The sequence below is a fragment of the Aulonocara sp. 'chitande type north' Nkhata Bay genome, linkage group LG20, assembly GCF_057382095.1.
Source record: "Aulonocara sp. 'chitande type north' Nkhata Bay isolate Kocher_YH1m ecotype deep benthic linkage group LG20, A_spYH_male_GT1.1, whole genome shotgun sequence".
Taxonomy (NCBI): Eukaryota; Metazoa; Chordata; class Actinopteri; order Cichliformes; family Cichlidae; genus Aulonocara; species Aulonocara sp. 'chitande type north' Nkhata Bay.
Window position 1 is genome coordinate 21,528,870 of NC_141363.1, and position 57,835 is coordinate 21,586,704.

The following is a 57,835-nucleotide window of genomic DNA, read 5'->3' on the forward strand; positions in this document are numbered from 1 at the left end:
GCAAATTGCGGGGAAAGAGCATCAGCTTTAGCATTCTTATGACCTGGGCGGAAAGAGAGGGAGAAGTTGAAACGGTCAAAAAACAAAGACCATCGGGCTTGGCGGGCGTTAAGCCGTTTCGTCGTTCTGAGGTAAATGAGGTTTTTGTGATCAGTGAAAATAACAAAAGGGTGCTCTGCTCCCTCCAGAAGGTGGCGCCATTCCTCCAAGGCCAACTTTATGGCTAACAGCTCTCGATCACCAACACAGTAGTTGCGTTCGGCAGGCGACAGGCGCCGTGAGAAAAAGGCACAGTGCTTTAACTTGGCTCGTGGCCCAGTGCGTTGCGAGAGAATGGCACCAACAGCAATGTCAGAAGTGTCTACCTCTAGGACGAATGGTTTATTAGGGTCAGGGTGTTGCAACACCGGGGCAGAGGTAAACAGGTCCTTGAATCTCTCGAAGGCAGCTTCAGCCTCAGGAGTCCAAAGAAATGGTCTCTTAGTGGATGTGAGCGTGGTGAGTGGTGTAGCTAACTTGCTGTAGTTGCGTATGAAACGTATGAAAAAAAAATGAGGACAGGAGAAGACTAGAAACTCAAGAACGATTCCAGTCCTCCCAAGAACTGGTAAATATTCATTTAGAGATGAAAATTGTACCAGTTGCTTTGTTCTGCGTTATCCATAAAGCTTCACTTTGGTCACATTCCCTACCTCTTCAAAGAAACTGAAGTAGAGCTTTGCATCAGAACATTTATGTGAATTTGTGGCAACGAAGTAATTGTTAATCTTTTGTGAATTCTGAGTAGGTGATTACCTAAAGTCAAGAGAAAAACTAAAAGCATCACTGACCTGTGATACATCAGAGCTACAGACAGATGAGGAGGAAGAGGGATTTAGGAAAAGAAATTAAGCCAAGGTTTGATTTTTAGAGATTTATGGCAAGTATCAAACTTAAAAAACAAAAACAAAAAAACCCCACTTGGCTAGCCATTGATCAATGGCCTCCTTGACTCCGCGCTCAAACCAGCGTTCCTCCCTGTCCAGGATGTTACATCCTCATCATTGAAGACTGTCCACTGGCCTGTAGGTGTAAACAGACTGCAGAGTCCTGGCCTGATGAGTTAGCTCTTCTGTGTTGTGCCATCTGCTTTGCCAGAGGTTGTTTGCAGCCATTCCCCAACTCTCTGTGAATAGTACTCGTGGCCATTAATCAATGGTCTTTGATCAGTAGTTGTTGATCAATGGTCATGACAATTTGCATATTAATGATCAAAGAACTGACCTCACAGTCCATTGTTCATTCGGTGGTGCTAGTCTCAGTCATTGTGCAAATGTTTATAAGATTGGGGAAACCTGCTGAGCCAGTCTGCTGAGACTTAATAAGTCACCTGGATGACTGATGAAATGTTTCTCTCACTGAAAACGCAACGTCCAGATGAACAGAATCAACTTTTTGGGATTTACTTACCTGGATGATTGAGCACGCATCAAGACTAATTTGTACTTACTCAAGTACACCATTACTTTTTGAACTTGAATAAATAAATAAATACATTTTCCAATCAAGACTTGGTCATGTGATTGGCTCATTCAGCACAAGGCAGTAGAACTATATATGTTTAATAATGTTATGAAAAAGGTAGGAAAAACAAATGCTTTGGAAAACCAACCTGTATCTACATGAATAGATACAGGTTGGGATGGCTATAGCTCAGGAGGTACAGCAGGTCATCTGCGAATCAGAAGGTTGGTAGTTTGATCTCTGGTTCCCACAGTCTGCATGCTAAATGTCCTTGGGGAAGATACTAACCCCAAGTTGCTCTCTGATGCATCCATCGGTGTGTCAATGTTTGAATGTTGGTTTGGAAGCACTTAAAAGCATAGAAAAAACGGATTGTGTAAATGTGGTATGTTGTATAAAGCACTTTGAGTGCTGCCCGAGAGTAAGAATCAGCCCATTTACCATAAATTTAAACCAAACATCCCCAACTACTTGTTTCTCTTTAGGATCTTTTACTTTTAATGACAAACCTAGATGTTCAAACTGTTTATGCTTTGGGATGCATTTCATTTGTTATTTGAGGCATCAGCATGTTGAAGCAAGACAGGGAACACACCCACACACATAAAATACCAACCTATTGCTCCCACAGTTTTAGACCATCAGCATGCTACTTTGAAAAACCAGCAACATGTTCAAGCACGACAGGGTGGCATTTTTTTTTAAGATGTGTGGCCTCAGGTCTTCAGCACTCTTGTGGAGCTGTGGAAGGCCATGTATCCGGGGTCTTTACCTGCCTCACTGGGGGCATTATAGCAGTCTATCACCCTCGTTTTCAAGAACATTCGCTGTCTTACACACACAGAAAACGCAGTGTTTGTTTGTGTACCTTTCTTTGTCTTTATCTTTCAGGTGCTGTGTATGGTTTGAGTGTGTTTTGTTAAAGATGCAGCATATCTCTCTGTTTCAGCCTCAACCCACCTCCTGCCTCTTTTCTCTCTTTCTGTCTCTTCTTTTCATTTTCCACACAGATAATATTATGAAAACAAGATTAAAAGATGAGCCTACAAAGAGTGGATAGTGCCATAGTGCTCCTCTTGTGAAAGAAAATGTGTTTGCATGACAAAGCATTGAGTCTATGATTCGGTTTGTTAGAACAGTTTTCTTTTTAAAAGGCCATGGAAGTGTAACATAGTTAAATAGAGTTCAAGTTAAATCCCGCTAAATGGGACATTGGCACCACCTACTGTTGCAAAAGTCACCCTGCAATATTTACAAAGGGTAAGAAATTCTGGGTAATCCTCAGAGCAGTGGAGGATTCTCGTAGAGGTAAGGAATGTGCAAATGTCGTGGACAAAACAATCATGTAACCTGTAACAGCAATATAAGTTGATCCAGTTATTTTTGGTGTCCCAGCGCTCTGAGTATAGTTTTGTATTCAGTTCATGTTAGATTTGTGATTATAGTTCTTGTGTTATTCATATTTAGCTTTTAGTTGAGGTTAAAGGCAGGAATTATTTATTATTGTGTCCTTGGTCTCTATGTTTGGGTTCTTGTCTAGTTTTATGTGTTTTAGGTTTAAGTTTGTGTTATCATGTCTAGTTTCCATGTTTCCTGTTTTATTTTGTGAAAAGATGGCGTAACATGACCGACTTTTTATTAATGAAACCATGTTGAAACTAAAAATCCAGATCAGGAATGGATAAAGATGAAAAGCCCCAAACAGACAAACAGTAAGGGGTTACAGATCATTCTTCTTTATCAAAGTACTACTCCAATACATATCTTACAATATAACTTATTTATGTTTTATTATCGAATTAACTCCGCAGATAAATTTAAAATGCACGCGTATTGTGTACAGCTATCTAAAATGCATTGGAATACAGTAATCTAGTCATCGTTAACGTTATGTCTTCGTATAGGCTACTTGTTTATTTATTTTTATCATTATTAGATTTTAATGGGTTTCAGGGATGTATTGACAAGTGTCCTGCTCCTGCAAGAGAAGATCAAATACAGGTTGAGCCAGCTGTCATTTTCCTCACACGTCATTTGTCTTTGTGAATCCACGTTAGCTAGTAACCTATTTATTTCCTGTCCAAGAGAGCAAAAAAATCAGAGGACACGGAGGAACACACAAAGATCAACAGGTAGGTTTATATTGTGAAGATATTTTCACCTCCACCAAGGTCACATAAATCACTAGCATTTAAATATGAGAACATAGAGCACCGGTAGAACCTGTGTGTGCTCAGAAACCCCAACAGTAAAGACAAAGAGTGTTAGTGTGTTGAGCAGGAAACATACAGGGAGGTCCCCATCAGTGTTCAGGGGTCCTGTTGGGACCCAGCAGAGGCCAGAAAGCACATTTACCTTTACCAGTATAGACACACTATTTTATATGGTTACATGTTAAATCTCAGTTAGGTGAATTGATCCAAAATTGATAAAATCATGCCATAAATAAATCTGAGTGAGGGATGAAAATAATACTTAGACTTTAGCTGTTGGTCAGTTTTCCTTTCAAGCAGTGGCACATTTGTCTAACAGCAGCAGCTCAGTCAGGTTTGAAAGTGATGTTTGATCTGGCAGAAATTTACCCCGGATGCTCTTCCTGACACAACTCCATATCACAGGAAGCCAAATGTATCCTGTTTTTCATACCAAGTATCACAGTCTCTGTTAACCCTTGAATTGTGTTCATGGATTTAGTTACTCAGCTAATGTTTATAGTTCTAGTCAACATTTAATTAAATTAAATCTTATTTACATACACTTACAATCATACAATTTTACAGTTTTACCCGTATTTAATAAAGTAGAGTTTTAATTTTTTTTAGGTTCTACCATTACCTGTTGAGTTTCATATTAATATTAAAGCCTTGTGAACTGACTGTATGGCTACGGCTCCATCCTATTGCAATAGGTGCCTCCCACGGGTCAAAATAGCACCAAATCACAACGACAGTTGCCTCAAGGCACTTTATATTTTAAGGTATAAAGTGTTGTAAGCAGTGTTTGGTGTAATGCGTTACTAAGTAAAGCGTTACTGTAATTAAATTACTTTTCCACTGAAAAAGTAGAGTAACTAATTACTGTTCATTTTTAGGTATTTTAATTACAGTTACTTACAATGTACTTGCGTTACATTGTAAAATAATTAAACTCGCTGAATATCATTGTTTAATTTCAATAATTTATCTTCTAAACATAGAAGTAAACTCTTAACATCGCTGTAGTGCAGGTGCACGTCATTTCGCACCAGTTTACAGATTTTATTGATTTAACAAAAGGTGACCCGGAACAACCAAGGAAGCAAAATCGCGCAACTGAAGGAAACCTGGAAGACAAAATACACAGCGAAGTAGGGATGGGTACCGGTATCCAGTGCCGTGATGGCACCGGTTCTGTCATAAACGGTAGTAACCAGACCGAAAAGCAGCGCACATTTCAGTGCTTTATTTCGGTGCTTTATTGCCAGCTGTAAAATGAAAGACCAAGACAGACTTTTAATTCATTTGAAAGCCTGATGCTTCGCCTCGTCCACCCCAGCTGTGAAACTCAAAAACCAGTCTTACTTGTTATCATCTATCGCCCACCTGGGCCTTACACAAAGTTTCTGATTTCTCAGACTTTATATCTAATTTAGTTCTGAGCTCAGATAAAATAATTATTGTGGGTGATTTTAACATCCATGTAGATGCTAAAAATGACAGCCTCAACATGGCATTTAATCTGTTATTAGACTCAATTGGCTTCTCTCAAAATGTAAAAGAACCCACCCACCACTTTAATCACACTCTAGATCTTGTTTTAACATATGGCATAGAAACTGAACATTTAACAGTGTTTCCTGAAAACCCTCTCCTGTCTGATCATTTCCTGATAACATTTACATTTACAATAATTGATTACACAGCAGTGGAGAGTAGACTTTATCACAGTAGATAGGGATGGTAAGCTCGAAATAGATGTTTCAACACTGTCTTGAGCGTCTGAAGCGCAGGTTCAAAACACCCAGATCATGCGAACATGACTAAACGAGTTTTTGGAGCGCGTCACCCCATTTTCAACAGGTGGCGTACAGACTGCTTCTAGGCGCCGGCAGATACGATGCTATTCTCTGTTTTTTTTGGGTTTTTTTTTTTCAACTTTCACCAGAAAACTTTATTTGGTGCATCAGGTGATGTCATCCTCACTATGATCCATTACTCACATACTGTTCTGCCATAAGGAATATATTTATACTGTTAAAACATATTAAGAAAACAAATCCAATAATTACAGGTGATCTCTTAACATTTTTAGTGGAAAATCAGATTTTCGCTTTTCCTTTTTTTTTAATTCTCCCTTATGCTTCTGGTTTGAATATCTCAGAAACACTTTAACCAAAACACCAGACTCACAGGAAAACTTCATGCCAGTGTTACAGGATGCAGCATTCATTGCAGAATAGACAACAGGAAAGGTTGTTCATGGTTCAGAACATTATCAAGCTAGAACAACTGTGCCAGGTTCTAGCTTGATAGTACGAAGAACAGACTTGGTGACACGAACACCTGGAAAGTTCAAAAATCAGCTAAACACAACCAAAGTTGAGGGCTGTGCACAGAAGGAAAGTCGACTGACCCCACGAACGGCGGTAAACCTGCGTGGTTACTACAGTAAACACAGCATCATTTCCTAATGTTTTTCTTTTTAAATTGACTTATTGTGAGCAACACGAATGTTAACATTATTTTTCTTCAAAATAAGTATCGATCACAATTGCTGGCTGGCTGGTGTAATAAGTAGCTTTGATTGGAATTGTGCAGGGCTTGTCTCCCATCTCCACAGTAACACCTGTGGAGATGGGTTTCAGATTGTTCGGAAGCCTAACCTAGCCTTTATAATGTCTGAATTGGTTAAATTCAATTCAATTTAATTTGTACAGCACCAAATCACAGGAACTGTGCTTTATAGGTGTCGAAGGCCAGTGTCCTGCAGGTTTTAGAGATTACCCTGGGTCAACACACCTGAATGAAATGATCAGTTCGTTACCAGGCCTCTGGAGAACTTCAGGACATGTTGAGGAAGTCATTCAGCCATTTGAATGAGCTGTGCTGGATCAAGGACACATCTAAAACCTGCAGGACACTGTCCCTCGAGGCCTGGAGTTGCCCACCCCTGCCTGCACTACATAAAATCCATACAGGTTATTGAGTGAGCCCAGGTACCAACTGGGGATAATGAGCAGCATCTGAGTCCTCAAGAGAGCAAAGGGAGAGAGAAAGAGAGTGGGAGAGAGAGCAGCACCACATGCATGTATAAATACTCAGCTCCACAGAATGTGGATATTACCTCTAATATTAGAAATGTTGTTGTTGTTGTAGAAAGATCCAAATTCATCACAATTATTTACTGAAAGAAATTCAGTTGGTATGGTTTTGGAGGGATTCAGTTTATCAATGAATGAAAATAAAAAGCAGAATTAGACCAGTTGATTAGCTGGGAGATGATTGGCTGGCTGATTTGATTTGATTGTTGTAGCAGTAAAGTGCATTTTTGTAGTTTTCAAAATGTAATTTATTGCCATGACCATGATGCCAGGTCTCTCTTGGAAATGAGATTTTAACCTCAAGGGAAATTTTTACCTGGAAAGATAAAGGACTAATAAATTCTTTCATCGCTCCTGTAGATTCTTTTTGGCATCTTTACCTTTGAATTGTTTCTCCGGGGAGCTTTTGGTGGGCAGCATACATTACAGTTTGACAGGATAAATGTGGTCAATAATCTGGGAAATTGTATTAGAGAAGTTCTCCATCATTTCCTCACATTATGACCATAATGATAATGTACACGTTGCTATCACTGACATGATACTTGTTGATAATTTGGTTTGTATTTTTTTTTTTGACAGATGAACAAAATACTTCTGAAAATATGCAGTAAAGATCAGAGACAGTCACATCTTGAACATTGCAACTGTGACATTGAAAACTCTGTGGAAAAAAAATCAAATCGAGGATGTCCCCTTTGGAATGTGTGTTTAAAATCAAAACATTCTAATAAATGGATAAACCGTTTGGAGTCAATCAACTCTGTGCATCCCGGGTGGTAAACACTGGGGCTTTACAGTGTTGACAGCTGAGAGTTAGTAAGTTATACATGAGGAGATAGTAAAACGAAGAAGAAAGATGGTGATTAGAAAGAGAAGTTTGTAAGAACTCAGCCACTTTCTGGCTCCAAATGGTCCCTGATATAAATGCATTTGTATAGCCCTTTACTCAGTCCCTGAGGACCCCAAAGCGCTTTACACTACATTCAGTCATTCACACACTGGTGATGGCAGCTACATTGTAGCCACAGCTGCCCTGGGGTGCACTGACAGAGGCGAGGCTGCCGGACACTGGCAGCACTGGGCCCTCTGACCACCACCAGTAGGCAAACATGGGGTTAGTATCTTGCCCAAGGATATTTGGCTGGAATCGAACCACCGACCATCTGATTAGTGGCTGACCTGCTCTGCCACCTGAGCTACAGCCACCTTCTCATGTGTCTATGTTTTGATGGCCATGATTGAGCAGCAGATGCAGGTGCTCGAAAACATGATCACTCAGTCTGGGATCATTGTTCACTCCCTCCTGCTTCAGCAGTGGTGCTACACAAGATGGGACAGGGGGACGTTACCTAGTCTTTCATAGAGGAGTTTCAGGCAACGATGGCTTCCAGAGGATTGGGTATTGCAGCTGCTGCCCCTCTTATAGGGCAAAGCCCAAACGGTAACAGTGAGCCTGCAGCTGGTATCGAGGGGCAGCTTTGTGGATGTTTAAAGGGCCACACTGCAAGAGTTGTATGAATTTATGGGATTTACTTACATGGATGATTGAGCATGCATCGAGATGCCCTTTGTGGTCACATGGCTAGTGGGCTATGCCGACTATGAAGTGGCACAGTCAGACATGGGAGGAGCCACTCAGTTTTATCAACCTCTTAAAAACATGGGGAGATGGTGAAACCGCTTCTCTGGTAGAGACCTCAGACCCCAACAGCTACTGAAATAGGGGGAAAGCATAATAAGTGTGACAGGAGTGAGCTGTTTCTGTCAGCCTCCTCTGGCGCTGCCCAATGAACATTCTGTTAGCTTTAGATAACTTTTTCCCCTTTACAAAAAACCCATCATTTAAAAACTGCATTTTGTATTTCCTTTGTCTAATATTAAAATCTGTTTAATAATCTGAAACATTTAAGTGTGAGAAATGTGTAAAAAACAAATCAAGAAAGTGCTGTAAAAAAAACTTGTTTTTTTGTACTGAAACATTTAAGAACTTTTTAGGGACCTTCAGCACAATTACCAGGATGTTTGCCTTCAGTTTATTTTCCTTGATGTGCACATGCAAAGCCATTGCCATCACTTTTATTTATATGTATTTATTTTGCTTTGTTGTGCACATTTTTCATCATTTTATTTTGCTTGAACACAGTGAGATTTTTCCATCTGCATCCGTTTTCTTTTTTGTGGAATTGTTTTAGGCTATGTTGATGTTTTGCTTCCCTTTTTTTGCATTTAGCATTTTGTGATATCAAATGGATCAAATATTGTGGCAAAAATAAAATGTTTAGGAAAATTCTTATTCATGGCATTTAAACCTAAAAAGTGAAAGGTTGTCATTACACTTTAAAAGCAGCTGTAAGAGAAGGAGGAACTTGGAGAACCTGTAATTCAGACAGCAGCCACTCGAGGTCGCTGCTGCATCACAGTCCTTTCACATACTGTCATTTTACTTACTGAAGTAAGTATCTAGTTCGAAACCACGTTTCTGTCCTACACCATTATTTTAGGGTCTTTATCTTTTAAAATAAAGGGTCTGAAGGCAACTGTTGACCTGGAAGATTTTTAGGACAATAACCTAGGTTATTGTCCTAAAAATCTTCCAGACTGAGCTCAGTCTTTCCTAATTAGAAGCAGGAAATTAGAGATCATCCGGTGATAGTTGGTATGAAAGACAGGAAACATTTGTCTTCCTGTGGTGTTGGGGATAGATTCAGTGTAAAACGCTGACAAACCAAAGAGCACTTATAGATCGACTTGCTGCTGTTGTTAGCCAAATGTCCAAGCATTTCAAATGAACGAAGTCTTTCTAGCATATGTACTTAAAGTCAGTGCAAACATTAAGTTAAAATATATCTGTCAACTCCAGCTCTGCCTCCTGCCCTAAACCATGCATCATAACATGTCTCTCTGCCATCTGTCACACTTCTGTCTTCTGGGATTTTTCGTTATTAATAAAAAGTTCGTTGTGACACGTGATTTCTTCACAGCATAAAATTTATGTGGATTAAATCACCTTAGATGCTGAACGAAAAGCGTGAAATTAATTGACACGACAGTTTAAATGGTTTTGAACTGAATGCTGTATAAACGCCTTCTCATGACGTCACGTTGCGTTTGCATCCTGCCACCTGTAGGAGCAGCACTCGTGGTTCTTATGTGAGGGTGGGAGCAGAGAGCTCATATCTTCACTTTGACTGGAGGACTTGCTCACTTCACAGCTGCTATAGGACTGAGATATTTGAATTTCAAAGAGACTGTGATACTTGGTGTGAAAAGCAGGAAATATTTCTTTTTCCGTGTCTGTAATTTTACAGGTCAGAAGCTGCAGCCTCAGCAGGCACCGAACTGCTCAAGATGTGGAAAAAACTCCTGCAATATGTCCGTAGTGGAAAAATCGGCACCACTGGCACAGGGATCGGGATTTTGTTTGCATTTTACTATCTGCGGGAAAAGATGTGCGCTTGCTCAGGCCACACTTTTGATTGCAATGAAATGGTGGTCGTGCCTGTTCTTTTAGTATTTTTCCTGGTGCTCCTGATAGACCAGACATTTCGGAGCACAGCGGAGCATCCATCCACGTTTTTATGCCTTGTACTCAAGCGCGTTATCAGAGCATTTCTAATCAGTCTGCTGTGGATTGTAGCTGTGTTGCTTTTTACAAACTGGTATAGTTGCTGTACCACTGATGAAAAAAAGAGGAAGCTGTTCTGCGAACCTGAGGGTCTCACGGCTGATGAAAAAGCTCAAATACCTGAGCTGCAAATGAAGTCAAAGGTGAGGATGTTTTGTTATTTTTCATACACAGTGCACATGTAATGTTATTGTTCTGTTTTTTTAATTTATGAAAGTATAATAAATACACAGACACATTAATGCTGTTATGTTTTGCATGTTTGTTGCTTCTTTTTCAGCTTGCTGGTTACTCTCTGCTCCTGGGCATGACTGTTGTCGCTTTCTTCATGACTTGGAGTGGGTGGAGAAAATGGTTTATAAAAAAATACAGTTGGTGCAACAAGAAAACTTTTTACTACAAACTGATTTTGGAAGAAGAGAAAAAGGTTCTGGAGGAGCTTTTGAGGAAAGAAGCAAATGAGACTTTGACTAAAGAAATCACGAGCAACATAAAAAGGAAAGACTGGGACGGCTGTTTTAACGTTGCTCAACAAATGATCAGTAAAGCAAAACATCAAAAACCAGAAGCAACCAACCAGCAGATCAACTGGATCAGTGAGGGGAGCTCCAGCAGAGGGGGGCAGCATCATCAAGCAGCAGCACATCAGCAGGTAAAAGGCTCTGTTATATACAGATGTTACAGCTGCCAGACTCTGTCAGTCTAAATTAATGAAACTATTTCATTGTTGCATTCTGACCTGCACAGTCATCCAGGTCGCCATGAATCCAACTCTACTCATTATTAATAGCATTAACATGTGTTGTTGTTGTTTAGTTAACTATGAAACCAAAAAGACACAGATTGCTATGCTATCCTGATGTAACTCTCTGATTAATCTGGGCTTGAGACCATCATTAGAGCACTCTGTGTTTCCTGCCTGGTTGCAAATATGATCTATGTTTGCTCTAACTACTAACACTGTGCAGAAATACAATGAAGAGTGAACAATTAGTGCACAGAGATTCTGTTTTTTACTTTTTCTATCAGAGTTAACTTTCTTGCTAATTGATAAAAATCTTTTGCAGGCACAAAACTATGAACTTGAAGCAGTGGCACAAGGTAAACGCACCAACACTCCTTAATTCACCGTACAGCTCCCTTAACATCACCTAACTTCACTTTTACAGTGATAATACTAAAAACTGTCACTGATGTGAGGATGGTGGTCTGCATAGTTAGCACTATGCATTTTCTTGTTTTCACTGAGACTGTCTCACATTGAGGGCTTGCTTTGGCCCAGCTCCATGCAAAGCCTCTTTTGCATAAAGACACGACAGACTCTAAATGTCTAAATTTTGTCAGGAGCTGTAACTCAGTTTAGCCATTTACTTTAAAAACTAAAATGATAACAACAATAATAATCTCTTTCACAGAGTTGAAATATCTTATATCGCATAATGAGATTTTTAATATTGCACTGTTGAGGGTTGGAGTTAATTTTAATCACTTTAGAGATTGGCCACAATGTGTTACTGTATAAAACTTTCACACGTTGTTTGTCTCCTGCCCTCCTGCTGCACCATTTATGTTTTCATTTATAAAGTTGCTATCAAAGCTCAGAGTGAAGGAAATCTGTATTTAGCACCTCCCAGTCCTCTTATTTCCCCTTTTGTTTTACTTATGATGACTGATGTGATGATCAGTCTGTTGGAATCAGAATAAAATCTGTAAAATAAAATTTATGGTCTCCATCTTTTTAACAACTCTGTCGACAGTAATGCAGACGACAGACTGTGAGGCAGTTTCTCTGCACTGAAAACATTTACTGTTTATCACTGCAACAGTCTCTGGTTTACCCTTCCTTACTCTTCTTATTCACAGCATTCAGGGTAGTTTGGACCCAGGCAAAGAATTCCTTCGTAACGAGAGTCTACAATAAATTTTTATCTACAGATATAATAATCTGACGTTATAATAAATTAATGATTGATCCTAAATTAATCTTTTTGAGAGCAGAGAGAATTCTGGGTCCTTTGCAACACTTGATTTTGGAGACATGACAGCAAAACAACCATACTAATATAAATATATAAAAGGTTAAATAGCAAGAACATTTTGGAACTGTTAGGATTTTTTTAACTGTGTAAATATTTTCCAGTTGTTGACACTGTCCTCACTTCTATATCATCATCATCATCATCATCATCATCATCATCATCATCATCATAATAATAACAGTTAACATTTTTAAAACTAGGCTGTGGATTGAAAACAGTGGAAACCTTATATGTGCAGGAGTTGCTCGTGTGACATTCCCTGAAATGGCAGCTCAGGTGCTCTTACATGGTCAGAGTCCACTTGCACTGCAGGATGGATCCAAATATGATAAAAGTCTCAGATTTAGACAAAATGTCTCATCCTTCTAAAATTATACTGAAATATCTTAAATTGAGTGACTGACATGTAGATAGTTCTATAAAAGCTCAGACACGTCTCATCACATGTGCGCCTTAACTCATTAAACTTTACATCAATTAAAAACTTTTTGTATTTTTCTTCAGCTACACCTGAAACAGTTACTACAGTTGAAGTCTGACCATTAACAGTAACTCAGTAAAACATCTCTATAGCAGAGATGGTGTAAGACAGCCGTCATATGTCAGTGAGGCAGAAATGAGATCAGATTGTAAATATTTAAACTGGGGACAAAACATTTTAACCTCCTAAGACCCGAACTCTTATATGGCATGCATTTTTAAATTCTCTTTGCTATTTGGGCTGTTTGGGACCTGATGAATGTAAAAACAAAGAATTTCCAGATATTTCTTTTTTCCCTATATCAACATATGAGGACATTTTCTTTAAATTTCGATAGAACAGTGTCAGTATAACATTCTCGTAAGTGGATATCAGGCCCTTGTGGAGTAAAATTTTGTATTTTGGTCTAGATATCCCAAAATCTGGCGTCCACCTAGGAGGTTAATCCAGTAATGACAGAAATATTGAAATGCTCTTAAAAACAGAGGTGTTATGTTTAAGTTCTTACTGAATAATTATTTAAAAAATGAAATAGTTTTTCAATAGTTTTTTATTTAATAAAAAAAAATCACCGGAGTTTGGATATTAATATCTCATGACGATGATGATGATGATGATGATGATGATGACCATGATTAAAAAGACTCTTTTATTCCCTCTAAATGACACAGTGTCACATGCTCACATTCCTCAGTCTATTAAAATGGAGGCTCTGTTTTTTTACATGTTGCCATGGTGAATCATGATATCAGAGCTCCTCTGATGAATCTTTTCCTCTTCTAGTCATCCATGTACTTAACTCAGCATGCTTCCTGTAACAGGGTCCAGAAGTACACAGTTCAAAGTACAACTTCAGAAGATCACAAAACACCCTGTACACGGCTCAGTAAATGACTCCTCAGGCTCAAGTTAAACAGTCAAACCATTTCCAGTATATCTTTGTTTTATGTTCATTGCTTGGATTTCATTTTTCAAGTCTTGTTTATTTTCATTCAGTTAAACAGTTCATTTTGGTTTTCACTCCAGTTTAAATATAATAAGTTTACTCTGTACAGACACAATTCTTTGTTTTCTGACAAAAACATTTTTCTGCCCTGTAGAAAACAGAGACACCGTGCCGTTATTTAACGAATCCACCTAAAAGAACATCAAGTGATGCAGCTCCAGAAACATCGCAAGTGACCACAGACATGTTATACACCTTGTCAGGCGACGTGAGGTCTAGAGAGAGAGAGGTCGGATAAAAGTTCTTAATATCCAGCCTTATGTGATTATAAATGAATTGGGATGAATCTGCAAAAAGGTTTTTGGAAAGGGAAGCAGGAGACTGTTGTTGTAGAGTAGATTGATGAGACTGAAGCTGTTCAGTTGCAAACAGAGAGTTCAGTTCCTTGCAAAGCAAACACGTTTAAAACAAGAGAAGAAAAAAGAAGAAAAAAAGTTCAAATGTTTTGTTCTAAATCTGTTGTGTTCTACAAATTATTCGAGAATTGGAAAAGGAAATAGGAAAAGACATATTTTTTTTGTTTTTGTTTTTAAATCCTATGCCAACTCTTTTTAGCTTTGTAAATATTGGCTATCTTGTATGGATAACTCTTATTTTATTTTGACTTTATTTTGCAAATTTATTTAAATTAGGCTATCCTAGGATAAATGTTATTTTGTTGGTTCTAAAGATCTGGATTATTTTTTACTTTATTCTTTATTGTAATTTTTTATCCTGTTTTTCAGTTTTATTTTTCAAGACTTGGTGAATTGACCTTTATTTTTACAACTTGGCTTACACTTTTTAGTATGTTGGCTATAATGAGAAGTGTTTTTCAGTTTCTTAGCCCCCTTGACATGGTTGGGGGCGGGGGGGGGGGGGGGGGGGGGGTTGCGTGCCTCAATGACCCTAAGAGCTGGACCAGCAGAGGCTTAGTCTTCAGGTGGGATACCAACATTGGTCAGTTCTTAGGGTAGATGCCTGACAATCCAATTACATGACAAAAACAGTTATTCAGAGCACCCCACCACCACCCCACCCCTTTCCTGTCTCTGTTGCCATCCTTTGCCTCCTTTACATTTCCGTCTGCCCCCTCATATATGCCTGTCTAGAACCGGCCCAGGTTGCAAAATGTTCCATCCATCCTCTTTCTTCCGCTTATCTGGGGCCGGGTTGTGGGGGCAGCAGCCCAAGCAGAGAAGCTCAGACCTCCCTCTCCCCAGCCACCCCCTCCAGCTTATCCAGGGGAACGCCTTGGTGCTCCTAGGCCAGCAGAGAGATATAATCTCTCCAGCGTGTTCTGGGTCTGCCTTCTCCCAGTGGGACATGCCTGGAAAACCTCGCCCAGGAGGCGCCCAAGGGGCATCCTTGTTATTATTGCAAAATCTTCATCCAGCGATTTGTTTTTAGGAGCCCTTTTTTCTCAAGTGGTGGGTTACCACCATCGCAGCTTTTGATATGTATCTACAAATTCAAATTGATCTTATATTTTTCATTAAATAATAAAATATTTCAGTTTAAATGTCTGATTCTGTGTATTGCTCTGAGTAAAATATGAGTTTGTGAGAGTTGGAACCCTGTTTTTATTTGCATTTTCCACAGCTTCCCAACATTTTCAGCACTGAGTTTGGGCCTATTTAAAGTTATTGTTTTTCTTCAGAGTGGCAGAGAAGATTTAATTATATATCTCTTGATGTTAGAAAATGACTTCTTAGAACAGTAAAACTTAAGTTCTACCTTATGTTCTAAGTAGAACTTCTAACTTCTCTAAGTAGAACTTAGAACATAAAGTATAGAAAAAGCAGCCAGATCAAATGAAGATGTGAAAGAAGTAAAGAACATAAATGAATACCAAAGACATCCACCCTCACCCAGGGAGAGGAAAAAGTCAAGATTGTGCAAAGATAAGATGACAGGACATGATGCACCAACTTGAATAAATATTTGCAGGAGGAAACATTTGGCTTAGGAACCTTGAACCTAAACCACAAGTGTTCCTGTGAATGCACATGTGGCTGCTAAAGCTGGTGGACCTAAATGTTCACCTCCAAGTCCGTTCACATACAAGAGGGAGGGGAGTGAGTGAGTCAGCGCTCAGGGCACAGAGTTAAACACACAGTTTTAAAATTCGCTCCCACGGTCCCATAATCCCACAGTCCAGCATGTTGCTCTTCTGAAACAGGACAGGAATTTCTCTTTGGGGTGGAAACCACGCCGGCCAGAAGAACAAGGAGGGGGCTGCTGTCGCAGACATGTCTCCTCCTGACAGCGCGTCACTGCAGTCCCGCCCCACTCCACACCTGAACACGGCCTCCCTCGTAGCACAGCCAGATGCAGGCAGAGGGGCACCCCTGCCCTGCTGTGAATTGCGGCCATCGCCACTCACTGTTGTTGTTCCTGCCATTGGGACTGGATCGCCGAACGACTCGTGGCCCCCCACAGTCAGGCAGCAGTTCCTCCAACACATGTGCGGGCTTACACGCGTTTCTTTATCTCCTGCTCACCTTTCGTGCGTCGCTCCTCTTGTCTCTGCGCTCACTATCCCCTTTAAAAGGTCAATCTGGCGGCTGATAGGCCACCTCGGGGAACGCCCCCACCTCACAAGTGCCTACAATTGTCCTCTTCGTCCACAGTGGATTAGAAGAATATTGTGCAACAACACTAAAATACATAATATTATATAAAGATGAGGATAAAACCATGCAATATAAATATCAATAAACAAACATGCAATATAAATTTCACAATAAATTCATGCAAATAAAATCAACACTATGTACCAATACACAGATCGATAAAACGTAAAAACGCAAATTTCCACTGTGTGACACACAGTTTGTGCATAACGTAAAAATTTGTTTTTATTTTTTTTTTCAGCTTGACTACAAGTTTGTTGGTTATTTGTATCATCTGCTCAATGAAATAATTAATTTAAATGTAGAATTTTAGAAGAAAATAACAATTGTTAGTCTGAATGGCCAATAATCTTCACATTTAGTTCTTACTTTTGTCAAAACTAACTCTGTTCAGGTGATGCTTCATCCTGAGTAGTTAGCTGCAGCTTGTGTTCACTAAAGTTATAATCATGGGAAAACACGCATGCTGTTTTTCAAGTAAAATTTCTCTTGTGATACTTTTAAAATTCAGCCTCAGAACATTTATATTTCTACTTCTGGTTATATTGTAGACTATGAAATGAGCGGCAGGTTCTGCAGTCCAAAAGAAAATGGTAACTTGACTACAATTGAGGACAAAAAACATTCACATAGCAGGTATTGACATAAAAATCAGGCAAGCAGTAGGACACATATGTACCTGTAATGAATGAGCAAAATTTGAACTGTTTCCTTTTTCAATTTATTTTCACAGCATTATTTACAATACTTATACTTCACAAGATGACCGGCAACAGAAGTCACTGTTTTGGATGAGAGGGTGGAATGCTAAGTTAGCTAGGCTAGCAAAGTGAATCCACAGACTGTGGTTGTTGCACAAACAGCACAGATCTCTGCTAAATAGTAGATAGTCTTGTTGTTTGTAGCAAGAACCCAAACCAAAATACAAAAGGGTGTCTCAGGGACCAGAGCTACACCACATGGCTTCAAGTAAGTTCCAACAGTTCGCAAAGACATGGAGTTTCACCCACACCGCTACTAGCCCCCATTACCCATAGAGCAACGGCCTAGCCGAAAAAAAAACGTAGAACACAAGGCCAAAGCTGAACATAAGGACCCTTACTTGAGCCTATTGGAATATCGGAACACCCCTGTGGACAACTTAAAGTCGCCTGCAAAACTACTCATGAGCCAGAGACTCCACTCCATCCTCCCTGCAACACCAAAACAGCTGGAACCACAAGTAGTTTGCCAGCAAACAGTACGTGAGAGGAGAGAAGTCTGCCAGCAGCGCCAGCAGACTTATTTCAACAGGGCGGCCCGACCTCTGCCTCAACTACATCCTGGCACACCGGTCTAGTTCCCTCAACAAGAAGGTTCCTAGAAACCAGCTGTGGTCACGCGTTGTGCCGACACGCTCAGAAGCTACAACATAACCACAGTTACAGGACAAGTTTATCATCGTAACCGCCAACACCACCGCGAAGGCAGAAACAGTGTAGGAAGAGAGGAGTCCATTCAACCGACAGTCAACAGTCATGACAGCACTGTGGTATCCCAGCCTCCGCCTGTGGAGCCCCCTGACAAAGACACTACAACACCCAGATACACAACTCGATATGGACGTGTTACTAAACCAAGACAGGTCTTGGTATATTGTAAAGGGTGCAGGCGGATCACTGCCCTAGAAAAAAAAAAGAGAACAGCTGTTCATCTGTTTGTTGTTTCAATAATTCCACTAAATGCATCTGCTTATTATGGTAATAATTTAGCCAGTATTGAGACAAATGCTATGATAATGGACGTTGCTCAGGATGCTTATTGCTGTAATTTCAGTTGCCTGACAAATTTAACAAGCCTGCGTTGCTCTGTTGTTGATGTTTTTCTCGTCTTACAGCAGAAGTACCAGACACCATGAACTAACACAGCTACAACCCACAGCAAAGCAATTAAAAAAGGCTCTGATAACGCGCTTGACAACAACAGAAGCGTCCCAGCGTGTTTTGCAGCACTTCGGAATGTCGTGTTTGTCAGCAGCATTAAGAAAAATATTAAATATTAAAAACTGCACACCTATAGCTTCAGTGCATCGGAAAGTTTTGGTGCTGCAACAGGAGAGGTACTGGTAATGAAAAAAACGACAATACCTACCAGGATGGGTCACGACGAATACATTGAAAGAGGTTTTTTTTGTTTTTGTTTATTTACCATCCTGTGTGCTGAGAGTGAAGCTTCCTTCCTCTAAAACTAAAGCAGTAAAATTATTTCCTGTATCTAAGTATCACAGGTTTTGTTAACATGGTGACTATTTAAAAATTCAGCCTCAGTCCTGTACTGCTGTGAAATTATCACGTCCTCCTGTCCAAGTGACTCCGTTTTCATCGATCCTCAAATTAAAAACTTCATGAACACGTGCGCCCCTGCAGGTACATAAAAGTGGTCTCGAGACATCCAACTCTACCGCTAATTTTCTGCTTCTTAATTCAGATCAAACTGAGGTTATTGTACTTGGCCCTGAAAATCTTAGAAATATTGTATCTAACCAGATTCTTACTCTGGATGGCATTACCTTGGCCTCCAGTAATGCTGTGAGGAACCTTGGAGTCATTTTTGACCAGGACATGTCCTTCAAGGTTTAAATCTGGGACTCCCCACCATTTGACCTTCTCGGATGAGAGGTGAAACGTCTTCAAGCAACTTAATCCTGACTGGCCCTTAAAAATGCATCCTTTTAAGGCCCTAGGGACCAAAAATGGTCCCGCCCCAAAAGTGCAATAAAAAGATTATATATTCATATTTTTTTCCACTTTAAATTGGTCAGTCTTTTAAAACTACTTCTCCCTGAAATATTCATATAAAGTTTTAATTATATTTTCGTTGTTTTAACCCTTTAAATCCCAGTTTTATTACATGAGCGCACTGTTTTTTTAGCCCCAAAAAACAAAAAAACTAAATATTTTCCAAAAAAACCATTTGAAGTAATACTTGTTTGTTATTATAATTAGGCCTTAAATGGACCAAAGATTGGCACCAACATTCATTTCGATCCACTTTTATTTTTTTTGCAGGAGCAGATTTTAAAAAAAATGCATCCACCTTTATGCCTAAGGACAATTCCTCAAAAAGTGCTATAAAAACTTTATATATTCATATTTTTTTTCACTTTAAATTGGTCAGTCTTTTAAAACTACTTCTCCCTGAAATATTCATACAAAGCTTTAATTATATTTTCGTTGTTTTAACCCTTTAAATCCCAGTTGTATTACATGAGCGCCCTGTTTTTTAGCCCCAAAAAACAAAAAAACTAAATATTTTCAAAAAAAAAACATTTGAAGTAATATTTGATTGTTATTATAATTAGGCCTTTAGATGGACCAAAGATTGGCACCAACATTAATTTCGATCCACTTTTATTTTTTTTTTCAGGACCAGAAAATGGTCCCCAGGCGGCCAATGCTGCTCCTCTAGGCCGAAAGGAGTGCATCTTCCCGGGGTAAGTCGCGACGATCACCGGGGCATGTTGCATGGGACTCCTTTCTACAGCACACACGTCCGATACCACGTGACAACAAATACGTCATTTCCTGTTGACTAAAAAAAAAAAAGCACCCTCTCATGGCCCTAGGGACCGAAAATGGTCCCGCCCGATCAGCGGGTGAAGCCGCTGCTGCACGCCGGGAATGAGGCTTCCTTTCCCGCAGGTCTGTCTAAGCAGCCCGCTGTTCCAGCAGGGGTCAAATGTGAAGCAAGGGCGCCACCCGGTGGACAAATAAAAAAATTACAATTCTAAGGCCCCTAGTCCAAAACGAAACCGAAACTTAAGTAATCACCAAGACGTTAACGGTAATAATTCTGCAGTGAAAAATAGCGTTTATAATGGAAGTCAATGGGGCCGCAAACGGCCCCTAGGGCTCTAAGAGGATGTGTATTGTTAGCTTAGCCACTGAAGCTAATTTAAGGAAGTCAGACTTGAATTTTGAAATGAAATTATGCCAAACTTTTTTTTAGAGAATTTGGCTATATTCTATTCAACACAGTGCAAATGGCTTGTAACCGAAAAACTAAAATGTACAAAAATGGTCCCAGGGCCTCAGAAGGCAGAAGTCCAGACGCTTTTCTTTGCAAGATCCTTTGACAACCTATATTAAGGATTTATGATCACATTTACTCTTAAGTTGAATGGATGAAAAGAAAAATATGAAGATTTAGTATTTGCTACACTGACAGATGAATTGGTTGAAATAGGAACCTGTGGCATTTGGGTGGTTATTTGGTCATAGATCCTAGTATTTACACTCAACAAAAATATAAACGCAACACTTTTGTTTTTGCTCCCATTCCCCATGGGATGGACTTAGAGACCTAAAATTCATTCCAGATACACAATATAACCATCCCTCCCAAACAGTGGTCACAAATCAGTCCAAATGTGTGGTAGTGGGCACATCTGCTATATTGAGATAATCCATCCCACCTCACAGGTGTGCCACATCAGGATGCTGATCTGACATCATGAGTAGTGCACAGGTGTACCTCAGACTGCCCACAACAAAAGGCCACCCTGGAATGTGCAGTTTTGTCTCACAGCAAAATGCCACAGATGCCACAAGCAATGAGGGAGCGTGCAATTGGCATGCTGACAGCAGGAATGTCAACCAGATCTGTCGCCCGTGCATTGAATGTTCATTTCTCAACCATAAGCCGTCTCCACAGGCGTTTCAGAGAATATGGCAGCACATCCAACCGGCCTCACAACCGCAGACCTCGTGTAACCACACCAGCCCAGGACCTCCACATCCAGCAGGTTCACCTCCAAGATCGTCTGAGACCAGCCACCCAGACAGCTGCTGGAACAATTGGTTTGCACAACCAAACAATTTCTGCACAAACTGTCAGAAACCGTCTCAGGGACGCTCAACTGCATGCCCGTTGTCCTCATCGGGGTCTTGACCTGACTCCAGCTCGTCACCGTAACAGACTTGTGTGGGCAAATGCTCACATTCGATGGCGTCTGGCACGTTGGAGAGGTGTGCGCTTCACGGATGAATCATGGTTCACATTGTTCAGGGCAGATGGCAGCTGAGAATGTCCCAGTTCTTGCATGGCCAGCATACTCACCGGACATGTCACCCATTGAGCATGTTCGGGATGTGCTTGACCGGCGTATATGACAGCGTGTACCAGTTCCCACGAATATCCAACAACCTCGCACAGCCATTGAAGTGGAGTGGAGCAACATTCCACAGGCCACAATTGACAATCTGATAGACTCCATGCGACGATGTGTTGCACTGCATGAGGCAAATGGTGGTCACACCAGATACTGACCGGTTCTGGGTCCCCAGACCCCCAATAGCGCAAAAAACTGCACATTCCAGGGTGGCCTTTTGTTGTGGGCAGTCTGAGGTACACCTGTGCACTACTCATGATGTCAGATCAGCATCCTGATGTGGCACACCTGTGAGGTGGGATGGATTATCTCAATATAGCAGATGTGCCCACTACCACACATTTGGACTGATTTGTGACCACTGTTTGGGAGGGATGGTTATATTGTGTATCTGGAATGAATTTTAGGTCTCTACGTCCATCCCATGGGGAATGGGAGCAGTAACAAAGGTGTTGCGTTTATATTTTTGTTGAGTGTATAATCAAATATGGAGTGTGTGCTGCATATTGATCAGGTGTTTTTTTAATCAGTTTTTGCATTTTTTTCAATAAGTGTAAATACGAAGTATAAATACAAGCAAATATATTGAGATACCTACAGCTGTATTTGGTATCTCTGTTATCTGTTTATTTTCTATTATTTTTATCATTTTTATTAAACATTTACCTGACACTTTATTAGGTGCACCTTGCTAGTATCATGTTGGAGCGCCTTTTGCCTTCAGAACTTGTTGAGATGTTGAGAATCTCCTGTTCAACATCACAGTGGTGCTCTGTTGATTCCATTTTGAAAAAGCCCTTATTGGACTCCAGAATACTTTCAACGGTACTTTGAAGTATAGTTACTGAAACAAATTTAAAAGTGTCAATCTAACCATGATAAAATATTGATACTTAAACCACTCTTAGCTGTGACATAGAGGCAGCCAGCCACACCTAAATGTTTCAGATCCTTAAACAAATTTTAATAGTAGACAGTGGAAATCCAACTAAATGCTCCTAGCTCTGTCTGAAAAAGACTGCTTGTGCCACCGGTGGCCGCAATAGACTTCTTTGCTGAATTGCATTAATTCAGCCACACTGGAGAGTTTGAGCATGAACAGTTTTGGCAAATACAAAACAAGCTTTTGTGTTCCCCATTAGATGACCTCTAACTTCCTTAACTTCAATGAGAACAAAACCGAAGTGATAATGTTTGGACCAAGCGGCTATCCCAGCACCTCTAATTTTAACCTTCACAGTCTTGAACCTTTTGTCAAATCACATGCCAAAAATTTGGGGGTTATATTTGACAGCAATTTCACCTTTGAAAAACACATAAACTCAGTCGTACAGCGGTCTTTCTTCAAACCGAGGCTTTTATCTAAGGTGAGATCATTTTTGAACGGGTGATTCATGCTTTTATTATATCCCAGCTGGACTATTGTAACTCCTTATATGCTGGAGTCAGCCAGACTTGCCTGGCAAGGCTGCAGTTAGTCCAGAATGCTGCAGCTCGTCTTCTGACACGTAATAAAAGATGTGAGCACATTTCCCCGGTGCTTGCCTGTCTTCATTGGCTCCCTGTCCACTTCAGAATTAATTTTAAAATTTTATTGTTGACTTACAAAGCCCTGAATGGACAGGCTCCCGGGTATTTGTCTGACCTCTTGCAGACTTATACCCCCTTAGATCTCTTAGATCAAGTGATCTTTGGCTTTCAGCCGTACCAAGGTCGAGGCTGGTTCATAGAGGCGATCGAGCATTTGCAGTCGCAGCACCTAAGCTGTGGAATAATTTGCCCCTATACGTCAGACAGGCTCCTACTGTCAGTCTTTTCAATCTTATCTTAAAACACATTTTTATTTACCGGCTTTTAATACAGCATGAGAGTTATTTGTTAATCCATATTTGGTGTTTGCTATCAATACTCGAACTTATTTTATTATGTATGTTGTATTCTTGTTCAGCACTTTGGTCAATGCTCCTGCTGTAATTAAATGTGCTATATAAATTATTAAACTATTATTAAACTATTGTTGCTCAGAAGTCATTTTCATGTTGGAACCCTTGCATGTGTGTAGATTTTGCCCATTTTGTTTTTTGTGCTGAGGCCTGCAGTTCTTTTGATATTGTTCTGGGTTCTTTTGACCTCCTGAATGAGTCATTAATGAGTCATTATTCATTCTTTAAGTACTTTTGGTCAGCAACTATTAATGGAAAGTTTAACTGCTGTTCCAGTTTTCTCTAATTGTGGATAATAGCTCTCACCATGGTTCACTGGGGTCCCAGAGGCAGAGAAAGGGCTTTATAATCGTTTCCAGACTGATAGATATCGCAGACTTTGTTTCTCAGCTGTTTAATAAGATTTTGGCATGATGTGTTGTTGTTTGCTTCATTAGAAGGATTTTATATAAGTGATTTCTTCATTCAACATATCTGATATTTTGATAGAAAAATTAAATTCAAAACATGTTTTAGATTTTAGAGTCTTCAAAATATCAACCCTTTGCTTTAATTACTGCTTTGCTCACTCTTGGGCTTCTCTCATTGAGTTTCATGAGGTCGTCACCTGAAATGGTTTTCCAACAGTCTTGAATGAGTTCCCAGAGATGCTGAGCACTTGTTGGTCCTTTTGCCTTTACTCTGCGCTCCATCTCATCCCAAACCATCTCCACTGGCTTTTGGCCAGGTGACTGTGGAGGCCAGGCCATCCTGTGCAGCACTCCATCACTCTCCTTCTCGGTCAAATAGCCGTTACACAGCCTGGAGGTGTGTTTGGGTTCATTTTGCTGTTGAAAAATAAATAATGTTTATTATTCCAAACTGTGCCTTCAGTTTGGAATAAATTCAGCAAAGCACCTCCTCCTCCATGCTTCACGGTTGTGCATGAAAAGACTATCTTTTTACTTTTTCTGCATCACACAGAGACACGCCAGGTGGAACCAAAGATGTCAGATTTGAACTCATCAGACCAAAGCACACATTTCCTCTGGTCTAATGTCCATTCCTTCTGTTTCTTGCCCCAAACAAATCACTTCTGCTTGGTGTTTTTGACCATAAAGGCCTGATTCACACAGTCTCCTCTGAACAGTTGATGTAGAGATATTTCTGCTACTGGACCTCTGTGTGGCATTTATCTGGGCTCTGATCAGAGCTGATGTTAACTTGCGATTTCTGAGGCTGGTGACTCGGATGAATTAATCCTCTGCACTTCTGCACTCCACAACTGATGGTCTCAAACCTCATTAGGAAAGAAAGAAATTTCACATGTAAAACCTGACAAGGCAAGTGGAAACCGTTTCAGGTGACTACAACATGAAGCTCATTGAGAGAAGGCCAGTTTGCAGCACTGTCAACAAAGCAAATGCTGGCTTCTTTCAGGAATCTAAAATATAAGACATATTTAGAGTTATTTATCAATTTATTCATTGCTACATACAGTAATTCCATATATCTTGCTTCATATATGTAATGCCTTCAGTATGTATCAACAATGTAGGAAGTAGTAAAAATAAAGAAAAACCTTTAAATGAGAAGGTGTGTCCAAACATTTGGCTGGCAGTGTACATATAAATCTTGAAGTAGTCTGATGTCCACATGTCATGTTCGGGGGGCTTTTTGTAATACCTTGGAGGCCAAAGGTAAAAAAAAAAAAAAAAAGCACACCCTTTTTAATATCTAAGGTTTTATGAATTTTGACTTCTTTTGCTCCTTTCAAGAGTCGCCACCAAGGACCACCTCTGTCCATCTCAGAATGATGAAGTTTTATGGAGCTGTAAGGCTTTGTCCAATATTTCCACCTTTCCATCAATCCTGTCCACATGTCTAAACCTCACCAGCATTGCCTCTCTAACTTGTCCTCTGTTCCTCTGACCCATTCATTTCTAATCCAGTGATTCTGGTCACTTCAAATGAAAATCTTAACATCTCCAACTCTACCTCCTGTCTTTTTGTCCCGGAAACAGACAAACCATACATCATACATACAAGGTCTCACTCCCACCTTGTAAACTTTGCTTTTCACAAATTACTCCTTGCACTCATCTCAACTCCGCCCTACGTGCACTCTCTCCCTCCCATTCACACACTTATCTTCTGTCTTCATCTACTGACTCTCATTCCTCTTCTCTGCAGTACATGGCCCCACATCTCCATCTTCCCTTCCATCTGCTGTCACTCAAACAACAGATCATAATGTTGTCTCCAAACATCAAATTTTGGACCTGGCCACCTTGCAGTATCTGAGACACCATCTCATATACTCACACTCAGTGGTTTTCAGGAGCCCATGCAGTGATCGCCATTACAGAATCTGTTCTCGATGCAGTGCAGACTGAAAAGCCATCCTTGTGAGTCTGTGTGCCACAACACCTGAAGGAATATGCTAAATATACATAATAATTGTTTTTGACAATTAATAATAATAAAAAAATATATAAACATACAATATGGACCAAAGTTTCCTGGATGATGAGGCAAAAATATTTGCACTTTGAGCATTTGTCCTCCAGGAGGCGCCAAAATAAGAGATCTGTCAGTAGATTGTTTTTTTTTTAAACTGATGATTAGATAAATACTTAAATATTGAATTCATCAGTTAGGACCTCCTACTATTTAATAAAAAAATAACTGACATAATAGCTGAAAACCATTGAAATCTTTTGGTGTCCAAAACATCTGACTTCATGTGGTCTGAAATCATCTCTTAAAAACCTCTGGAAACCTATAGATACAGATAACACAATTAGCAGAAACAGTTACAGTTCAGCATTACCTGTAACTTGAAGTATGAAAACATTTGAGATGCAGAATGTCACCGCCGATCTCGTATTAAACCACAAACAGCACAAACAGCTAAATGTTCAGTGGAAAAAAGGAACGACAAATAACAAAATGCAAAGCTCATGTTTTTTTTATTCATTTTTACTGAAACACATATTACAGTTCAAATTGTGCATTTCATTTGAAAGTATTTATTAAAATATCAGCTTAGCACATTAAAATCCAAATCTCTGTTTTTCTCTTTCTAGACCCAAAAGCTTCATTTTTATGATTTCTGTCAAACCTGAAACTTCACAGCTTCTTTGAGCATGTTGTTTATACACAGGTGGCATTAAATGTTACAGGAACAGTGAAAACTATCTTATTAATGTCTTTAATAGGCTACTGGTAAAATTTGAGCTTAAAGAGACGGTCACACATAAAGCAACTAGAAACAAAATAGCCAACGTCAGTGTGAAGCCAGCAGGTCAAAAGTTAAACTAAACTAACAGAGTGATAAAGTGGCCACGAGGGAGAGTGAAGACTACAGCTGATCCAAATATAAAGGGAAAGTGTTCCCAAGCCAACCAAAGGCTACAAGATAGAGACAAGCTGTCAGCTACCAAGTGATGCACAATGACTCTAAGGCTTTCTGTAGAAGCTCCTTATAACATGCTCACATTTGTGAAATTCAAACAATATCATAGCGTAAAAATAGCACCATTAAAAATCTACCCTCATGTGACATAAAAAAAAAAACTTTGAAATATATGAAACATACATGTATCACCATAACATGGTATTTAGAAGCATAACATAACAATCTTACTATAGTTTCCTTTCACTTGTGACGTACAGACATATTTTTTTTCTGATAAACTGAAAATGAAACTTCTGAATTCTGATAAGACGGTCGCAGTGACGATAATTTCCTCACATTTCTGTTGTGTGTTTTTCTGAATCAGACTCCTCCATTAGTTTGTCCTCCTGTTTAAATTTAAAACACACACACACAACTTAGATTACTTAAGTTTGAATAGAAAACAAAGAAAAACAAAGTAAAGTCAGCACAGAACAGAGGATCATGTATTTTACTTGTTCTTCAGTCACATCTGGACTGAAGTGGTTTACATGTTTTTTTTAAAAAGTCACTGGAGTCTTCATAGAGCAACATGATATTACCTTCTGTCCTGGTGGAGTTTTGTTTTCAATCAGCTTTTCAGCAACATCAAAACATTCCCCCCATGTTCCACTGCCAAGTTTCTTCTGCATTTCTTCGGTCAGCTTATCTTTTGCTGCTTTTCTTATCATCTCTGTGAGTACATTTTCTTCCTCTTCCAAAATCATTTGGTCGTAGAGAAGTTTTCTGTCGCAGCAACTTGGGCAATTCTCTGTCTTTTCACAGCATTTCTTCCATCCAAGTGGTAACACAAAGGTAACAAAAACAAAGCCAACCAAGAGTGCACCCAAGCCAATAAGCTGAAGGAGAAGCAACAAAGATTATATTTTAAACTCGTATTCTGAAATCACAAAACTGTAAAAGAGGGCATGTATTTAGTTAAACAGGTGATATCTGGAAAGAATCCAGTCTGTGTTCTTTTTTTCTTTTCAACTCATCAGTTTCATCGACAATTGACAGTACAGTTACAAAAACCAGCAAATCTGGTGTGCATCTGCTAATTAACCCCTTCCTATAAAGTAGGTGTGAAGTCAGAGTAGAGAGAAAAAAATTAAGTGGAACAGACTAGAGTGCAAAAGCCTCATCAGCTGATGAAGACTTCTGGAACAACATCCTTTGGATTAATGCGACCCAAGGGTTAGGTGGTGAACACCTGAAATCGACTACCAAGCATGGTGGTGGAGTTGTGAGGGTTTGAGGCTGTTTAGCAACCACTTGTCTTGTCACCTTGCTTTGATGGAACCGTGATTTCCTCTGTATGCTAAAGTATCCTAATGTGAGGCTGTCTGGCTGACAGCTAAAGCTTCGCCCCAACTGAGTCATACAACAGAAAAGAGATTCCAAGCACAGCAGCAAATTTCCAGCAGAGTGGTTGAAAAAGAAAAAACCAACATGCTGCTCTGGCCCAGTCAAACTCCAGACCTCAACCTGACTGAACTGCCCGAAGAGAGCCGTTCATCAACAAATATCTGTGAACCTCAATGAACTGAAGCAATGTTGTAAAGAAAGGTGGACCAGGGATTTGGACCACAATGATATGAAAATCATACAGAAAACAGCTCATTAAGTGTAGTGTGTAGAGTCACGTGAAAACATATCAACATTTGGTTGTTTTGTTCCAAACACTGGATGGTTTCAGCAGCTCTCTGATGCAAAGTCTTCCTGTATTGGTAACTGGACTCTTCAAGGTCAGATGTAACCATCCATACCATCCATTTATACTTGTAATTTACAAGTATAATTAGTGAAAGAGATCTAAAATTTAAGTGAAATAAACTTATTACAAACTCCCTATATCTGCAGATATTCAGCTTTATCGTAGATAAAGGAGTAAAAAAACACAATAAGTCGAGAGAGCAACACAGAGTGGTACTGTATGATGTGTGAAGAACAACAACTTTACTCACCATGGATTTGTTTTTCAGCTTCGCAATCAGGACTCGTTCCTCAGCTGTAATGTTTTCTTTGTCTTTGCAGCCTAACTGTGGATGTTCTTTATACGTATTGCAACAGCAAACAAACCAGTCTCCATCGATGAACACGGACAATACCCAAAGCAGACCAATGCAAACTGCCTTCATAATTTGTAAACACAAAACCAAGAAAAGTTTGCACCTGCATTTGCAAAAACAACAACAACATGTGCATGTAGGACATGTGTATTTCCAGACTCTCTTGAATGGCTCGTCTGTCCAGAGTTGTAAAGAAAATAAAATTAAAAAAGGTAGAACCAAGTAGAAAGAGCAGGTTGTTATATCAGCATCGCAAGTGCAGTTTAAATCCTCGTCAAGCACATAATTGTGAACAAAAATCACAATCATTGCGACATACGTGCTGTATTGTTTGATGGCAAATTTTGGGAAGAAGGTCTTCATCTTGGGTGCTGAAGTTGGCGTCTGCTGAGAGCTGAAACTTAAACTAAATATTCTGAGAGGAAACTGTGCTCTTCCTGTACACAGAATCCTAAAACTGCAGAAGAAGAAATGAAGATGGCACAAAGACGAAGACACAGGAAGTGTGAAACTGTATTCAGGAGGAACTATTTGGGCTGAGAACAAATTTGAACATAAACCACAAGTGTTCATGGTTACAGGTGCACAGCTTTGTGAATCTTTTGTTTTTTCTTACTACCTAAAGCCTGTTGTTTTCTGCTTTTTTTTTTAACCTAGTTGCAGGAGGAGAATTTTGGCTTTAACATCTTTAAAACATGTCTGTGAAGTTATTTTTATACTATGCTGTTTGCACTTTGACTTTGGTTCAGTTAAAAAAATGTGCAGTGTGTAACTTAGCATGCAAAACATCAAATAAAAGTGCTGGTGTGACTATACAGCACTGATATGATATAATGAGAAGTCAATATGATCGAGCTTTCATTCTGCTGTGCATTCTCAGCTAAACTAAACTAAAAGTTTCTTCAGCATTGCGTACTGAGGCTGACTCCGGGTGACAGGAAGGAGAACAATCTATAGAAAAGACAAATGTGTTTTTTCCTGCTTTCCTCTCACGTTCTCTTTCTGTCTTGCTGTCAAACACAAAATTCTAAAAAGTAAAATTATTGTCACAATAGTAAACAGATACTAATCACACTGTCACATCTGTGGTGCAGATGTTACAACCACATCTGCACCACAGATGCCACAAAGTTTCTGTTTTCGAATTAGTTTATATGTACTGTCATATCTCTGTATAACAATGAAATGCAGAGCTGCTTGTTTTGTTATAGTTTGTGTTCACAGCTCTTTTTAGCTCTCTCTTTGCATTGCAACGTCATTATTAAAATAGTGGTGCTCAGTTAGGCTTTGTCAGGGTCAGGGCAGGTCTTTGTTTCTCTCTGTGTTCAGTTGCATGTTGCATGGAGGGTGGATTCTACTGGGTTTCCGTCCCCGGGTGGAGCCGAGTCTCCAGGTTTGCTGCCACACACCTGAAGCAAGGCCCAATTTCTTTTCTGTTGTCTTGGTCGCACATTTGTAAAGGTATTTTTTTTCACCTGTGTATCAACACATCAAGCAAAGGTGATAACAAAGTCACGGCAAGTGCTCCAACTAACAACAGTGCAGGCGGCAAATATAGACCCAGGACTGTGTATGAGGTGTGATCCCACTCCTGAAATTCAGATAAATTATCTCCACTTGATATTTGGGATCTGATTTTTATGTGCTCTCAAAGTATCTCACTATTTAATAACTGCATTTTGAATACCAGGAACAGCTAATATCATTTCTGCAGCAAAGTGCAGTCTCATCCCACTCAACTGATACTCAGCAGCAGCAGAGACGTGGAGATACATCAGAACTGAGGAAATGCAGAACAAGGAAAATACAGAGTTTAGAGCAATGAAAGTAGGTTGAAGGTGCATACGTTAGCATCAGAAAGAAATGAGATAACACTGGGTCTTTTATCCCAGTGAGAAAGTCAGTATATTTCCCCTGATATCTCTTATGTAACAACTGGCTCTCAGAGCGGTCTAGATGTGGGGTGGCTCTCAAAGGGTACCAATGCACAACTGACTCTGTAGAAGCTGTGGTACCAAAGTCAGGCCAGACTTAACTGACCCTAAATGCCACAGAACATCAGACAGACGAGTATATGTGTTAAAAGAAAATTGTACATAGTGTGATCAGCTACATGAAATGTGCCCTTTTTAGGATCACTAAGCAAACCACATGTCTATGTGACCTGCCATATAACAACTTTTGAGTGATAAACTTATTTTAGCAACTAACAGCTTCCTCTATTCTGAGAACATACAGATGTAGAAAAGGGCAACCTCAGCTCTGAGTTCTTGGAATAACTTTGTTATTTTTGTACACACGTGTAACCAGCTTGTATAAATACAGAACGCAGACAGTGAGAGAGCGCCAGTCCGTGAGTGTCTGTCTGCGTATGAGCGCTCTGTGCCCGCCTTTGCAAATAAATCAACTGCAGTGTGTTTGTGTTTTCTAACTCAGTTGTCTCAGCTGCAGAACTGTTTGGGAGATTCTTAGGAATCCCCTGTCAATATGGCACATACACTATACTGCTAGAAATATTCGCTTGTCTGCCTTCACACGTGTTGTTCACACATATATTTGAGTGGCATCTTATTATTAATCTATAGAGTTTATTGGATGTCAGCGCACCCTTTGCAGCTATAACAGCTTAGGCTCTTCTGGGAAGGCTTTCCACACGTTTTACGAGTGTTTATGGGAATTTTTGACTGTTCTTCTAAAAGCGTATTTGTGAGGGCAGACACTGATGTTGGACGAGAAGGTCTGGCTCACAGTCTCCACTCTGATCCCAGAGGTGCTCTGTGCAGGACTCTGTGAAGGCCAGACTTGCTCACCCATGTCTTTATGGAGCTTGCTTTGTGCACTGGTGCTCAGACATGTTGGAACAGGAAGGAGCCATCCCCAAACTTTTCCTGCAAAGTTGCGAGCAGGAAATTGTCCAAATTGTGGTGGTATCCTAAAGCATTAAGAGTTTCGTGACTGAACTTGTTGCACAGGTGGTATCCTGTCACTGTACCACACTGGAGTTCACTGAGCTCCTGAGAGTGACCAGTCTTTTACAAATGTTCTGCATGCCTGGGTGTTTGATTTTATACACCTGTGGCTGTGGAAGTGATTGGAACATCTGGATTGAGTTGTTTGGATGGTTGAGTGAATACATTTGGCAATGTAGTGTGCAGGGGGTGGGGAACTCCAGGCCTCAAGGGCCGGTGTCCTGCAGGTTTTAGATCTCACCCTGAGTCAACACAGCTGAATCACATGACAAGTTCATTACCAGGCCTCTGGAGAACGTCAAGACATGTTGAGGAGGTCATTTAGCAATTTAAATCAGCTGTGTTGGAACAAGGACACATCTAAAATGTACAGGACACCCGCCCTCAAGGCCTGGAGTTCCTCACCCCTGCTATGTTGTGTAGCTGAAAAACAGGGAGAGGAGAGATCTCCCACCAACTTTGAATATCTCAAACAATACAATTTATATGATCGTATTAAATTGTAAGATTAGTAAAATCATGAAAAATATTCAAGTCATTTCAAATCAAACTTTTATTAGTCACAACTTGTAGTGTACAGCGACTCTGACAATAGCGATATAATAAACTTGCAAGCGTATTTGACCGTGTATTGATATCACATCCTATGAATATTTCATCATCACGCACCTTTATCGCAGTAACAGACAGGAAGATTGACAGAAATAATGTTTTGTCTTCTTGCAACAATTATTATATATTTGCAGCCGTATTTGCCAAAATACAATGTAATATACAACAATGTAAAAAAAAAGAAAACATACAGCAAAGAAACAAAAAAAGAGGAAGAGAGAGGTAAAAAGCTGCCCGGCGTAGTTCATATAAAATGTTAAAAATGTTAAACTGTATAGTAAAAATGAAATGAATCTGTAAAAACAAGATATACTTTTAGCTGGACTTTGAAATTTTGATTTCAGGAAACTGCACCATGATTCAGCATTTCACAAAATAAAATCAATCAGCGCTGCATATGTTGATGTAGACAAAGCTTTGGATTCGGTGGTGGTAGCATCTCCTGCAGCCGCATCTGTAGCTCATCTTTTAGTTGTTCTTGTTTTTTAGAAAGTTTTGGTTCACTTGACTTTTCAACCATGTTTGCAGCTGCGTCGAGACATTCTATCCAGTCCTTTTGAGTTTCACTTATTTGGTTAAAGATTGTTCTGGTTAGCTCTTCTTTTGCTGCTTCTGTGAGAATCTCTTTCAGTAAATATTCTCCCTCCTCCAAGATCACTGTGTCAAATACAATTCTTCTTCTACAGCAGCATTCACAGCATCTCTTCCAGTCGAACAGTGACATCAGGGCTGCCAGAAAAATGATGCCAAAGAGCAGAACGAAGCCAATGTTCTGAAAAGGAATCGTGAAGACATCAGGCTGATCGGTCAGAATAAGAACAATGTACAACCTGAAAATAAGGTAAGAACTACTCACCCTTGAGTAATTTTTCATTTCAATGATGATTATATTTTCCTCAGCTGTGATGTTTTGTTTGTCTTTGCATGCTAAGTTTGTCCGATTATTAGACTTTTCTAGATTACAGCAAACATACCAGTCTCCATCCATGAGCACAGAAACGACCCACAGCAGACCAACACAGCCTGCTTTGAGAATACGAGTGAGAAGAACTCCACATAACTCTGTCCTACAGCATTTAGTCTGCTCCTGCCGTTGCTCCTGCTCCTGTGATGCAACAGCAGCAGGTGATGGTGACGGTGAGTCACCATCTTTTTTTGAACTTTCACATCTACACGCGAACGTAAACTTGCAGGCTGTCTTAAATTTCTTGTCTGTCCAAAGTATTAAGATGAAGATAATACAAGTTGGCAGAGCCATGTATATGCCACAGTCAGGAGTTCCTTGTTTGCAGGTGCACGCCATATCTCTCTCAAGCAAAAGATTGTAAGTAAAGCTGCCAACGATGGTGACAAAGATGCTGAGTTCCCGAAAGGGAAAATTTGTCAGGAAGTCCTTCATCTTTGGACAACAGTTTACTTCTGATGAGAGCTGCAGCTTGAAATGTAAAGATGCATCAAGAAGACCACAAGCATTTCCTTTTTGAAAAAAAAAGAAGAGAAAATCAAACTGTACAATGTAGAAAGCTCTTCTGAAAAGGGGAGGGCTTAGAGGTATTCTTGAAAAATCAGCTCTCTGTGCAACATTTCTGATCATCAGAATAATATTGTTTTTTTTTAAATTTTTAAATACAATGATAAAAAATGAAAATAACTTAAAATTATTACATATGTAATACATTTTACCATTCTTATTACTATTATTTGAATTATGGATAAAATGGGGTTACATGGTGGTGCAGTGGTTAGCACTGTTGCCTCACAGCAAGAAGGTCCTAAGGTTGAATCTATGGGCTGGTTTTGCATGTTCTCCCTGTTCCCTGCAGGTTCTCTCTGTGGATTCTGGCTTCCTACCGCAGACCAGAGACATGCAATTCATGTATTTCCTGCAGTTGTGATGTGAGCATGAATGAAGGTTGTCTGTCTCCCTGTGTTAGCCCTGTAATACACTGGAGACCTGCCCAGGGTGTACTCTGCTGTTCATCATGGGACAACTGGCAAAGGCTGCAGTAGATGGGCTTGATATTTGTTCATGGAGATGACCCAAAACAGCAGTCAGTGTAGCAGATTATGTAAAGTGGCTGAGGTTTGCATCTTGCATCTGCTCAGAGCAACAGTATATACCTTCGAAGCATATATGCACAGGAAACCGTGGATTTCCTGTTTTTTTTTCTTAAAGCATATTTGCATTTCATTGAGTTATTGTTAATGTATAAAATCTCAATCTTTAAACGTTTTCTTGTTGTCTATTAAATTAGAGTTTTGCTACAATTTTCCTTCGTGATCATGCCTGTGCTTCCTTTAGTTTAATGTTTTATACACTAATTTAAATGATGGATGTGCTCACTGTACAATCAGCTAGATTTGGCATTATCAGGTCTTAATTTAAGAGCAGGTGTGACTGCCAGTTGTTTGTTATTTCTTTGTTTTTTGTTTTTATTTTAACCGGAAGTGACCATTTTACAGTACTAAGCTACAAACTAATGATAGAAGACTTAGGTAACAAGCTGTTCATCAGTGCAGAAACAATCTAATAAAATATTAATACCTTACTCACCAAAACCGAAATCTTTGGATGTATTATTGTACGATCTACTGTACAATATAAAGCGCCTTGAGGCAACTGTTGTTGTGAAGTCTGACGCTAAAGTTTAAGCCTTAATAGCCTCCAGATCGAAAAACAATAACAAACATGGATGTTAAAAAGACCATCAGTGAATTCCAAACCTTGTTCTTGTGTGTCAGCACAATAAATTTCAGGTTAATGCCCCAAGCCTACCTGATCTCCTGCCTTTTGCACCCGTATCAGGGAGCGTTGGGGCTTAAGAGGTTCACAGACCTTCACCTTTTATTTTCTAGTAATATCCTGAAAAATAGTGAGGTGACTTGAGATAGATTACATCACTTTAACTGTATCTAAGCTTTAATTTTCTGTTAAGCTACAACATGACTGAGGATGGTCTCATCCCATCAGCGTCGCTGAGGTGGGTCTGTCAGTTTTCAGTGGACCACAATCTAAAAATGTTTCCTAATTTTTTCCTAGTATTTCCTACTATTCAGTGCATAAACCTAAAGAGTTAGTGAAAGTGAAAGTCAGAAGCAAGTTGACAATAAAACAAATTTGTAAGTAGGAAAAGGGCGGAACAAAAAATACAAAGCACAGTTAGCTGAAATCTGTAACTAAACTTCTCAAATGGCTCTTATGGGTCTCTAAAACAGAACTGCAGACAGCAAAGGCCACGTTGTGTATACTGGGAGGATGCAGGCATTATTTGACATAACAGATTTCACCCAGTACCAGGACATGCTGAATATTTACACTAAAATTCACACATAAATTGTTCCCTCTATTCTTTCAGAATACATGAAAATAACAAAGTATTTAGCTGTGAAGATGGTGCAGATACAGAGACGGGAGGGAGGCGTTTTATGTTCACATACTCTACATCTTATTGTGCAAGGAGGAAATGGCATTAAAACCACACGGGTTTGCTTAATACCTTTTCATCTTGAAGGTGCCAGCTTCTCCAGCTCTGCAGTGCATGCTGTTTACATTTCCCCTCACTCGTCTGTATGCAGCGCAGTACGGTGGTTAGCACTGTTGCCTCACAACACATAATATCTTTACACATCTGGGTTAAGTTACCCCATTATGTGTAATCTGTGTAAGTGGTGGCACAAAAGTGGTTATCAACTCAATGACCAACCCAAGGCTTCCCAATCTAGCTAAGAGAGCTTTCACACGAAAAACAAAGAAAATCAAACTATGTAAATATGAAGAGATAAAAACAAAGATTGAAAACAGCAGCTATTGCAGCCAAAGCTTCTGAATAGAAACGATCCTAGTTATGGGCTCATGACCTACTGATAAAAGTCCTTTTTTTAAGAATTGCTATATCATCTATTATGAATCCATCAGACTTTTTTTTTAAAATTCAGTTTAGTTTGAGTTAGTTTCATTGTAGTTTCATTACTACACCAGGGTGCCAGTTTCTCTGTTACTGCTCCCTTCTTGACAAAAAGCAGCAGCTAACCTTTGTGGCACCGGACAGTCAGAGCAGCTCTCAGTAACATGTGGCCAAGTTTACAGCTCAGGCCTTTTTTTTCAGTCAAATGCTATTCATGCCTCTCTTTGCTACAGCAGTTGCTGAGTCTGTGTTTCCACAGGCCCCGCTAGTTTAGAGACTTATTCCTCATGATGAGCGAAATTAAGACAGAACATCTTCAACCGGTCTTTAACTCACTAACGAGGGAAGCTTTGGTCAAAACCAGGCAGTGGAGCAATGCTCATCACCTGTCTCTAGCCCAAATCCTTGAACGAGCAGCTGTCCTCGTAGCCTTTTATTCCCATTACAGTTACAGTTCACACAATACAACACAAGTAAGCACCACCCTACATAAAAAACCCCTTGGTTACAAAGACAAGGCACTATGTGTGTGTATGTGTGTGCACGTGTATGCGTGTGTGTCATGGGGGTGCGTTTGTGTGACCTCCTGCTCACCAAAAGGGTCATAAAAGCAGGAAGCTTACAACAGAAGAAACAGATCGTTCAGATAGGATGCATCTACAATAAAACCTCCCCCAGCACAGAGTGGCTGGAGAGGTGGTCAAAGACAAAGGGATGGCTTTGATCCTACTGCGTGAACTAAGGCTTTACAAATTTAAACACCACAATGACACATTTAACAATTTGACTTAACAGCAGTTCATCCTCCCAAACCACTGGTTCCAAATCCTTCCCCTCATAATTCCTCAAGATGCTCCCTTCATTTCTCATGTGCTCTCACCAGCATCATCTGTCACAGTTGTCACACTCCGGTCCTCGAGGGCCGGTGTCCTGAAACTTTTACATGCATCCCTGAACACACCTGAATAAAATTAGTAGATCATTAGCAAGACTCTGTACAACTTGAATGCATGCTGAGGTGGAAATTCAACTGGATTCATGTTACAGCAGTTCAGTTCAAATGAAATAAACAAACAGTAAGTCAACCCCCTCTCCATCTCCTGCTTTTATGATAAACTCAAGCTGATCTGGCAGGCCCATTACCTCAAGCCTCGAAACTCCCAGCATGCTTCACCACCAGAGCTTATGTTCAGTCCAGCCCCATCGCTACCTTATTCAGGTTCCCCCCTCTCATCAGAATTTCTTCTGATCTCTTCTTCTGTCGCTCCTTTCCCATATTTGCAACAAAGCAGCCTCAATTCATGCCCAAGCCATCTGCAATAATCTACTCACAATGCTGTCAGAGCTAAAAGTAAGATGTGGTCTCAGCTGGTGAATTTAAACCTAAAGGGGAAACCTCCCTGAGTTGTGAATGATAACTACCTGCACTTTGAGCTTTTACCCTCAGGGAGGCATTATAGACAAAAAGATGCTACACAGCAGTATCCTGTGAACTCTGCAACCCCAGGAACTGAATATCCTGACATTTTTTTTAGAGATAAAAGCTACAATGATCTGAATTTATAAGCAGATAAACTTTCATTGCTACGTAGTTTATCCTGCATCCTTCGTATTTATGTGGTCTGAATCACATTACTGAGTAATTACTGTAACTGTTCAGTAATCTAATTCTTTAAATGATTCTGCACATCATTGAGTAACATAGGACTGCCTCTAAATACTACAAAACTACAGCATTCTAGTTACCATAAAACCTGTGTTGATTATTTGTTGAAATGAATTAAAGACTGAAATGAATGAGATTATGTTTTTATTTATTTATTAATCTGTATGCATGCTCAATCATCCAGGTAAGGAAATCTACAAAGTTAATTCTGTTCATCAGTGGGAGAAAATTTCTTCACTCGTTCAAGTGACTTCTTCAGTCTCAGCTGACGGCAGGTCTCTCCAACCTTATAAACAGTACATTTGCGCAATGTCAGTTCCTTGGTCATTATTATGCAAATTGTCATGACCATTGATCAACAGACACTGATCAATGGTCATGACAATTTGCATATCAAACCCCCTGAAAAAGCTGTCCAGATGAACAGAATGACCTTTTGGGGATTTTTTTCATGCAACAATTTTTGCTCAAGATTAAAAATTTTTTAATTAAACCAGTAAATTTCCATTCAAATTCAATTTATCACATGATATATATTATATGTATATAAATGAATGGCCAGTATTTGATATGTTGGGTTTTATAGTGTTAAGCTTTTCTTCTTCTTCTTTTAGGACCAGAGTATACTGATCGAACATACAAAGGTTGAAATGCACGATTAACAAAATGAAAGAAAATGAATAATTACAATGAAAAAAAATGTCCATCCAACCATCTTCTACCGCTTTATCTGGGGCCAGGGCATGGGGGCAGCAGCCTAAGTAGAGAAGTTTTTATTTTTACTGCATGATTATTGGCAGCTGTTTCCTAAAAGTAAACACATGAACAATCCCCATGTGAGTTTATTACAGCTTAAAATTGAAAAAGAAAGAAAAAATATTATTCTTCAAAAGAAAAACAATTTTTTTAGGCTGACAAAACAAGACCAACCACATTTTTTCTCTGTTCTTTATAAAACATCCATCCATCCATTTTCTTCCGCTTATCTGGGGCCGGGTCGCGGGGGCAGCAGCCCAATCAGAGAAGCCCAGACCTCCCTCTCCCCAGCCACTTCCTCTAGCTTATCCGGGGGAACACCAAAGCGTTCCCAGGCCAGCCGAGCGATATACTCTGTCCAGCGTGTCCTGGGTCTGCCCCGGGGCCCAGGAGGCGCCCAGGAGGCATCCTTGTCAGATGCCCGAACCACCTCAGCTGGCTCCTTTCGATGTGGAGCAGCAGCTGCTCTACTCTGAGCCCCTCCCGGATGGCTGAACTTCTCACCCTATCTCTAAGGGAGAGGCCAGCCACCCTTCGGAGGAAGCTCATTTCCACCGCTTGTATCCGCGATCTCGTTCTTTCGGTCACTACCCAAAGCTCGTGGCCATAGGTGAGGGTAGGGACGTAGATCGACCAGTAAATTGAAAGCTTTGCTTTTACACTTAGCTCTCTCTTCACCACGACGGACCGGTGCAGTGTCTGCATCACTGTGGCCGCAGCACCAATCCGCCGCGGCACCCTTCTCCCATCACTCGCGAACAAGACCCCGAAATACTTGAACTCCTCCACCTGGGGCAGGAAGTCATCCCCGACCCGGAGTGGGCACTCCACCCTCCACCATGGCCTCAGATTTGGAGGTGCTGGTCCTCATTCTCGCTGCTTCACATTCGGCTGCGAAGTGTTCCAGTGCGAGCTGGAGGTCTTCACCCGATGAAGCCAACAGAACCACATCATCCGCAAAAAGCAGAGATGAGATTCTGAGGCCACCGAAGTGAAAAAAAAACTGTGTACTTTAGAATTTTTCACATGAGTGTTAAAAAAAGAAATCATTTTTGATTACAGCTTTGATTAGAGGTTATTAATAATGTAATGAAGCATCTAACAGTGTGATTATTTAATCTGGTTCTTTGCTGCTCGTGCTCCTTATTCAGAGATCCTCGGTGTAGCACCCGCTCTAATCAGTTCCTCAGCAACATTGAAACACTCTTCCCATTGTTCAGCACGTATTTTGGTCTCAACTTCATTGCTCAACCTGCATATTTCCTCAGCTTACCTTTCAGAACACTTTCCTGCTGTTCCAATGTCAGTTTGTAATACAAATGTTTCCTCTCTGAGCTCGAAGGTCTCTTCCATTAAATTATTGACCACAGGGCACAGAAATGATACCAAAGAGCAGAAAGAGAGCCAATAGTCTGAAAAGGAACCAGAAAATGTTAAATGAAACCAACAGCTACTTCAGCAGTTGTTTATCTTTAGCTTGATGTAAAGCTTAGACTAGCTGCAAACACCTGGGGAGCAGACATATGAGTGACTAGAGACCTTCTTTATTGAACTTAAGCACATAAGCTTCATCTCTTGCAGTTGCTGTAGTTATCTCTCCAGTTGCTCCTCCATCAGGTTGTGCGCCTCATCCTTCCAGGTGCTGCAACTCATGCCTTGGCTGTTGTTGATGGTCTTGGTCCTGTTGTTATTGTTCCATTAGCCATTGTCTAATTCTCTCTTTTTGCTGATCAGAGAGTCTTGGTTCACTGGAGTTTTCAGTCATTCCTCCAGCAACACCAACACATTCTCTCCATCTTTCTCCCTGTACTTTGTCAGTGATGATTGCTTTCATATCATCTGCTAATGCTAATCAAAGTCTCCTTTACAGGGAGTGCAGAATTATTAGGCAAGTTGTATTTTTGAGGAATAATTTTATTATTGAACAACAACCATGTTCTCAATGAACCCAAAAAAACTCATTAATATCAAAGCTGAATGTTTTTGGAAGTAGTTTTTAGTTTGTTTTTAGTTTGAGCTATTTTAGGGGGATATCTGTGTGTGCAGGTGACTATTACTGTGCATAATTATTAGGCAACTTAACAAAAAACAAATATATACCCATTTCAATTATTGATTTTTACCAGTGAAACCAATATAACATCTCCACATTCACAAATATACATTTCTGACATTCAAAAACAAAACAAAAACAAATCAGCGACCAATATAGCCACCGTTCTTTGCAAGGACACTCAAAAGCCTGCCATCCATGGATTCTGTCAGTGTTTTGATCTGTTCACCATCAACATTGCGTGCAGCAGCAACCACAGCCTCCCAGACACTGTTCAGAGAGGTGTACTGTTTTCCCTCCTTGTAAATCTCACATTTGATGATGGACCACAGGTTCTCAATGGGGTTCAGATCAGGTGAACAAGGAGGCCATGTCATTAGTTTTTCTTCTTTTATACCCTTTATTGCAGCCACGCTGTGGAGTACTTGGACGCGTGTGATGGAGCATTGTCCTGCATGAAAATCATGTTTTTCTTGAAGGATGCAGACTTCTTCCTGTACCACTGCTTGAAGAAGGTGTCTTCCAGAAACTGGCAGTAGGACTGGGAGTTGAGCTTGACTCCATCCTCAACCCGAAAAGGCCCCACGAGCTCATCTTTGATGATACCAGCCCAAACCAGTACTCCACCTCCACCTTGCTGGCGTCTGAGTCGGACTGGAGCTCTCTGCCCTTTACCAATCCAGCCACGGGCCCATCCATCTGGCCCATCAAGACTCACTCTCATTTCATCAGTCCTTAAAACCTTAGAAAAACCAGTCTTGAGATATTTCTTGGCCCAGTCTTGACGTTTCAGCTTGTGTGTCTTGTTCAGTGGTGGTCGTCTTTCAGCCTTTCTTACCTTGGCCATGTCTCTGAGTATTGCACACCTTGTGCTTTTGGGCACTCCAGTGATGTTGCAGCTCTGAAATATGGCCAAACTGGTGGCAAGTGGCATCTTGGCAGCTGCACGCTTGACTTTTCTCAGTTCATGGGCAGTTATTTTGCGCCTTGGTTTTTCCACACGCTTCTTGCGACCCTGTTGACTGTTTTGAATGAAACGCTTGATTGTTCGATGATCACGCTTCAGAAGCTTTGCAATTTTGAGACTGCTGCATCCCTCTGCAAGATATCTCACTATTTTTGACTTTTCTGAGCCTGTCAAGTCCTTCTTTTGACCCATTTTGCCAAAGGAAAGGACGTTGCCTAATAATTATGCACACTTGATATAGGGTGTTGATGTCATTAGACCACACCTCTTCACATTACAGAGATGCACATCACCTAATATGCTTAATTGGTAGTAGGCTTTCGAGCCTATACAGCTTGGAGTAAGACAACATGCATGAAGAGGATGATGTGGACAAAATACTCATTTGCCTAATAATTCTGCACTCCCTGTAATGCATTTCGACTTGTTGTCACATATTTTGTGTGTAGCTTGCAGTAACACTTTTTGTTTTCTATAAATATTGTTGTTGTCACATTGGCCTTTTTGTGTGGCCTGTGTATGAGAATGCTAAGGTGTCAGGTTGACATTTGTGGCTGGCAACATCATTTAAGATTACTTTTCAAGTTATGAGTAGTCATGTGGATATTCTCTCTGTTGGCCTCACTTGCTATTGGACAAGGGGTGCCAGCTGGACCCCGCGTCCTGATCAGAATGACTCTCCCCCCGTTGGCCTCAATCAGCCTGCTCGCCTAAGATGGGCTCTAGGACACTGAAAGAAAGACTTTGTGTGGGGTGACACAGTTGTCAGGGATGACCAACCTCTTCAGGAGGGGGTTATGTAGCAGGCCAAGGGGAGGAACCCAAGGGCTCATAGGACTGTTGATCTTGCATTCAGTGTTATTACAACTATTCCAGTTGTCTTGTGTTGATCTACCGTTATTATTGTTAATTTATAATGTAACTGCAGCTGTTTGTTCTGTATTGAGTGTGGCTAGCAATTCCCACCATGACTGAGACCAGTTAATGACCTCTGATCACTGTTCTGTTCGGGATATTACGCTATTAAAGCTACATCCCTCTATATGTAGACGGCATGGAACTAAATTCCCCATTCATAAAGTTGGAACAATCTCACCAACCTGAAATTAGCAATCCAAGAAATCTAATGAATGAAAATAATAGTAAAACTGTAAAGCTTTCATGTTTACTGCCACTGCTCTACTTCTGTAAATAAGCCATATGCAGAGCACAGACCAGGTTTTGTCTATGTGTGTGTTGCAGATGCATTTTTAAGGCAAAAAAAAGTATTATTTTGTATTGCTAATGATCCCTGAATGGCTCCAATGTGTGTGTGTGTGTGTGTGTGTGTGTGTGTGTGTGTGTGTGTGTGTGTGTGTGTGTGTGTGTGTGTGAGTGTGTGTGTGTGTGTGTGTGTGTGTGTGAATTTGTCAATATTTTTATGCAACAGCATAGAGGATCACACTGGCCACAACAGACTCGTAGAAAATCCTCAGCATTTTCTGGCAGATGTTGAAGGACCTCAGTCGCCTCAAAAAATAGAGACGACTCTGGCCCTTCCTGTAAAGTGCTGTGGTGTTTTTAGCCCAGTCCAGTTTATTGTCAATGTGAACTCCAAGGTATTTATAGTCCTCCACAATGTCAACACTGACCCCCTGGATTGAAACAGGGGTCAAGTGTTTCCTGGTCTTCCTGAAGTCCACGATCAGTTCCTTGGTCTTTGCCACGTTGAGCTGCAGATGATTCTGTTCACACCACGTGACAAAGGAGTCGACCACAGCTGGCCTCCACCACTTCTTACTGAATCTGTGGAAGCTCCTCCATAGCCACCACCAAACAACTGAGTTATTTTTACACACCGGCCAGCATCTGGCCAATCCACCACCTTTCATTGTTTATACCGTTACAAAAAAAATAAAATAAAAAAATCATCGGCCCACCAAGCAAATGCCCGGTATGCCCGATGGCCAGTCCAGTTATGGCCGTGTCATCAGTTAACCCTTGTTAACCCCTGCCTAGGGTTGCCGACCCCTGGTCTAGCATAACACCTGGAGCTAAGGGGGCAAAACAATCGCATGAGTGCTGCTGTTTGACTGAGGAAGAATAAAGTAGTCATGGTAAGACAATCACATGACCGCTTAAAGACAAAGCAACAAGGTGACATATACCAGTTTTTAAATTTTGTTGATAGGCCACTTAAAACCAGAGTCACGATAAACAATATATACGCAGTGTTTTTTCCTCAATAGTTTTGTCACGTTTACGGTCTAAGGACAGCGCAGCGAGCACTCTCTGCTCATGAGCAAAAAAACCCCCCAAAAAACAGGGGAAGTTTTAGGAGTGAGAGAGAGAGAGAGAGAGAGAGAGAGAGAGAGAGAGAGAGTTTTGAGATGTGAGAGATTTGTGACGTTTAGCGTGTTTGCAGTGTGTAGGTAATGTGTTGTCTTGTGTAGTTAGTGTGTAGTGTTGTGGATAGTTTTGTGTGTCAGAACAATGAGGCGACTGCTGTCTCCAGGTAGAAACAGGAGTGACACACCTGCTGCTGTCAGACCTGCAGGTATCAGGCTGTGATGTTTCCTTTATAGTGGACAGAAATAATTTTTTTGGAGTGGCACAAATAATTTGTGGCATCTTAGTGAAGAACAGCTGATTGTTCTGTAATGTTTGAAATGGTTATTTTAAAAAAGAAGTAAAAGGTAAATGGATGCAAATAACTGTTGTTAGCAAAACTTGTGCATAGGATTTTAAAATTGACAATTTATATTTGCATTTAAAGTTATGAATTATGATTCATCAAACATGTTTGTGGTTGTTACAGTAAAAAATATAACTTTTTCTACTCTGATTTTATGTTTTTTGTCTGATTTTAGCTCAATTGTGTTAATACAGTCTGTCAAAATGAAAACATGACTGTAAATTCAGACACGTGAGGTTGTGCTGAAAAGGATGAGACCAAACAAGGCAAAGTAAATCGTTTTTAAAGGTGAAATGTGGAGGGAAAATCAAAAGTAGTTAAAAATGGCCAATTATACCCTGGACCCCTGAGGGTTAAACTTTTTCTAAAGTAACACAATAGTTACTTTTCAAGTAATTGATTACTTTTAGAATATTGTAACTCAGTTACTAACTTTTTTGAAGAAGTAACTAGTAAATATAATTAAATACTTTTTCAAAGTAACTTGCCCAACACTGGTAATTAGGAAGTAATTCTGCAACTTAGTGCAGATGAATATTAGCTGGTTCAGTCCCAACTGGTGGCAAATGAAAAGGTGTCTGATTTATGTAGCTCTGCATTTTCAAAGTTTTGTGTTCCAGGTGCTGTGTGTTTATTTTTCGCACAGCTGTGGCAGATGGAGATACATCGTTCATTTATGTTTCTTTTAGTCTTACTGGCTTCTTTAATACAAATATGAAAAGCAGTGACGTACATTTAAAAAAACAAAATAACTGCTGTTAGTAAAAGACTGTGTGCAATAACTGTTCTTAATGCCTTTGCATTCATCTGGTCAGCCTTCTCAAATCTCCAGTAGCCTTTGTTCTGAGTCAGATGATTTACGGTGCTGAAAAAGAAAAGAAATATAGAGATTTCATTAGAAAGAAGGGTTTAGCTGTGAGCAAATGTGACTCAGCCAGCCCAAGACCTGTCCATCTAATCCAAAGTTCATTTAGTGTTTATGTTCAACCAGAATCTCACTTCAGAGATGCCAGCATCTGAACAGTCTCAAACCAGCAACATTCACTTGATTAATCAGCTGCTCTAACTTAAAACTACTTGCCTGTTATATCTGCCAACACATCCTTGCATATAGGCTAGAATCTGCTCCGGTTACAAGTCTTCAAATCAATAAATACTCGATTACTATTAGAACATGGGCCTTTTCAATTTGTAGAAACCAGGAAAATATGATGAACTAAAGTGAAAGAAACACGAGGAACTGCAACAGCTTAGATGAAAAAGTAAAAGCCTATGCAGCAGTGACCTCTACTGACTGCTACACAGATGCAAGTGTTTCAACCTTAGAAAAGTGATGGCAGAGATACTAGCCAGAGAAAATGTTCATTTAAGTCAAAAAAAGTGTGCATTTTTAGTGCAGGGGTTTAAACAATCCCCAATTAAGAAAAAGATTTCCTGCTCAAACACAGATGGAGACACAAACCCCTCTGGATCTATGTCAGGAAGCGCATTCAGCGTAAAAACTCTGCCGCATAGAGAGTGGGGAGCTACCCCTTGTGTTGACCCCTTGTAAGCAGGAAGAAGTTAAAAGTAGCTTTATTTCAGTTTCTGGCAGCAGACGTCTCGGCACCGGTGCACCCAAACTGGTCCCACAATGTTTGGAGCATGAAGTTGTCCAAAATGTCTTGAAGCATTAAGAGTTGCTTTCACTGGAACTAAGTGGCCAGTGACGTATAATTTATTATAATTTATTTTATAATTTCTCTTCAGCAGTGACTTTCTTTACACCACTGCATTCAATGCTTTCCTTTGTGCTTGGTGATATAAGGCTTGAATGCAGCTGCTTGGCTATGGAAACCCATTCCATGAAGTTCTCTATGTACTGTTATTGAGCTAATCTGAAGGTCTGTAGTGACTGATTCAGGAAGTTGGTGACCTCCAGAGAGTGAGAGTGATCCATTCTTTCGCTAACATTTAAAGAAGTAGTCTGCATGACTAGGTGTTTGATTTTACATCTATGGCCATGGAAGTTATTGGAACATCGGAATTTAGCAAATCGGATGGATGATGTATATATATATATTAGGGGTGCAACGATACACAAAATTCACGGTTCAGTTCGATACTTTGGTGTCACGGTTCGATATTTTTTCGATACAAAAAAATGTTCATGCCTTTTTAATTTGTCATTTAATAAAATTATAAATATATATTTTAACTCAAAAGTACAGTTTTTAAATTTAATGTTGCTGAAACAACAAAGTAATAAAAAAATAAATCTATCTGATGGAGAAATCTCTCATCTTTGGAAAAGAGAGTTTATTACAGAGAAATGTCTCTTTCCAAAATAAAAGCTATACTATCCGCTTCTTCTGGGCTATATTCTCAGCAGCATATTAAACATATCAGGTCCCCATAAGGAGAATCATGTGCTAACGGCTGTCTAAATGACTCGGCTAAAGTTTGTAGCATGCATGCTTGTTCTTTTTGTCTGCTTCCACTTGTCTTTGCACTAGGATGATGTCGGCGTAAATGTGCAGTCATATTCGTTGTGTTCCCACTAGTGCTGTCAGCGTTAATCTGAAATGACGTTAACGCCACAACACGGCAAATCTCAGTTAACGAGCTACCGCGGATCGCCCCGTGCGTGGGGCTGGACGGCCAACACGTTAACGAGCTAACTGCGCTAACACACTAGTTCCCACCCATGTCCATGACGCGCTTACCTTCAGGGTCATACGTCACATGAAGACCAAAATAGTTCCAAACGCCACATCTGACAGCATCGTCAGAAGGAAAGTTGATAAAATAAATTACAAAATTTTGTATTGTTCGATACATATGCGTACCGAACCGAAAGCACTGTATCGAACGGTTCAATATCGATACGAGTATCGTTGCACCCCTAATATATCTATATATTTCTCTGCTATTTCTCTGATTCCAATGATGTTTCTGCGGTAAAATTTCATCAAAAGTATGGATTACTGCATTGAGAATCCTGTAACCACTTACTAACTCAGATTTCGGGAGGAAGGTTTATAAAATGCCAAACACTTATACACCACTTTGCGTTTAATCATTTGTTTTGTCATGTAAAAAATGAACTAAAGTGCGTTTACCTGAAATTGTACTGTTCCGACCTCCTCCAGTTCAAATGGTGAGTTCTCTTCCCTTTTAATCAGTTGTTCTGCAGCATTGAAACACTTTTCCCATTGTCCTTCCTCAATCATTGTCTTCAGGAAATCAGTCAGCTTTTCTTTGGCCTTTTTCCTTAAAAGGTCTTTCCGCACCAAGCCCTCCTCCTCCAAAATCAGTTTGTAATAGGTTTTTCTTCTGTCAAAGCAACTTGATATTTTTTACAGCATTTTCTCCAGTTAATTAATGATATCAGTGCTGTTGCTCCATTGACAAACATGAGCAAAAAGTAGCCAACTCTCTGAAAAAGAAACACAAAATGCATTCATATTGTTGTGTTAATATGACAGGTTCAAACATATGAAACAGGAAGAAAATACCACTAACCCTGGACTCGTTGTTCAGCTCAGTGATGCGTAGTCGCTCCTCAATAGTGAGCTTCCACTTGTCTTTGCAGGGTAACTGTGCCTCTTCTGTTCTGTTAGAGAGATGGCTCATACAGCAGACATACCAGTCTCCACTGAAAAACAGATATGCAGCCCACAGCACACTAACCAAAGATGCCTTTAAAAAGTGACGGAGAAACGAACCGCAAAACCTGCAGCATTTAGAGCCACATGTACCAACACATGTGAATCTAGAGACTCTCTGAAAGGAGCTGCTGGTCCACAGCATTAAGAGAAATATTATTATAGAAGGCAGAAACATGTAAATGCTGCAGTCAGACACTTGTGATTTGCAAGTGCATTCAAAGTTGCCGCTAAATAAAACAGAAATGGTAAAGATCACAATGATGACAATGTAGGTACGCCGTTTTCCCGAAGCAAGATTTGTGATTAAGGCCTCCATCTCTGATTCGATCTGCTGGTATCCTGCTTATACCCTCTGAAAATATACAGTACTAACAGGAAACCAAGCACTTCCTGTTTTCAAAGTATGTGCACATATAAAACTGCAAACATCCTGATTATAAGACATTGTTTTGCACCTTTAGACAATCATAAACAGTTATGAGTTCTTCAAACAAAGTAAACCAGCACATTTTTATGTGACATAAATTTGTACCATGACTTCTCAACAGAGTTTGAAATTTGAGGCAGCAGAACCAGAGAGTGTGAAGCATTCAGTTTCATATAATTCATGATCTGCTCCAGTAAAGAGTCGATGTTTGCTGACAGTGCTGGAGGTAAACACGTTATTGTAATCACATTACATTTGTCTTTAACACCCGCATTCTGTTATTAATAGAATAACAATGAGACTTTTGCTACATACAGTGCACGGTTCAGCTGTGAATAATAAGAGAGAAGCAGAGATGATGACTCCCAGGGTGGAATGGTCAAATATCGGCTGGCTCCATAAATCACTACAGAATCCCATCTTGACATTTACACTAGAATAAACACACTTACAGCCTGGTCCAAAATGATTTTAATTTCAATTTCTCCCATTTGAATAATTGCATGTGGGATATGTGCCATTCATTTAGGTATTTTAAGGCTTAAAGTTAGCAGTGTGATTACTCGGATTATCAGACATAATATGGCTTGCTGTGGGGTACATACTATTCAAGAAATTTGTGCGATCCACCTTCTAGTTTTTCATACAAAATGTATTTGTTTGGACAGTTTTTAAGCTCCGTGTAACCCACACTGTCGGAGCATCAACCTTCACAAAAACCTGGAAGTCATGCACATTGTTACCCAAGTCTATTTTGTGCACTACATATATTTTTGATTTTCCCTTTGTTGTAACTTTTGCTGCTTCATGCATCGTACCAACCTTTGGGAAACAAGGAGTCGCAGGAAACAACATGACCCAAGGCGGCAAGGTCTCGCTGGCTTTGAGTCATCCATGGAAAAGGAGAGGGCATGAGTCACTCAGTGCTGTGTCTTTGTATTCACAGTCGCCTCAAAAGCTTTTTCTGGCCTGCAAAGCAGTTGAATACTTGGATACATGCGATGGTACATTGCCCTCTTCTACAGAGTTCATCGCTTTCTTAAAATGCTCCATACTTCTTCAAGTACCACTGCTTAAGCAGGGGTGTCAAACTCAATGGCACATTTTAGGTCGCGGGCCAAACAAGATAAACATTTATGGACATTTGGCCAGAGGGGCCGATGGCGCGATATGACAGCCTCGCTTCTGTCAGTCCGCCCCAGGGCAGCTGTGGCTACAACTGTGGTTTGCCTCCGCCAGTGTGTGAATGAATAGTGGAAAAGTGTTATATAAATGCAATTCATTATTATTGAATCCGTTCAGAAAAGATTTTAAGAAATCTCCCAGTCTATTCTATTCACTTCAATTTTATTCATATGGCACAAAACCCCAACCGCAATCGCCTCAGCATGCTTAAAATCTTTAATCCTGAGCCTTCAGCTGGTTTATATTTGTCAGGGAGTTTTCTCCAGTTTTCCATTTAGTGGACGACTTCTCACCTTGTACTCTTGGATACTTTAGTAGATGTCAGCAGCTTATAACTACCAGCTGAATTTGGCTTATATGTCCATTAAATTCCAGTAAACATTTAAGTTGATATGGTTTGGAACTGTGCATGGAAATAAGGTGAGCGTATTAATTTGCTTAACAACAGTGGGTGTGGTGTAGCTTTAAATTCATATTATATTTAACTATAAAGAAAAACAAAAGAGCCACATAGTATAAATATATATGTTCATTAAAGTTTTTATTGCATGATTATTGGCAGCTGTTTCCTAAAAGTAAACACTGACATGAACAATCCCCATGTGAGTTTATTACAGCTTAAAATTGAAAAAGAAAGAAAAAACATTATTCTTCAAAAGAAAAACAAATTTTTAGGCTGACAAAACAAGACCAACCACATTTTTTCTCTGTTCTTTATAAAACATCCATCCATCCATCTTCTTCCGCTTATCCGGGCCCGGGTCGCGGGGGCAGCAGCCCAATCAGAGAAGCCCAGACCTCCCTCTCCCCAGCCACTTCCTCTAGCTTATCCAGGGAAATACCAAGGCGTTCCCAGGCCAGCCGAGAGATATAATCTCTCCAGCATGTCGTGGGTCCGCCCTGGGGCCTCCTCTCGGTGGGACATGCTCGAACACCTCCAGGAGGCGGCCAGGAGGCGTCCTTGTCAGATGCCCGAACCACCTCAGCTGGCTCCTTTTGATGTGGAGGAACTTCTCTCCCTATCTCTAAGGGAGAGGCCAGCCACCCTTCGGAGGAAGCTCATTTCCACCGTTTGTATCCGCGATCTCGTCCTTTCGGTCACTACCCACAGCTCGTGACCATAGGTGAGGAACGTAGATCAACCGGTAAATTGAGAGCTTCGCTTTTACGCTCAGCTCCCTCTTCACCACGACGGACCAGTGCAGCGTCCGCATCACTGTGGCTGCAGCACCAATCCGTCTGTCGACCTCCGGCTCCCTTCTCCCATCACTTGCGAACAAACCCCGACATACTTGAACTCCTGCACTTGGGGCAGGAACTCATCCCCGATCTGGAGTGGGCACATCTGAGCATTTACATTGTGGAGTAATGCTGCTAAGTGATAATCTTTACTATCATCATTGTTATTGTTATACTGAGATGTATATATACGCTGCATATATAAATACAGCCAGCAAAAGACACGTCACAGCAAAGAGTGTAAATACAAAAGATAAGACTGTGGCAAAATCAGCTTCTTTAGGGAAGTGCTGCTTAAAGAAAGACAACAAAGGCTTTAATTTTTAACAACCTTAAAAAAACAACACAAACTTATAAAATGCCCCCAAAAATGACAAGTACAAAGGTTTTTAAAGGTAACTTCTACTATCTCACATTACTAACTGCTCTAATCTAGAGAAAAACAACATTTAAAATGAGAATTTTGGAGGTTTTGTTCTGTCAGCTCCTTTTCTGTTAAAGCTCACCTCTGATACACAAATACATCAGAGTTCCCAGAAAGCTGACTCTGGATGTAGCATTTTGTTTAGATCAAAGTTTTTAGATGAAAGTTTTTATCCCCTCATTCAAAATTTTGAATGCATTTATTTTTGCTGTGTTTTATCTTTCAAGTTTTCATCTGAATTCCAAACTTACAGCATTTTACTGCTTATTTGGAACATTTTTAAATTTATTCCTCAATTAAATGTTGTGTAGCTGCAATATAAACTCCACCTGTAGAAGAACCTCTTTATGTTCAAGATGTCGAAGCATTCGGACGTATGTAGCGGCACAGTGCTCTAAACTGCACAGTTGGCATTGAGCACCTATAATTTTGTTATACATGTACAGTACAGTAAAGTGCTATTCTATTCTATTCTATTCTATTCTATTCTATTCCAGTGCCACCTCTCATTATATTTACTTCAAATGTTAATTTAAAAGTTAATTAACATTAACAGAGAACTTTTTCTCCCTAATAAATAAATTAGACTTCTAGATGAATTTGAAGAACTGGGTTAGCTAATGACAAAAAACCCTGAGCCCCCAAAGTAAACCTTTTATTATGAGATCATATTTCTGATTTGGCCTTACCTTCAAGCCTTTATCCTGTTCAACTAAATCAGTTAAATTTGTAATTCTGTTATAATTAAAATAGAAATCCTGAGCCTTGAAGATATTTGCAATTTGAATGTAAGTAAGCAATGAATATTCACAATATTCCATTATGAATATCCTATTAAGCCCCGAGAATATTTCAAGCACCATTTTTTACAAGCCAGCTCACCTTCACAAAGAACATATGTGGGACCAGGATGCATCACAAACTTCCACCACAATTTACCAAAAGCAGTGCAAATTAGCAGGGCACAGAAGAGCAGACCTGATGGGTGATTAATATCCTTACAAAAATAACATGGTGAAAGTGCAGCTTTTACACTCTGGAAACAACAAGGCAGTTCATATAAAAACAGGCAGTGGATGAGAATGGATATGTTCTGATGTAAGGGTAAAGTCCTGATAGGAACTCGCAATTCTCAACAAGACAGTTTATGTTGGATGTTGCAAAGTTTTGTGCATGTGCTGCAGAGAAAATACATGCAGAGCCGTTTTGGTGCTGCGCATTCCACAGTGAATCCAAGAGAAACACCCGTAATCCAGAGAACCTGTGCACGTTCCTGTTCCTACACTCCACTATTTTCTTTTATCCAGTTGCGATATTTGGTAACTTGGGTATAGATGCCAGGTTTGTTCTTGCGAGCGCAGCCTTCGCCCCAGCTCGTCACACCAGCCAGGAAGACCCGCCCCTTGGTGCTGGTGAAAGACAGGGGTCCACCAGAGTCACCCTGAGAATCAGAGAGGAGAGAGATTATTTTCAGCTTGAAGGTTTTCTGTGAGTCCCAATAAGCATTAAAAAAGGACATATTAACCGATCCCCGATAACCGACATGATCCCCTTTTTTGGGACTTTTGGAAAAACACTCTGTGGACTGATGAGACATAAACTGAACTTTTTGTGTCCCATAACATCTGGCGTTAAAGTAACAGCATTTCAGAAAAGGAACATTATACCAGTACTTTTGGGTTTTGCAGGACAATGATCCAAGATAAACCAGCAAGTCCACCTCTGAATGTCTTAAGACAAACAAAGTGAAGACTGTGGAGTGGAGTAGTCAAAGTCCTGACATGAATCTGACTGACATGCTGTGGCGTGACCTTAGAAAGGCATTTCCTACTTGAAAACCCTCCAGTGTAGCTGAATTACCCCAATTCTGCAAAGATAAGAGAGCCAGGTTTCCTCCACAGCGCTGTAAATTACTTTGATTGCCATTAATTGCAAATGCTTGATTACAGCTGCTGCTGCCATGGGTGGCCCAACCAGTTACTAGGTTCACTGTTTCACACAGGGCCATGCAGGTTTGGATTTTCCCCTTAATAATTAACACCTTTATTTACAGACTGCATTTTGTGTGTTATCTTGTCTAATATTCAAATTCGTTTGATCTGAAACATTAAAGTGTGACAAACACAGAAATGTAGTTTATTTGTTTTAAATAAAACATCTGTCTATTACAAGCATTCGAGTTTGTACCTGGCAGGCGTCCACGCCTCCTTTGAGGACTCCAGCACACAGCATGTTGTCGGTCACCGGGTCTGTCAGGAGACTCTTGCACACTGTGCTGTTGATGATCCGGACTGCTGCCTTCTGCAGTACAGCCGCCCCGGAACCTGATAGACAGCAAAATTACTTCTAACAGCGCTCTGGTTCTTTGTCATGATCTGACTTTCAGATGCTTAAAGTTTGTTGTTTATTTTTTTGTTTTTTAGATCAGTCACCTCTTTTATTCATCTTATCCAGTTACCCAAAAACATTTTAACGGACACACTGTGCACCGTGCCATGTTAAATTTTCGGCTAACAGTTTTTAGGGTACAAAAATACTCTTATACCTGTAAAATGTAAAGTGGTGTATAAACACAGGGCAACTTGAGAAGCTCCCAGCAGTCCTATTGCAGTGAGGGAGAGTTTAGGCTCTCTCTCTAACTTTAAGTTTTGTCTAAAGGGAACGTTTTAAGCCTAATCTTAAAAGCAGAGAGTGTGTCTGCAAACTGAAAGGTCCGTGGAAGAGGGCCTGAAAAATGAAGGCTGTGCATCTCATTTTACATGTAAATATCGCACATTTGAACCAGCAGTCTGAGAGTGAAGTGCTGTGGTAGGGTGAATTTTATGTTGAGGAACATTGTTATCTTTACTATTAGGTCTTTCAGAACAATGCTTAGTGTTGAATCCACTGGCTGGCTGGGCAGACACATCTGTGGGATCAGTTAAGTTTGTTTGTGGGAACGTTTCATTGCAGACACATTTAAAAACTTCCACAACACTTCCAGTGTGGGATATTCGGACGTTTCAGACAAGCTGTGTTCTCGTCATTCTCATCATCTCACCTCCCTCCCTGGTAGCTCCCCAGCCAGTGATCCAAGCCTCTTCTCCTACTGGGAAGTCATGCGCGGGGGAGGGCAGGCAGATGGGCCAGATGTTCTGGTTGAGCGTGACGCTGTTGTCCAGTTCCATGAGAGTGATATCATTATCGTAGGTCTCAAGGTCGTAGCCCGGGTGAACGATGATCCGCTTCACGCCCCGCTTCATGGTCCACTTGCTGGTCTGACTCTGCTCGTGAAGACCCAGAAGAGCCTCCCATTGGTTAGCCTGAGAGAATCTACATGAAAAAACAGCCAAGGAATTCTTTCAGTTCATTTATGTCATTTGTCTGATTTTACATTAAAAAGCACATACAAGTACATTAAAAAAAACAAAAAACTGTAAAATTTGTGGTACACAAAATTCAAAGCTAGAGCTCCACTAGAAAGGATGTGACTTGTGTCTGGTTTTGGGAGGAGTAGTTAGAGATCAAATGAGCAGGATGTATAATATACAGGAAAAGACATTATTTTGTAGTTAGTGATACTGAAACAGCCGGTCTGTAATCATGCTTCTGTGATATATATGAAGTTATTGGGTTCTGAACTGCAAAGAAACAGTTGAGTGCATCTCATAGTTTTCGATCACTCTACACATGTCCCCCACTTATACCCATGCCTCTACAAAGTGTATGCAATCTAGTTGAAGGAGTGTCCTTTATTTCAACAGCGGTGAAAAAGTCACAGTGACTCAAATGTGGTGAACAGCACTGGTGGTGAGCAAAGATTGATTCAGTATCAGTAAGGCTCTCGTGTTTTCAGTGCACTCTAAGCTGACAGATGACGGCACAACCACAGTCCCAGTCGTTTCTACCTAAAGTTCATCTCTGACACAGTGTTCACAATCTAAACAGGGATTCACAGTACAAAGTGCCACGGATGATGAGTGCTCCACAGGCCGCTGGTCTTGCTGCTCACTTGTAATGACATATTCACACTTTGAAAGTCTGAATTCAGCCTCTAAGGACAAAATGTCTCTGTTATAGTTGGAGATTGAATTCTCATCAACGGTGATGCTTAACAGAGAATTTTGGTCTGAAACAAAAGCTGATGTCTGCACAAGTCTGACGTCCACATTAAAAATAGAGAGCACTCAGTGTAAGTGGTGAGAACAGGAGAGAGAGATGGGCAAAATTTAAATAAGGTTTTTGGTTTTTCTGAGGTCTGTTTCTGGAACTTTTTAATCACACTTCATATCAGTAAACACTCAGCCCCGTCATTTCAGATAGAGGAGCTCCTACTTGTCCTGAACGCAGTGGGCGGCGGTCAGCAGCCAGCGGTTGCTCAGCACAGAGGCTCCACACACATGTCCCATTCCCTTGAAGTGGAGGCTGACCTGCCAGGGCCACTCGCCCTCCCGAGATGCTTGTCCTCCCACGATGCGAGAGCTGCGGTACGGCCTTATCCCGCACTCTGAAAGCACACATATGTGCAGGCGTTACCGCCACTAAACTCCATACCACAACCATCTGTAGGCAAGTGTGTGGTTAACTTACCACAGTTATCCTCATCAGAGTCGTCGGTACAGTCCTGCACTCCATCACACTCTGGGTTCATTTTACTGATGCAGAGTTTGTTTTTGCATTGGAAGGTGAACTCTGAGCATGTCTGCAGCACCAAAGCTGAAAGACGAGAGACACGTGCAGTATCAGTGAGCAACTCTGACCCACAGGTATCCTTTACCTCAAAATGCTGTTTGATTAAAGATTTTCATGAAAACCATACATTTTCAGAAGTTCTTATTTGAACTTTACTTCTTACATTTTTCACATTTGGACTCATCAGACGCATCACCGCAGTCATCTTTTCCATTGCACTTCAAATTCTCTGCAATACAGCGGCCATTTTTGCAGGAAAACTGCCCTTTGCATGTTTCTGTAAAACAAGAGAAAAATCACTTATTTACTACCCTCCACTCGAGTGTTTAATTTGACCTGTTGCTATTTTAATTCCAGAGCTCTTTTAAAGGAGTCAGTTTCAACAAAGACAAACACAGGCTAGTCTTCCACCTTTCTTCCACATACACTGCCTCTGCATGTCAACAGATTCTTATGGAAATGTGATTGCACAACCCTCTGGTCTGATTTGCCTGCTGGGCTTCCTACATTCCTCAACAAAACTGGCTATACCGGCAGAACAACCTCTTGCATTATCTGCCACCTTGCATTTATAGTCCAGTTTTTATTACAGTACTGTTTATGCACATATTACTTTAAAATGTATGGAGAAAAGTGATAAAATTTGCCTGTTGCTTTGGTGAAGTTTCAACTAATTCTTTGTATCAGTACTTATTGAAAAAAGACATCTTTTTGGCTTTTATTATTTCCCTCAACTTGAATGTCTTTATACATTTTTTTAATGCAGACCCTCAGTTTATTCTCCTTTTTTTAATCTCCTCAGGTTTCTTCTGATTGGCTGCCCCTCCCAAATATAAAGGATTTGATTGGCAGGCAGGTGGGGCTAGTGCAAATGCAGTCAGACCTACTTATCTAACAAGAGCATATTTGGGATATCCTCTGTCACTGACAACACTGCCTGAGTTTTTAGTGCAATAAACTTTAAGCGATGTTTAAAATAAACATCAACTGCTGAAATAGCTCCAGTTTATTGTTTCGCTGCACTCACCACAGTTTTCTTCGTCCGTGTTGTCTCCACAGTCGTCCACCCCATCACACATCCAAAATTTTGGTTTACAGTGACCATTTTTACACTGTATCTGAGACGCGTCACACTCTAATGAGGCACACAAAGAGAACCCAACATTGTTAGGGACAGAAAAGGTGAAAGACCATTTTCGATGTGCTCCTTTAATTTCATTCTTTTCAGACAGAAAGAAGTTTGACGGTTTGGACTCACTGCAGTTGATCTCATCGCTGTCATCTCCACAGTCGCCCCAGCCGTCACACCGCAGAGTGTTATTGATGCACAGGTTGTTGCTGCACGTGAACCTTCCTGGACAAGCTGATAGGACAAACATAATATTACCTCATTTGTTCGCCGGCTTCAGAGAACGCTACAGTCCTTAAATTAAGCATGTATCCTTACGATTGTTCGGGGTGAAGGCCTCGTACTCAGCAGTGAA

At 40.3% G+C, this 57,835-nt stretch overlaps 4 protein-coding genes and 1 long non-coding RNA gene across 5 annotated transcripts in view; 1 reads left to right on the forward strand and 4 right to left on the reverse strand.

The window, feature by feature from the left end:
• Positions 1–10,080: 10,080 nt before the first annotated feature.
• LOC147305556 (uncharacterized) lies at positions 10,081–14,805 on the forward strand. Its single transcript, XM_086278461.1, has 4 exons — positions 10,081–10,573; positions 10,711–11,082; positions 11,498–11,531; positions 14,051–14,805. The coding sequence occupies exons 1-4, from the start codon at positions 10,154–10,156 to the stop codon at positions 14,089–14,091; spliced, it is 867 nt and encodes a 288-aa protein (XP_086134587.1). The 5' UTR covers positions 10,081–10,153; the 3' UTR covers positions 14,092–14,805.
• An 11,802-nt stretch (positions 14,806–26,607) lies between these two features.
• On the reverse strand, positions 26,608–29,533 carry LOC147305557 (uncharacterized). Its single transcript, XM_086277601.1, has 3 exons — positions 29,049–29,533; positions 27,645–27,941; positions 26,608–27,449 (listed from the first exon to the last, which is right to left on the reverse strand). The coding sequence occupies exons 1-3, from the start codon at positions 29,514–29,516 to the stop codon at positions 27,396–27,398; spliced, it is 819 nt and encodes a 272-aa protein (XP_086133727.1). The 5' UTR covers positions 29,517–29,533; the 3' UTR covers positions 26,608–27,395.
• A 3,586-nt stretch (positions 29,534–33,119) lies between these two features.
• On the reverse strand, positions 33,120–34,133 carry LOC147305558 (uncharacterized). The gene is made up of 2 exons (XM_086278930.1): positions 33,591–34,133; positions 33,120–33,506 (listed from the first exon to the last, which is right to left on the reverse strand). Exons 1-2 carry the CDS (start codon positions 34,131–34,133, stop codon positions 33,120–33,122), a joined length of 930 nt encoding a protein of 309 aa, XP_086135056.1.
• An 11,363-nt stretch (positions 34,134–45,496) lies between these two features.
• On the reverse strand, positions 45,497–48,720 carry LOC147305559 (uncharacterized). The gene is made up of 3 exons (XR_015126576.1): positions 48,260–48,720; positions 47,857–48,173; positions 45,497–45,620 (listed from the first exon to the last, which is right to left on the reverse strand). It is a non-coding gene; the product is annotated as an uncharacterized LOC147305559 (long non-coding RNA).
• Positions 48,721–50,933: 2,213 nt separating this feature from the next.
• LOC147305560 (suppressor of tumorigenicity 14 protein-like) overlaps positions 50,934–57,835 on the reverse strand; it is an 18,750-nt gene continuing 11,848 nt past the window's right edge. The window contains exons 11-19 of the mRNA XM_086279012.1: positions 57,799–57,835; positions 57,610–57,714; positions 57,379–57,486; positions 56,515–56,628; positions 56,250–56,375; positions 55,995–56,166; positions 54,721–54,992; positions 53,868–54,004; positions 50,934–53,121 (exon numbers count right to left, since the gene is read on the reverse strand). The exon at positions 57,799–57,835 is cut by the window's right edge and continues 97 nt beyond it. Of these exons, the coding sequence (XP_086135138.1) occupies positions 52,960–53,121; positions 53,868–54,004; positions 54,721–54,992; positions 55,995–56,166; positions 56,250–56,375; positions 56,515–56,628; positions 57,379–57,486; positions 57,610–57,714; positions 57,799–57,835 (1,233 nt within the window). The 3' untranslated portion in view covers positions 50,934–52,959. The remainder of the gene's footprint in view (positions 53,122–53,867; positions 54,005–54,720; positions 54,993–55,994; positions 56,167–56,249; positions 56,376–56,514; positions 56,629–57,378; positions 57,487–57,609; positions 57,715–57,798) is intronic.

Excerpts from the sequence above, each read along its gene's own strand:
- LOC147305558 (XM_086278930.1), bottom strand. The coding sequence starts at position 34,133 with ATGAAGGACTTCCTGACAAATTTTCCCTTTCGGGAACTCAGCATCTTT. Across the intron at positions 33,507-33,590 it reads AAATGAAAAATTACTCAAGG|AACATTGGCTTCGTTCTGCT; the intron begins GTGAGTAGTTCT and ends ATTCCTTTTCAG.
- LOC147305556 (XM_086278461.1), top strand. The coding sequence starts at position 10,154 with ATGTGGAAAAAACTCCTGCAATATGTCCGTAGTGGAAAAATCGGCACC. Across the intron at positions 10,574-10,710 it reads AGCTGCAAATGAAGTCAAAG|CTTGCTGGTTACTCTCTGCT; the intron begins GTGAGGATGTTT and ends CTTCTTTTTCAG. Across the intron at positions 11,083-11,497 it reads AAGCAGCAGCACATCAGCAG|GCACAAAACTATGAACTTGA; the intron begins GTAAAAGGCTCT and ends AATCTTTTGCAG.
- LOC147305557 (XM_086277601.1), bottom strand. The coding sequence starts at position 29,516 with ATGAAGACCTTCTTCCCAAAATTTGCCATCAAACAATACAGCACGTAT. Across the intron at positions 27,942-29,048 it reads AGCTGAAAAACAAATCCATG|CTTATTGGCTTGGGTGCACT; the intron begins GTGAGTAAAGTT and ends CTTCTCCTTCAG. Across the intron at positions 27,450-27,644 it reads AAACTCCACCAGGACAGAAG|GAGGACAAACTAATGGAGGA; the intron begins GTAATATCATGT and ends AAATTTAAACAG.